A 58,957-nucleotide genomic window follows, 5' to 3' on the forward strand; every position below is an offset into this window, starting at 1 on the left:
TTCATTGACATGTACAGTAAGTCAGGCGGATGGTTAGGTGACCTGTCACCATGCTATATTACTGTTGTCTCTGGCTGAGTGGAAGCCCATTACACAGCATTATGCTGGTATGACAAAGCAGTAGGCTGGCCACTGATCCCCTGCACAGCAGTAACTAAAGCAGACATTGCCCACCCCCCACATACAAAGCAACCAATTTAATATCACAGGGAGAGATTTCCCTGGGCAGAAATCACACAGTAGCATTACAAATGTCCTCTGATTGTAAGCTGAATGCCAGGTAAAACCTACCCCAATAATTATGTGTGGCTCACTAGCATGTGTACTGCTAGGCCCAATGTTTAACAAGGATGTAATCACTATGATAATGTGATAGAAATTTCTCAGAATAACATTCATTTTGCAACTTGCTTTGGAGGTGAAATATGTTTATAAGCTGAACAATATGCAGTCATGATATGAACAAACAATAGGCGACATTTGTGTTCTAAATATTGACATAGCCTGTTGAGGTAGTCCTGGCCCTGGCAAGCTCTAAGAGACATTACTGCTGAGATATTGGAAATGAGAAGACACAACTGTCATGTGAGAAAAGTGGAAGTGAATTATCAAGACAGTAAAACATGGTTAAAATAAATGTTCCCCAATTGACTTGGCTATAGTATTTACCAGTGGCACAACCCCACTATGATAATAACGAATGGCATTAATTCAATTCAATTCAATTCAATTTTATTAAAGTGTCAAATCACAACAAGTTGTCTCAAGACACTTTACATGTAGAGAAGAGACCCGACAATCCCAGCCTGAACAACCAATTTTTGCGACAGTGGCAACGAAAAACTCCCTCTTAACTGGAAGAAACGTCAGGCAGACCCTAGGTTCTAGGGCGGCGGCCTTCTGCCTCGACCGTGTCGGGGGAAAGAGGAGAGAGAGAGAGAGAGAGAGAGAGAGAGAGAGAGAGAGAGGGAGAGACAGAAAGAGATACAGAGACAGAGGAGAGACAGAAAGAGATACAGTGCAGGTAGTAACAGTAACAATAGTAGCACATATAATAGTGTAAGATATATATGATAGTATAATACAGTACAGCAATAATGTGTATGTAGTATATAATGGTATAATATAAGAATGTTAAGATAATATACAGTATATATAGTATAGTGGTATAGTGCAGTGTAGTAGAAATCCACGGTCGTGCTCCATGGAGAGGCCCGGTCCGCAGTCACAGTCGTGAGCCGCAGCTGGGGGTCCGTAGTGACAGTCCATGGACCTGCGACGTGGGAAATAAAAGAAACTCCGGGGACCGGGGAGCGGGTCCCCGGTTGTAGAATTAGTGGCATTACATAATGTCTGAATAGATATATACATTACAATGATAACAATAGTAACATAGGAAATAGGTATACTCCACACTGTTCAAGTCTATGTTTTTGGATATCAAGATGCACACCGGATTCAATGCTAAACATGGGTTTCCATCTCCATGGAAACCCATCTTTGACATTTCATCTGGAGCCTACCATTAAAGTAATTTGCTTTAGACACATTGGAGTGTACTTCCTGGAAGAATCCAAATTATCCTATGACCTTAAATGTGCATTTCCTGTTATACTGTATATATTCATTGCTACATAGTTGGTTGCTATGTAATAATAACTGTAATAGCTGAACAGTGCACTCATTATGTTTCCTTGATTTTCAATCTGAAGCGTCCTTTTATCCAGTGTCTTTACCAATCTTGAAAATTACAAGGATCCTTGTAATGTAACAAAACTTTAATGTTTGAAGAACAAAACCACAGAGTTAAGAACGAGAGCCTAAATGATAAATGGGTGCAATCAACAGCTCAGAGTGGGAGTTGATTGCTCGTTGTAACAAAGAGATGTAAACATAGCAGTAATAAGTATTGTAAAGTCATTGAGAGGCATTTTACTGCCAGGTCGAGGGGGGAGGGGAGGTCTGTTGGACCTACAGGTCATCAACCCTTGACCTCTGTCCTCGGCCCTTGAGTCTCTGACATCTGTCTGCTTTTTCCCGCCCTTTACCCCCCCCCCCCTTGGTCTGTAACAGGAATTTGGCTGGGGAAGTAATGTTTCTAAAGGAATACATGTTTCTCAACATTCATAATAATTCCTGAAAAGTGAATGCATCATGCCAATACATCATGACTTGATCTACAAAAAAAGATGTACGTGTCAGGTAGTGCACTGTAAATGAACTTCAATTTTGTGACCATCTCCTTGTCTTTATCCACCATCTGAGAAATGTGAAAATGCTGGGATATGTGGCTGAAAATAGATCAATTTCTTGTGTGTCTCTCTGTTGCTTTGTCTGGAAAATGGGTCTGTATGACATAACAGTGAGTGTACCATAGAAGCCCTTATGCGTGTCTTCTTGTCTGTGTAGTTAGTAGCAGAGGGGGAGGGGAGGAAGTGGGTGGGGGAGGGGTGGGTACAGTGTTACAGAGTACACAAAGCACTCTCTCTTTCAAACCACACACACACACACACACACACACACACACACACACACACACGCATATTCTTTCTCTCACACCCATCCACACACGCAGACATGCATACGTACACACCCATATTGAAGGGCTGTCCTTGCTCTGCCAGATTGGCGCAAGCGCACGCATGCACACGCACACACACACACACACACACACACACACACACACACACACACACACACACACACACACACTATTCTATTATTCTCTATATTGTAAATAAAGCAGGGCTGTGCAGAGAGCAGAATACAATATGTCGGTGGACACTGTAATACAATGAGCACAAGCGACCCAACTGGAAACAACTGGATACCCCCCTGCTACAGGCTAAGCTTTCCCCACGCTTCCCATGGCTAATAACAGCACAACAAGAGTCGTGTGACTCACGGCACCCTTCCCCCACCGCTCCATATTACCATCTCTCCTCAGTGCTGTCTACAAAGGTCATGTGACCCTCATCAGCTTCCCGGGTTGGGGGAGGGGCGGCAGATTGAACCTGTTCTTTGTTAGGAGGTCAGCCCCTGCTCCATTGGCAGGAAGAGCGCCTACCGTGCACCCTCTAATAGAAGGGCAGCAGCAAGGCTGCAAATCCACTGCAGTGTAGAGATGAAGAGGATGCGTTTTTGAGCACCCGTGCGTAGGAGAGCTTGTGGAACAGGCTGGAGTCTGCAACTGAAAGCCTTTATAATAAGCTGATGTGATATTAAGAAGAAAAGCATTATGGACAATCCACATAAAGAGTGGATAGTCTCTACAGTTTAGAAACATTTAATGATTACCATACTTACATCAGCATACATGCATCCTATATCGGGCATCAGCATACCCATATATGGGCATAAAAGGGACACGGACTGATGCATACAGAGATCTCCATACATGGGCATATTAGTCGGATCGGCGTTGCGACGTAGGTGTGAGGTCCGCGTAGCAGGCCGAACTCTAGATGTGAGGGCCGCGTGGCGGGCCGAACTCTAGATGTGAGGGTCTCGTGGCGGGCCGAAGTCTAGATGTGAGGGCGGCATGGCGGGCCGAACTCTAGTTACATAAAATTGCCACAAAAACATCCTCCGTTGAAAAAAATTGTTAACTACAAAAATGTGTTGCTGACAGTACGTTTTAACAGCGGGCGACTTTCGGGCGATGCCGGGCGACATCGTCCAAAAGATAAAGAAAATCCATCTTTCACCGCCCCCCCGCCCACTTCACCCGATCGCCGGCTCTCATAGACTTTCTTTATCTTTTGGACGATGTCGCCCGCGATCGCCCGAGAGTCGCCCGCTGTTAAAACGCACCGTCAGAGAGCAGGTCTCCGCCAGCCCGGGTTGCTTACCCAGGGCCTGAAAACTGTGGAAGTCAGTCATAGACAATGGAATGGAATCTGAAAAATCTGATACTCTGATTTGCATATCAATATAAGTGACAGCGGGAAGCCAGAATAGCTAGGCTTCACGTCACGGATTGACGAAGCGTCACATCTCGTTTGTGCCACTTGGCCAGTACAAGTCCCTGATTTACTAGCTTCGAGTAACGTTGTGCCACAAAGCCTATTTAAGTGACAGTGAATGCAATGGAACAGGCCTTTGGGTGCCGGCCTACTCAGGGCCATGACTGTCGCAAACGATACAAGTTGGGAATACATGGTCATCATACATGTTATGATGAGCTCTTCTCTCCCACTTCCACACTGTGCCTTCTGTTCTCACCCATCTTTCCTCAAATTTGATAAAGATGCTTTCTTCTCCCCCTCCATCCCAACATCTGTCTGTCTGTCTGTCTGTCTGTCTGTCTGTCTGTCCCAGGCATAACTCAGGCGTCGTCTGACCGAATGCCCTCAAACTTGGCGTGTATGTCTGATATGACCTGGGGGTGTGCTGTGTGGCAATTCAATCCATTTCCGGGAAATGAAGAACCACGAATGTCTGTAGGTATCTGTCTGTAGAGAGCTGACAATGGGTAGGCCTACAACAAGTCATCAGCACAGTGGATTCCCGACTTGCATCATGTCCGACTTGCATGGCTCCTGAGTAGTGTATTATTACATAATTGATAGTAGCCTATTATAATACGGTATATTCGTACCTTATATCAGTATGTCATACAACTATTGAAATACATTTTTATTTGGCTAGCATCACACACACACACACACACACACACACACACACACACACACACACACACACACACACACTCCCCCCACACGTGCGTGTGTACAAAGGGAGGGAGGTGAGAAAGATGTATTTTGTCAGGTGCATTTGCTCTTCTAGTGTTGCTGCTACAAACAAAATTCGATTCGATTGATTGAAACTTTTATTGTAACATGCCCAAACGAAACTTTTTATAATGTTTTTTATAAAACAGGCTATAATCACAAACATATAATACCTGCTTTAGAAATGAATTGCACAATTAAGTTGCCCTGCATGGCGGATAAAAGACGTTGTTTTAATGATAATCATAGCTTGATTAGAGTCGCGACCAGAGGCTACGCGGAACTTTACAGCCAAGTCCTACTTCGGTTTTTAATGGATCTAAAGCAAAAAAGAAATGAAGTAGGCCTAGTCTAATATGTTTATTTTGGTTTAAAAATGAAAACAGTTTACCTACCCGAGTTATATCGTTCATTCACTGTAACTGAACCGGGTGGAGCTGGAGCAATGCTTTTCATGATATGTCAAGGCAAGATGCAAAGTAGATTGATTGATGATTGCTTAATTGCTTGCTTGATTGTATGTGACAAAAGCATGTGGGAAGGAGGGGGTGGCGAATCATGCAGAGAAGTTCCTGAATTGATATGGTATTTTATTTCATGGGATGATGGGAACTACTGTATATATATATATATATATATATATATATATATATATATATATATATATATATATATATATATATATATATATATATAGAGAGAGAGAGAGAGAGAGAGAGAGAGAGAGAGAGAGAGAGAAAATTATTATTATTTATTTATTTTCAAGTTCCGAATCTGGGTCCAATAGCAGGTGCTCAAGCCACCCTTTGGTTCTATCTATGCATGTGCCTGCTTATTACTGTATTATCATTGTATATGTAGGCCATATGTACTTTATGACTGACAGATTCTGATTGATCCCATTCATGCTGTGATTTTATCTGCACTGTATCCATATAGTGAGGAACATTGTTATGCCCATTTGTCAATAAGATGTTATGAAAGCCTGGATGTTCCTGTTTTTCTGTCATAGTTCTGAAGAAATTCTATTGCTGTCTCAAGAAAAACATCCATTTATTTATGATGGTTAGAGCTATGACTCATCTACAATAGGAGACAATGGTTGCAGCCTCTTGCAAGTATACATGTCTAGGTGTTTTCAGACATGAATTGGTGTGTACTATTTCTATCATGTGCATTACAAGGCTGATAGTCAAGGCAATTGACTCAGAGTGCATTAGTTTATTACTTAGAATCTGCATCCATCCATCCACCAAGATAATGTTTTTTGTTAGGCTGGGCTTCCTCTTGCTTTCCTATTGATATTGTCCAGCTATGGACAATATCTATGCATAGTATAGTCATATGAGAAAATGTTGGAATTAGCACCTTAGGAAAAGTCACAATCTTGCAATTCAACAAAATATTCCACAAGAACCATAGACCACTTAAACCCTATATTTGTTGACCGGGGTCCCCCGGGTCTCTATCCATGGCCCTCTCCATTTTTCCTTTCACACCAATCTCTTCGCCACAAATAGCCAATCTACAAGCTCAAAACGCATCACAACCCATTGTGAACTTGTAGATCTGCCTTTTCCACTGAATGTTCATATTCTTTCTCAGAATGTTTTCTTATCATGACATGCCCAGAACAGGGACGCTAGGGTTCAAGTGGTTAACACAAAAAAGAAAAGAACACTATACAGTATCCATTAAGATGCATTGAGATGTGTGATTAAAAAAAAAAAAAAAGTGTGATAACTTCTCAGAGGGAGAAGCCAGATGGGATGTATGCAGCAGGTGTGTTGATTGGAAAGTAGAATCAGAGCCAACCCTAACAGCAGACAAAATATTCTGATTTCCAGTTTGAATGGAAACGAGGCCCTTAAGCCATGCCACTGAAATCAGTTGATTCTTTTACATCCCACTAGGGGCCCATGTAGCCTATACTCTGTCAAGGAAGGAGAGTTCTGGAACCGGACTGGCTGGCAGTCCAGAGAGCTGAACTCATCTCAGTCTTTGCCCACTTCATGCCTCTGCATTTATTTGCTCTAAGCAAGACAGGGATCACTCCAGAGAACATGGGTGTCAGTGCCCTCTCCACTATGTAGAACCTCAGCCACTTATCGGAGCTCTCTGGGGGCAACAGTGTAGCTTTGCTCATGCGGAATGTTCTTGTCTCTCCTCTGTCTCACTCATCCATAATGTATGAGCTATAAAAAAACACACACAAAAATGTAAATGTCGTATTTAACAAACTAGACACGCTGAATATCATTGTCCGAAGACATTATAACATGGAATGGATTAGGTATTGTTACGGGCAGTGACATCACATGTAGATGCAATTTGCATATTTGATAGGGGGTATATTAAAATGAATTGGAGGAGAGTTTAAAAACTGTGTGTCATCATAACTATCAGTGGACACTAGGACGCACTGTCCTTTGAGCACAGACTGTTGCCTATTGCTTAAGTGGATGCCATAATTAAGCATGCCAATAATCTGGGATACCAGCTGATGGTGTGGTGGTTGGTGGTTAGTCTATTTGTCACAAAAAAAAAGAAAACAAAACAAAAGAGTAAAAAAAGAAAACAAAACAAACAGAAGAAAACCAAGTGTCAACAATGCTAAGTCTTACATAATTATGAAAACAAACGAAACAAACAAAACAAAATGAAGAGAAACATTTCCAGATTTGCATCAATTACACAGAAAACAAAAAACAAGAAACAAAACAATGGGTGGTTTGGTGGGAGAGGGTGATCAAGCTATCTGTGTTTCTGTATACTTGTATTGTATGTACAGTATCTATATGTCTGTTGTTCATGTTTATGGAACCCCCTCGAAAATGAGATGCTGCATCTAAGGGGCTATCCCTTCAATAAAAATGAAATCTGTATGGAGGAGATCATTGTTACCCAGGTTCTATGTTCCTTTCTTCCAACCCGCTTCCAACACTAAATGTAACCCTAATCCCTTTGGTAAGCGGGGAACATAGACCCCGGGGAACATGAGGATGACCCCTATAGGAACAAGACAACAGGAATATTTTTCAAATTATGATTATTATTCTCTTTAGATTTTACAGCCTTGAGATGAATATGTGATTAGTTAATATTAAAATGCTCTTCATATTAATTGAACACTACTCTTGTGACCTTTCCTTTATTCTGTTGCTAAGTTTTGCTTCATTGTCTCCCCCTAAATCAGCTCACAGTGATAGATCAAACTATATAATAATCACCATCAACAAAATTATAATTTGCTGTGTAACAACCAGTTACCTACACATGCACAGGTTATCTATTTTAATTATTTTACATTTAATGTCAAGATATCATGCCTGTTATGGGGCATCACACTGTTGCCAGTTTCCTCAGTTTCATCAGCTCTTAGCTGCATTTTGAAAATAAAACGTTTCAGCCTCTTTTGGATATCACCTTATATTCCATATCATAACTTTGGCTCTATAGTGACACTGAACTCGTGACACATTCCATCATACATTATAGCTACATTGCATAACATAACAGGCTTTATAGTGTAGGGTGTCATGCGCAAATATTTCTGTTTGTACGGTAACCAAAGGAATGTGTCACACCAATGTAGAGCCGTAATGATGTCAACTTGTTATTTACTTTCCAAATCTGAATGACTGAGCAAGGCGAAAGGAGAATTAATCAACCACTATGTGACCAGGCAGGCGAAAAATACAAGGGCGGTGGGGGAGGGGAAGTGGCTCAGAGGCCAGATGCATGGTAGGCAGTGTTGCCATGTCCACTATAAGCGACCGTGGGTTTCTTTTTCTGTAAAGTTGCTTGTAAATGTTGGTGGTTGCGGTTTTTTGGCCTGATTTCTAAAGTGTAGTTGCTTATTTGAGCTTCCGTCCTAAATGTTGTTTAAACCAGTGGTTCTCAAACATTTTCATGTACGGACCCCCAAATTATAGTAATTGTCCATAGTCCCCCATCTGAAAACATTTTGTGCCAGGGACCCCTCCAGATTTGTGTAATGTGCAATTGTGCAATTTTTAAAATAAGTGCTCATCATGACATGTACTAGTCGCTTCTTTTGGGCTTGTTTTCATAGATCTGGTTGCTTATCTTTCTCACACAATCTGGCAACACTGGTAGTAAGCCTGCATTTTGTGAAGACCTCGGCTTACATTCAGCACAGCGGTCTGGTCGGTCATGAAACGACATTAAGCATAATTATGTAGGTTTTATCTGGTTTGTTTCATAAGTCATCATAATTGCAATAATGATTGCCTATAATGAACACATCTGAACCAAATAATGCAATGTACAAATATTCAATATATCCTGTATAAGTTAAGTATTGTGGGAGCAGTAGCCATTTCAACATGTTTATATATAGTCTATTTGTTTGTATGCAAACTGCATCATAATCTGATCATCATAACCTCATATAGGCATCAATAAGACATTACAAAGAGTAACAAACTCTGTTTTAAATTGTTGCAATTTTATACCAATGCAGTCCCTTTTCTGGGATTGCGTTTGTCCCACCACATTGGTTGATTAATACATTCATTAAATTAATTAACTAACTAACTAACCTGTATGGGAAATTGACTTGGAGGGATACAGGGAAAAATTTCATTCATTCAAAAATAATCAGGTTTAAGGTCTCTCTCTCTCTCTCTCTCTCTCTCTCTCTCTCTCTCTCTCTCTCTCTCTCTCTCTCATTGCCCGCTGCTGTCTCTTTACGTTCCATTCTCAGAACATTGAAAGTCCCCTTGCCTTCAGAGTGGCTCACTGACTGTCTCATTCTCATAAAGTCCCGGTTATTATTCCAACTTTACAGTGCATTATATGTTTGGCCAGTCGTGGTGTGTGTTGTTTGTAAATACGTACGCACTGTAACACACAAGACAAGAGTGATATATATACACACAGTGTGGTCGGAACTTGAATTATGATAATAATAAGCGAAATGGGAGGAAAGTCGTCGCTTGCTCTCTGAAGTTGGAGGTTCTTCTCCTTGTGGAAGAGGAAGAGGTGGCGGCGACCACGAGCTCACTCTCATACAAAGGTAAGCAATCAAACTATAGTTGGAATGTTATGCCTTTAGCCTCCGTTGTAATCAAGTTCGTCTGGGGCGAATATATGGCGTTGATCGTGATATAACCCGGCTCACACACACACACAGCATAGTCACTCTCCACACGTGTTGTTGAAATTACTACCCAAATGTTTGGATCACACAGGTTTATAACGATTCCTGGGCACTGCCCAGGAATCGTTATAAACCTGTGTGTGAACATTTTACAGTTCTTGCTGAAATAGTCTATCTTCGTGTTAAATATGGATTGTTGAGCTCCTTAAGCAATTAATGCCATAACTTTTGCTGGATGGAGGAATTGTCCCATTAGTGTACAATTCAGCTGAATTACACCTTGTTTTATACGGCATAAGTAACCCATTATAGTTGGACTGCAACACCGTAAGCAGTTTTAGTATTATCGTTTAGATTAATGTATGAATGATAGCTATTTATTGTGCCATGCAGACTTAGGAAGCGCACGAGTGGGGGAGGGGAGCACATTCAACTGTACTATTGCCACCAGTTTCCAAGTGACTGTTCTAAGCTACAGTAGACCTATATGAATCAACTGTATAAAGCCATTGTCTGTTTACGTATTCAACTATAATTGCCACAAAACACACCAAGGCAACCTTCTCTGCTCAGTATAGCTAAGGGCACCCACCTGGCTGTACACACTACACAGGATAGCCTACTTCATGGATTGCAATCATTTAGACCCCCCCCCCCATATTTCTACTGACTATTCTGTGTAGAGAACTGAGACATGGGAAACAGCAGGCACCCAGTTTGAGATTTACAGTCTGGGGAAAGAGTGATGTGTGCATGTTAAAAGAACACACAACAGGCACAACTATCCAACTGACAGCACAGTGGTCTTAACTAAATAGTTACATACCAGGCTACATGACAGTACACCCAAGTTTTACCCCAATCTATGTGAGCTATATTCAGTTAAGGAATCAAAACGTGTATGGTACCATGGTTATTTTAAAGTCTTGCTCGCCAAAGGTCCATTGAACACATAACCCCAGTGAATGCATTGTACCTACCTAGTATGCTATTGAAGCAATGGTGGATAACTTTATTTGGGTGATGGCTACTCACTCAGGAGGAGATGTTGAGGTAGGCTGTTGCTGTCATCTCCTTTTTACCTTTCTACCTTGGATTTATTGGAACAGTGCACTTCTGGTTGTAAAGCTTGATGATGCCTATTTATGTTACTTCAGCTCTGGTAACACTTGATAACACTCATGGATCATATGTATGCTTTAATAGGATATATAACTACCTACCAGGTCGCTGTTACTATAGTTGGTGATTTGTTGTGAAACCTTTTATTATGGTTAGAAAAACAGTTTTACTGACATCTATTAAAAGAACAATGGAGTTTTATTGTGTCCTTGATTTGCCCTGATTATGTCCCCTAGTTTCTGGAGCTCTAAATGCTATTAGTGTGTCATGATGTTACAAGTAATTTGTACTTCTCTTTGTGAGCCCTGTAGGATGGTCCTACTGTATGGTATCAGAGCAAGTAATTATAAGCTTCTGCGATATTGCACAGGCTTAGTTTGAATAGCCCATAGTGAAAATGTTGTGCTATGGGGATACAGGTTTTATGGAACACATTTTGTTTCCCCCCAAAGGATAGAGATTATTTCTGAATTCCTATTCTCAAAAGGACATAAACAGTTGTCAATGTTGCCTCAGTGGTTATTGGTTAATGTATGTCTACCTCCTCTTCAAAAGATAACTGAAATAAAATAAATCCTTGCCTTTTGGTTTAAGCAGAGACTGCACTCAGGTTTTAAATGAGCTGACAGACAATATGTGTGGATTGATGATTCATCCCTCACGTGGCCTGTTGTCACTCCTTTCATTTTGCTCAGAATGTATTTTTGATAACTCTTTCAAGTCAGCTATTGTAGACCTGTCTTGTCAGAGGCACAGAGCAGACAACAGCAAATGTACAGTATGCTGTGTCTCTTAGTAACTCTCGTCTTATATGTATTCTCAACAGAGATTGAATTCTGTATTCTAAAGTGAAGGCAAGAGAGTCCCAGAGAATGTCTGTCAGAATTGCTGTAAAGCTCAGTATCTGACTGTCCAAACACGTCTGCAGCGTAGCAGTATTTATTTATCGTAGAACATGGGGGGGGGGGGGATTCTCCCCCTCCGCAAGACACTTGCGGTGCACATGCCACATGGGCTACCAGCCAGTTGGCAAACCAGCAGTTACTCTGAAATAACACCCTACTGTATGTATACTAGATCAAGGCTATAGTTATTTATCTGAACTCATATTGAAGATGGGGTGGCTCTCCCCGTTCTATGCTGTACCTTGATTGTCACTAAGCCTGTTTTATACTTTGTTGTACGCCAGTAGATTGTGTGTGTTGAAGTAAGAGTCCACAAGAATGTAGGCGTACTACATTTAAATGGTCAACTCCTCTTTGTGTCTAGCACCTAATCAGGTTATTTGTCAGGCTTCCACTAAATGCAACTGTTGTTTTTACTCCCCTTGCATGAAAGGGAGTTAAGTTAAATCTATATTTTGTTGACCCTGCAGGCCTGCACATTTGTATGACACCATGAGCAGTTAACCAATGGTGTATTTACTGTATTAGCAATCAGAAATTAGATTTTTAGACTGGACTTTCAAATTGAAGCAAGGTATTTGTCACTGGTAAAAATCCATTATGGCTGGGTTGACAATTATCTTGAAAAATGAGGGTGTTTTAAAGGCAGTGTTATCAGCCCATCTCTCACACGTCTGATTAAACACAAGCTACGTATGATTATCTATTCTATCTTTTCTGTGAATTATATAACATGGGAGTTGATAGTAAAGGAGAGGAAGAGACAAAGAATGTATGCACTTTATGATAACGCTTATAATGAGTTGTTATTGTCCATTTTATGGAGTAAATTGATAACTGAGGGTGCTATCATCAACATTACTGTATACTATCATGGCTCTTATGATCTCATATATTTATTGTAGAACAGTATTTAAAAAGAAAAACATACTATACGCTACAAATGAAATTACAGATGATTAACTAACCATTTTCCATGTTTCCCCTGCTTTCTTGGTAGCTGATAATAAACATGGACGGTTTATAGATTCATAAACTGAGACACATTTTTGATCAATCAAATTGCTACCCATATAAGATTGTTGAAGTAATAACAGCACTGGAATTCTGAACAGTTTATAGGCAAGTACTGAAATAACACGTTGAAGTGTCATTATTAAAATAGTATTAAAGCAATATAATCTAAGTGTTAGATTAGCATAGTAATGATCATTCACCAGCTTAAAATAAAACTTGAGATGGGGGTTAATATTTAAACATGCTGTAGTAAAGATTTTTCTTTTCTGTTCTCAGTATATTCATGTAGGTCATCTGTCTGCAACCTTGGACGTGGGCAGTTAGGTTATCTTGTTTCTTGAGGAAAACCCTGAATAGTGGCTTTGAGCACACTGCTCCACATATGAAACAACCATCTGTAGAATTATCATGCCAAGCGAATGTTTCATGTTTGCAACAGCATAGTTTGCTCTCTCCTATTCTTTGTAGTTTAAAATTGCCATTGTAATAACAGTTTTGCTCTACTGGTGGTTGATATTTGCTCATATACATAACGAAATTCACTGCTAGAACATAGTTATATGTGAGCTACCTAAATCAAATACTCTACTAATAGAGGAGGTGTAGAACAATTGCATATATACTATATAGTTGTAAATCATTTAAGGAAGAGATGGTTAACCATTTGCTACATGGTACTAAGAGAATAGATTTCTGTTTAGAGAGAATGCATTCAAACAAAATGCTTTAGCTTTAGAAAATGTTAGTTATTAGGCCTATAGCTTAAGCTAGACGATTAATTTCTAGGAAGTAAAAAATACTAATATATACACGGTGTGTGTGTGTGTGTGTGTGTGTGTGTGTGTGTATTTATTTATTTATATATATATATATATATATATATATATATATATATATATATATATATATATATATATATATATATATATATATAATATTATTATTATTATTATTATTATACAAGTAATTTTTCGAAAAATAGCAGATCTAAGCATTGTGAGCTTGTAGGTCGGCTATTCTCGCAATTTCGGAAACAAAATTTAAAGTATAAAGTAGGGCTTAAGTGGTTCAAGCGAATTATTATACTTTCTGCACGAGCACGCTGCTTCACGAAAATCAGTTATCTTCATTGAGTGTCGATGATGAAGTATACATTTTGGGTGCAGCTTGAAATGTTGAAATAGTCAGTTTAAAACTGCTACGGGTCAATACTTTATCCTTGAGAATGTGTTGGCCTAGACTAGAGCACTAGAGCACTGCCATAGTCCTGACTGAGGTACACACACTTCCCTGCATTCAGTCAGCTGCTTGAGCACTATTTCTCACACACACACACACACACACACACACACACACACACACACACACACACACACACACACACACACACACACACACACACACACACACACACACACACACACACACACAAGCGCATCGAACAGCAATCTTTTGTGTGTAGTACTAGTGTCATGTTACTGTGTATGTGCCTTGCAAAAAAAAAGAAACGAGTAAAGGGATGGCTTAGAATGGATGGCATGGGCAGCTGTTGACAGAGAAGCGGGAATCTTCTGGTCACCATAGCAACACTTTTATTGCCCACGTCGCTGGTGTATCACAGTGTTTACAGCTTATTTGTGCAGTCCTCAATAAGCCAGGCAGCTTACTGAAAACAAATGTCTGGCTAAAGCTCTTGTTGACAAATACATATACTCAAGGACAGTTCTTCCCCGCTAACATAGATAAGAGATAGGCTACCGTTCTGCTGTGACCAATGGGAAATTATAGTGCAATTATAATTAAGGAAAATGAGTCCTCAAAGGCTTCAGATTCACGTTTCGCTTGAGTGCCTCTGCCTGTATCTTCCTGGCTCAAGCTTGTCAAGCTTTACGTCACTGTCACCAGTCAAAATAACACAAGTATTCTTTAATATGTTGTTGTCGAACAGTGTAAACACTGACAACATATTAAGAATAATCAGTGTGAAACATAAATTCCTTCTAGCACTTTAGTCAGGAGCTTCTGTAGCTCCTCATATCATACTGTACTATTTAATGCTATAGAATGTTAAAGCCTGTGTCTTTTTGTGATGGCCTGGTTTATGTTTACGACCACTTTAGTAATTTAACAAATGTGTCCTGTGTTGTGCAATGGCAAATTAATTAAGCTATTTATTTAAAGGATCTTTATTCGATTGATATATAATCTATATTTGGTCACATGAATGTACGTATTATGAACAATTATTGGGTTTGTTATTTGCTAATGTTGTAGACTAGGGTGAAGCTACTGTCTTAACAAGCTACAGTCTTATTGAGGGGAGCTTCCCTGCCTTGTTTCACCATAAAGTGCATTACGCAACGTGGAAGGGCTGGGTTTAGTAATTATGTTACATTAAACATTACTGTTCTCAGATTGACAAATATGACTACTTCTACACATACAGTACCTACTGCGCCACGAAAAAGTGTTGATCCCTTGTCTCTCTCTCTTGCTCTCGAGAGTCTTGAGGTTGTGTACTGCAGTTGCCCTGGTATAAATACTAGTAGAATTCCATGTTACTGTAGGTTTTGAATACAATAATGTAATAAAAAGCATTGCATTAACACTTAGATAGTATTTTCTAGACTATTGAGTACATCACAAATTGTGACATTTCTGGGGTAACCAGTACATGTTCTTAACTGGGGAGATGTGAAGTAACCAGTACATGTCCTTAACTGGGGATAGTCATTTTCAGAGTCACTTGTCTTTGGATTATGGAAAAGACTGCATCCACCTCTTCAGCTTTATTCAATGGCAAACTGGCGGATTTCTTTTTTTTACAGGAACTGTAAAAAAAAAAAAAAGAACGAAAGATATACACTAATCTATCAGAATGATACAGAGTACTTTATTCTCAAATTGAGTTCTGTCAGAGTGGCGGACTGGAGGAATTATGAATATTTCTGCAGCATTTTCTGAAAATACTCACACAACCACTCCTTATGTTTTAATAGTTTTCAATTGCAGCAACAAATTACAGTTCTGAGGTGGAGGAGGAGCATACTCTAAATAAGGAAAATAGGGTGATTGTGACACAGGAGTATTTTGCTTTTTTTATATACATAAATTGATGTTATTTCAGCTTTTAAACTGGCCTCTTACTGTAGATAAATTGGGGTGAGAGCGGGGCACACTTATAAGTCACAATAATACAGCAAAGAATTGAACTGCCCTTCTGGGGTTTGTCTGCATCTGGACTTGGAAGTGCCAGGGCGCGTTGCCTGTGTCCCTCGGTCGTTATAAAGAACTCTTAAGTGATGTTGATATGATTATGGGAGTTGTTATTTTTATTAGATGCTAATGGCTTCAGCATGTAGGTGAATCATAGGTCCTGATACCCCTCATGAAAAGTTGTCATGATAAATCATTTCCATGATCCCTAGTGTCTCTCACCATCCCCCATCCGTTCCCTTGGGAGAAGAATAAACCACAGGCATGGTGGAGCATGTGAATATCCATGATTATTCCTTGAGAAAAAACATATTTATATTAAAGTTTTTTTTTTGTTAAGGTCTCGAAAAAAAGAAAAAGAAATTAACGCCCATTATTCACATAAGCCTACTATAGATGATGCAATGACTTCAAAGTGTGATTTATGCACAGCCAGTACATCACGGATTTGGCTCATTGTAATCCCTGTCAGGATCAAAGGATCTGGGCAGGATTGTGGTATCAGTGGTTGTAGTAGTGCCAAAATACGCCAGCCACCTTTTATTCTACATCATGGTGTGGAATTTGTAACCTTGATGACCCTTTTGACTGTTTAAATGTCGAAAGGGCTAGTAGACTACGCCTAATGCTGAGGTGTTGTTGCCCCGGGCCAGGCGTGGGAGAAGTGTTTCCCTTGAGACTGGTCTACCATCCCCCACCGTTTCCCTCGACCTACATTGTCTGTCGCTAAGTGACTCATTGAGAAAGGCAAAGAATAATGCGCAAACAGTTGTTGTGACTACCTGTGTGGGATCATTATTGAACATCTCACAATCCCAGCACCCCCCCCCAAAAAAAAAAAAAAAAAAAGAGAGAGAGAAAGGAAAAAAAGAAAAAGACTGCAGCCCAACCAAAGGCTTCAAAGGCGGGTTTTACTCAGCAGAGCAGTTCAAGAGAAAATGGCTGCTGTTTCCAGGTCTTGTTTGCACATCTGTCAGAAGGTGACTGTTCAGGAGAAAATGGGGTCCCCGGCATGCGAGTACATAGACTGTGGCTCTGCCTTCTCCTTTCTCAACTCTTTTTTTTCTAGTGTCCTGTTTTTCTACACCATTCTTTCAAAACCTACATACAGGAGACGGCGGTTCCACTGTTTTTGTGGTTGAATGTTTGGGTTAAAAACTGTATCTTTCCTTCTACGAGGCAAGATGCCCAAGTCAAGCAGTGGTTCTCAAACTTTCATGTCAAGGACCCCCAAATTAATATGTATTTGGCCACAGACCCCTAATTGAAAATATTTATATATTTATATAAACCATCTTAGAAAATGATTTTCCTATTATTATCTATATTATATAATTTTGTTTGTGTATGGTATTTCAAATTTGGGAGAGCAAATGCTCTCTGTCCTTGAGATGTCCGCACTAAAAAGAAAATTCCTGTTCTATTATTAGGACAGATTAGCCAGCAAAAAGCAATCGGTGGGAGGAGATTTACTCTTATTACATACATTTGTAACTGAACACAATAAGCTTAGGAGACCTTCCTGCTTTTTCTGCAAGCTTGTTCAAAGGTTTGCAGTGGTATTTCTAAATATAGACCTAAATACATAGGTTTTTTTAATTAGGATATTAAATATTAAATTGGTTAATGCTCTTATGAGGGGAGATTATCCACGATTAATGAGCTTAAATACAAGAAGGTTTTGCTGGACCATTTCTGTTTCTATCCTAAGATCCCCTCACCATATGAGCCTGCTATTATCATTATTTTGCTATGCTCCTGGGTAGCATTTGGATGGGTTGCTTATTGTTGCAAGGGCGTAATTTTGGTTAATCTTTTATTATGTTTGTTTTCACATCAGCCAATGTGCCTGTACTGACTGTGACAACTGAAAAAAATACAGTTCATGTAAGCAAATGTTTTGTCTTACCATAGTCGATGTCTCAGCATACTCTGATTAGCACTGCATATCTTTTGGTGTCCTCCTGTGAATCTCATTCGGTAGATATCAGTTTTTGTACCACAAATGGGATACATAATGATGGGTAAGTCTGGTGGCCTGCCAAGTTTAGTCTCAGAAGACCTTGATGGAATGTTATCTTGTGTGAAAGAATGCACAGAGTTCAGATAGTACTCTCAGCTCCACAAGGTCCCTGGGCAATACAAGGCCACCATGAACAGGCAATGTTGCACTCAGGTGCCAGGCTTGGTGAAGGGCTGTGAAGCTAGTGGTGTAGTTTACACTGTTAAGTAATTGCCGTTAGTGTGTAGTAAACACGCTAAAGATGACCCTAATGAGCCTGTGGTCCACGGCAGGGAAGCTCATCATTGCCTCAGCAGGGTGTCCTGCATAGTTTCTACTACATTGAACCGCTTCATGTGCAACTGAAAAGTTTCAGTTACATTTGTGATGATGATTCGCTGCGAAGAGTAGGCTAATTCCTAGTCTTTTCTTAGTCAGAGATCTCCACCTACCGATGCGTCCGCTTTGCAAACCAATCCTGTCATTTCCCCAATATGGGCTGCCCTAGACGTTACACAACACAGTTTCCACCCAGTTTTAGCAATGAAAGCTGTGAGATTATCATTAGTCATTAGTCTCTATTTGAGCACAGCATTTATAGATTGACTTGAGTCTAGCTATTCAAGGAATCACACATTCAATTCATGATCGGACTCTAAATGTAGATTATTTAAGTGGCAGTATGTTTTGTGCATGAGGATGTGTCAAAAACTACTGGTTAATTTGCCCTAAATCCATGGATTAATTTATACTAAGGAATTAGGATGGTGATGTCGGGTCCATCTAAAAAACTACTGGCTGGATCACAGTGGAATTTGCAGTGCACCTTCATGCTCCCTGGAGGATGAAATTCACTGAATTTGGTGACCCTACCCTTGAGCCAGCATTTCCACTTCACGCACAATACCTCAAAGTCTAATGGGCAGATTGCCATGATTTTTAGCACATTCATGCTCCCTGAAGGATGAAGCCTTTCCATTTGAATGACCTCATGACCTAGTACCACCGGCAGTGTAAAATGGGTAAAATGTCAGTTTTGCGCACAAGATCATCAGATTATCAGAAGCCTGTTTCCCACATGGAATCCATAACATTGCTGGATAAAAAAACATCCAGCAAAGGCAGTGGCTAGTCATTCACATATTGACCACCTTTATGGAGAAGATTCCTAATCCCTATGGTGTCTGTGCTCCCACATTAGATGACTGTTACAGATATAGTACGTAATGCTCACACGAGGCTACAGCATGCAAGACTACGCAAAAAGGCTTGAGGCTAACAGAAATCCTCCCCGGGATGCAGTTGGGACAAAGAGGATTTAATATTTTATTTTTTCCCACTTGGAAATGTCAACTGTCAGTGTGCATATCACTGCTTTGCTCGCTGCACTGGCATCTTGTCTGTATAAAAACATGACAATGCCAACTTTCACAAGTTGGCATTGTAGTTGATAATCCCAGTATGTGCAATATATATTTTTCAGTGAATCTCTAGTTACACCAAGAAGAAGAAAACGGGCACCATTGCAATATATTGATAATCTGGCCTAGATGATTAATTCTGTTTTGAACCTCAATGCCTCAGTCCCTCAGAATATCTACCATGTTGAGCATGAGTCTTATTGTGTTGAACTTGATGGATTTTGAATGATGATGATTGAAATGGGTGGACCAGGTGCAGTGCTGCTGGTCAAAATTCACATCTTCCTCCTGTAGCCTTCTCCTCATGTCCAAGAGACATCTGTGTTATCTTCACACATCAACTTAATAAAGATATACTCACTCTCATATTTGTTATTAAACCACTTAAAACATGATGGAAAGCTGTGTGCTCTGTGTCAGGAGCCCCAAATTTGCCTGTTAATGACCTGTTAATGTGTTGAGCGTTGCGTCTATATGGTAAGAAAATATCTGCACTGTCACTGCACCGGCTCATAAGTCTAAGGGCAAGCACTTCTCTCTGGGAGTGAGATAGCAGTGTGTCCAGTTTGCTCAAGATCATACTTCATTTTAATACCAACCAGCTAAATAGGCGCAAGATCATTTGTAATTAGACAACTGGGTGTAAAAATGACAACTGTGTCGGATAGAATTCATTATAGCAATGACAGTTGAGCTGCGCCCACTAGCGCTGCTTTGTGCCAGACTTTGTGCCAGTTACAGTATAATGTCTACTCTAAATCATGTCCAAATTCATAATGTAGAGTAGACTATGGTTTTAGACTCTATTAAGAAGGTTTGCCTCTTCAAATATAGATACAAATCTAATCTAATCATGAATGGATATCACAATTTCAACACATTTATTTTTTGTAGGTGATTTTTCTCTCATATTGTGATATCCTCTTGTTTTGGTAGTGGATTGTTTGTTGTTGAATGAGTGCTGCAGCACATGCTGGTGGTATCCCTTGTTTTCTATTTGCCCGTGTGGCGTCATTCTCATTTGAAATGGATCGTGTCTTCAAACTCTCTACCTACACTTATCACCTCACGGTGGCTAAGCCTCAAAGCCAGTGCCAATGTAAGCGTTTCTGTCTGATTCCCCTTGAAGAGGCGGCGTTTTGTCACGGGAAACCCTGGGTGCCCAGGGAGTGGTGTAATGGATGGTGGCATCATGGAGCCCATCTGATACATGGATTAGTGCTGCTGCCTTTTCTCCGCTGAGCTTCAAACCCCTCCAGGCTGCCTGTTAATTATGTTTCCAGTTGTTTGGTCTGTATTGGCGGCCGTTGGAGCAGCGGCTCCTGGCTTTGATGCAGATAGCCCTTCCAGGCCCCTCATGTTATCTAATTAGCCAAAGAGGAGCAGGGTAGCAGCCGGCTCCGGAGGGACACACTCAACTAGCCAACGCTGGGCTAGCCATGAGTGCTTTGGCTTCTGGAAATAAATAGCCCTTGGTTTTGTGTGTGTGTGTGTGTGTGTGTGTGTGTGTGTGTGTGTTGTTGTTGTTTACTTTATTTGTTTTCGATTGCATGCTCCCTGATCTGCGCTGCTGTCTGTCCAATGATCTTCTGATAGAAAGAAACTCTAGAAAATCTTGTGGTATTTCTTGGAGATTGAATTATAGGCATTTTTTCGTTTGTGATATCTACCCTACCGCCTACCTTGACCTAAAAGCACCTGTCTGTTTCTGTTGGAAAATGTAGCCTATACGATAATGTTTCACACTCCACACTGCATTTCAAGCCCATAGCATGTCTGGCGTACAGTAAGGCTAGAGTCCATCTGAAAGAATATCCCAAGGTGAAGAAGTGAATAATTCATGTTGAGTAACATGTTCAACCCCTCTGGCAGTGTGCCCACTGGTAATTGGGACAACACTGTTCTCTGTCTATTTTGCACTGGATCCTGCTTGTTGCTATGCTACCAAAGGGGAACTTGAGTGGGCCCGGAAAGTGTTTGGAATGGAGGTTAGACAAGCATGCATTCTTCATTTCTACCCCCTCTCCTTTCTCTATCTAGTCTGGACAAAATGTCCATCCATTAATATCCATAGGTAAGGCAGGCAGTGGTTGAGGTATGTGCCTATTTATGCTAAGGCTGGGTATGGGGTGAGTAGTCTAGCTTTTAATTACATTGTGATTTAAAAAATGATCTCTCTTCTTTTTCTCTCATATATATATACACAACATTATGCAGTATGCACATAAGAAATGCAGAATCATGCTGATTTATAATGGTAATGTGTATTCATAAGTCATATTCGGTATTTCAAAGTGTTCATCAGCCTGAGGACAAAGACTTGATTATGGTATTAATAAAAAGTAAATTACCTTTTTTGGGGGGGCGGGGGGGTCAACTCCCTCCAGTTGACAGTGTTTCACTTGAAACATTAACATAAGGGCTATTAAACATTATTTCTTGAAAACAACCCTGATGGGGAAAGTGGATGGCTGCTATGCGAGTGCAGTAATTAGCCTCATGCACACTGCTGTATGTTACAGTGGACAGGCATTTAATACCTGCACTGTTCTATCAAGCCTCCGTCAGTTCTAGATGGTTGACGAGGACACTAATGGGAGGCAGTGATGTTGCTAGGTTTTCAATGCAATGGGTCCTGGGATGCAAGGGTGGTCTTTTAGATGGGTCCCAGGGACATTTTATGGGTCCCACAAAAATGCACAGCGTTTAACTCGTGTTTCATCTTATATGGTTATATTCATGTAGAACATGTATCTGAAAGAAAAGTACACAATTCCAAATCCGACAACTAGTACTTGTAGTACTTGTAGTACTTGATTTTTTTTTTACATTAACCACTTGAATCCTAGTATCCCTTTTCTGAGGAGAACTTTAGCCAAAAATAGCAGATCTACAAGCTCACACTTGTGAGCTTGTAGATCGGCTATTTTTGGAGTTATAGGTGTGTAAAGGGAAAAAAGAGCAGCAAAAGTTTATCTGAAACACAATTTTATACAATATAGAGGGGGTCCCTGCTTCATCTCTCTCTCAACTAGGGGGTCCTTGGCCTGAAAACACTGAAGACCCCTGCTCTACAGGGAATTATTTGATATCTGGCTGCACGGAAAGACACAAGAATCACAGCTGCCATTAATTAGTGCTGTTCAGTGTTGATTGCCTAGTGGTCAAATTGGGGTCAACGAGCCATCGTTAACTTGCTTAGAAGTTGGGCTGTAAGTTGCGCAGCACTTTCACTCTCTCCCTCTAGCAGCAGCTCGCAATGCCCTGAGACAGAGAGAGAATACTTCTCCATACGGCGGTGTTTTACCGAGATTTTTCTTGTTTCCTGCACTATGCCTTGTAATCCGCGGACGGCTTTGAAATCCACGGATGGCCTTCAAATCCGCGGTAATTTCCGCTAAATTGTAGTGCGTCCCATGGACGCAACGAGGGTGCCGTGAATGCGTCCTTTTTCAATATGGTGCGTCAGAGACGCAGGACGCAGGCCTATGAGCATCTCTGGGGAGGCGCCATCCACTTCTCTGTAGAAGCCAAATGGATATACGTGCGGTTTGTTGGATCACAGGAAAGAGATTGGAAATACTTGGCTGCAGCACAACGTATGGATTTACTGGTTACATGTAAGTGACCAAGTCATTGACATCGTCAGAGGACAGAATCAATGCAACGATTGGCAGGACAAGAGGGAGCAATGTAAACTCTTCATAAAAAGTTCTGAAACTTTATTTCGGTCGATTATTTCTCCCCTTCAATAATACTAATTGGTATTGCCTTTGGAGATCCATGATGTCATCAGTATATGCCCATATATGGGCAATTGGGCATGCCCCCTGTTGTGCCCATATATGGAGCTGACTCATGGTTTGTTTATGGTTATGTTGTCATAGTGACGTGGCCATGGTTTGTTTATGTTCTCATAGTCACATGGCTGTGGTTTGTTTATGGCTGAGTCGGAATGACATCAGAGGTCCGCCCGCCCGCCTCTGGTTGGCCAGCGGCCAGCCCACCCTCCCATTAGCCAATTGTAAAATAGGATATACTAATGGAGACTGTACTATCCTGTGTGTGTCAATTGCGTTGGTGACCATGAATCAACACATACAGTAGAAGCTATAGCCTAATTTGTCACATGAAGTAACGTCAAGTTAAGTATTATGGCTTGGTGTAGGCTTATAGCATGTAATTATTTCAACATTGTGTGTGTGATGGAAAAGAATAAGTAATATTAAACTGATATTCAACTCCCCATTTTGTGTTTTTTTTTCTTTCTTCTCCAGAGTGAGCCCAGCCTTCCTATAGACCACCTCCTCCATTTAGGTGGGCTAAGATGAGTATAACCAGTGATGAAGTCAACTTTTTGGTGTACAGATATCTCCAAGAATCAGGTTGGTAGTAGCATCTTTTTTTTAAGCCTTAAATATGCACCATTTGCCACTTTTGGTTACACTTCAAAACACTATGATGTTGGCTATGCATCCAGGTGTGGGCGTGGTTTAGCAAGATGCAGCAGTGCATGCTTCTGAACAACAAGGCAGGCGTGCTCTTGCTGGGTGGCCAGTGTATATGTTACAGGGAAATTGGAAAACCAGTGAAATTGAAAAAGGAGCGCTCGTTTTCATCCCCCCCTCGCTTCCCCCTTTGTTATCGATTCACTTTGATTGCGACTGGTGACTTTAATCTGTCTATGTAATCAACACACCTGGCTGTTACTAGGCAATTCTGTAGAACCAACACTAGAGGGACCCTCCTCTAGGACTAGAACCCCCCCCCCCCCCCCCCCCACACACACACACACACATGCACGCACGCACGCACACTAATTAGAGAGTGTCGTGGATAGTAACCCATGAAAAGATCTATTCTCCCTCTATCGGTTTACAACTCGGACGGCGCTGAGTCGACTAGCAGACCATCGGCCGGTCGGTGTGGGCACTCGCACCTGGAGGCGCTCGGGCGTGCCTCCTCGGCCTCAAGGTCTGCTGAGTCGGCGCGCCTCCGTCATGGACAATAACTGTTATCACCGTCTCGCAAGTTAAAAATACAGCGTTACTCTGCTCAGTTTGGCTAACCGCTTCATTATCCAACCTGTCATAGAATAGTTCTCTCATATTATCCATTTTATTTTCAGTGCTCCTCCACCTCGCATCAAAGCCCCGCCGCGCGCCGAAGCCCTGCGCCTAAAAACGACCATACCTTTCCAATTTCCCAACGAATGCCGATTTCCCTGTAACATATACATTATGTAGATAGCATGCTAATGTTAGTTAGCATAACATTTGAATTATTTAAGTAAGGAATGTTTTTTATGTTAAATGTGTGAGTTTTTACATCTCTTGACAACAAGGCAGGCACGCAGACAGTGAGGAGTTGAGGCTTGTGAGGCACTAGGAGAGTTAGTGCCCACACCGATGGTCTCACGTGCCATTCTGGTTGCAAAACAACAGGGTTGGAATCGGTTATAATCTGTTTCGAAAGTGCATATTGATATATTGAAATGTATAATTTGGTTCAGAAACTTCGTCGACGGTAGCTTAGCTTAGTTTGGCTTGATGAGCCGACAAGAATCAGGCAGACAGGCGCACAGGCACACAACGTTGTGTGTGACGCACAACGTAAGGGGCAGTTCCCGGGCGGAACTGCTTTTTAGAGAGTCTCGACTACATGGAATGTTAGGAAAGTGCCCCATCATGTGACAAAGCAGAGGTCCTACACATACATGTTCCTACATTTTTTACTCATCAACTTCCTGGTTGCATCAGTGAAAACGTGTCTATTCAGATGATAATAATGATTGGGATGGGCAATACAAAATGTATTGGCATTAGTTCATTAGTCAAGACCTTGGTACACCCTTGCTATGGTGATTTTGCATCTCACTTCTAATCTATTATCTCTATCTATACGGTTTTATTCAATTATTTCTACTAGTCTTCTCCAGCCACAGTGGGATTCAGATGTCCTTCCCATTATGCCACAGTTGCATTCATTGCACTGGATCCCTCTCAGGACAGTGGGTGTAGATGTCCATTCTGAGCTGTTTCTGATCCAGCCCCCATACTGGAATAAAGGGCCATAAAAACAAGTCAACTCTACAAAAATGCTTTTGTCATTTATTGTACACAGTTGGCTTTTATGTACAGTAGGCATTATACTACGGGCATGTGGAAATAAACAGGCCATTGTGGATGTCTGGTGCACCCGCAGAATATTGCTTTCCTTCCTCATATGTAACAACGTGCCATTCACACTAACCTATTTGTCAGGGCGCAGATGAATTATTGAGACCGTAGCTGCTGTATTGCACTACTCTTTGTTGTGACTGCCTTTGAAACCAGCTGACAGAAAGCAAGCTCTGAGATACCAACATCGACATGTTTTATTGAAAGCTCAAATGTTCTCCCCTGTTCCCGTCTTTGCTTGCAGTCAACGTGAACAATTATATGAATCAGAGTGACGAGGCTCCTGTTGGAATGTTTGTGTTGTGTTTTGTTTACACTCAGTTCGGCCCAATCTTCGGTTAATGAATGCAAATGGGATTTCATTTTCAGGTTTCTCTCACTCAGCATTCACTTTTGGCATCGAGAGCCACATCAGCCAGTCCAACATCAATGGAACACTAGTGCCCCCTGCTGCCCTCATCTCCATCCTGCAGAAAGGGCTCCAGTATGTGGAGGCAGAGATCAGCATCAACGAGGTGAGAGCAGTGCCTCTGGCTACTAGAGTGTACTTGATGCAGCCCCTGTAGTTGCCTGCAGCCCCTGGATACACAAAGGCAACTGCTATTAAAACACTCACAGCACCCATCTCATCTGTACCACAACAGGAATCAATAGTCTCTGTTTAACAATAACCAATCCAGGCTAAAGAAAGGCTTATTGATTTCTCATTTCAAAACATCTTCCATGTTTAAAGAGGTTGGCTACAGTTCAAATGCACAAATATTGTCTTTGATTCCAGGTTAGAGATTTTGAGCTGACCCTTGAGACCCTCTTGGCTTTGTCGAGGAAAACACACACACACACACACACACACACACACACACACACACACACACACACACACACACACACACACACACACACACACACACACACACACACACACACACACACACACACACACACACACACACACACACACACTCTCTCGCCAACCAATAAACAATGTATTAACACCTATTGCAATCAATAGGTGTAAAGTTTTTGCAAATTGTTGGATATAATAATCACAAGGGAGGCTTCGCTTGAATGGACTCCAGATCAATGGAGTTTGATTCCAGAGTTCATGATCCTGTATTGATTGCGGTGGCTGCTCAACAGGATGGCACAGTGTTTGATGGCCGGCCAATCGAGTCACTGTCCCTCATCGACGCGGTGATGCCAGACGTGGTGCAGACACGGCAGCAGGCCTTCCGCGATAAGCTAGCCCAGCAACAGGCTGCATGTGCCATGGCATCATCTGTCTCCGGCATCCAGTCCAACCCACCAAAGAATGGAGAAGCCACTGTCAATGGGGAGGAGAATGGCACTTACAACATGAGTAAGTTTAATAACTTCTTAAACCGGGGAACTACAGGGGTCTATTTTGTCCCCTCCATTTTTCCCTCCACACCAAATCTCTTTTGTGAAAATAGCCGATTTACCAGCTCACAACACATTACATTGTTTTGTTTAGTTTTTTGCCGAATGTTCGCCCCTAGACACTAGGGTTCATGTACTTGACCTTGTGCTCAGACCTCTAATACAGGTGAAATCACATTCACAGTTATTCCACCAGGAAAGCTATCTGGAAATTGAATTACCAGATTAGTTTGGCTTAAAAAAAAAGTAAGACATTTTGTCCAGATACCTTGCCTACCCATTACCTGCATGTGGATGCTTAGCTCTACATTGGGTGTAGAGTTATCATGATACCAGAATCTTTAACTTCAATACAACTAGTATAACAACAACCATACTCAATATGTATTTTGATATTTGTAAAAAAGAAGGGGGAAAAGTCACACAAAATAGGATACCCGCTTTCTTTTCTTTTCAATAATTATATATGATATCATTCGTAAATTGCATGCATTTCTATACGATTAAAATGTCTAATTGTTATGTTGATCACTACTGTTTATAATATCTTTCTATGAAGCAATACCTAGTTAATTCATACAATGCAATGGATGGACACAAAAAAATGAATAGTGGCCAGACTGGTAGCCAATTAAGAGTTGTTTCATCTGTGTAGCCTTAGGTTGACAATCTCATTTTAGATAAGTGTTTTTTAATAGCTTCGGTACTAGATATTGATTAAAAGAATCGTATGATAAAAAAACATGGTATCAAAAAAGTACCACAGTCGATACTTTTTGACAACCCTAGGGTGTTAAGTTGGTTGTGATACGTGAAAACAGTGTAGTTTTCACGGTACTGTATGTGAAGGCATTAGTAACGGTTTAGCTTCTTCTTAAGTTGAATGGCTGAAACTGTAGAGGTGTGGATCAGGTGAACCCGTAGACGAGGAGGGGAAAAGGAGCGGATGTCTTGTGTCAGCAGATCAGATTCAGTTTGAAAGTGTTGGTGGCAACAGGATCCTGTGACTGTATGCAGGGAGGCATCCACTTCACACAGCACTGCAGACAAAACGCATCCACCCACCCAGGATAGTTAGTTCTTCTCCATTCCCCACAGTGACTAGAATTGTATTATGCTGTGATTGCCTTGGAGTACCCAAGTGGGTTAATATTTCAACGTATTAGAATGAAAAGAAAGTCTTCTCTCTGCGCGCATTCTCATTGAAATGCATGGACCCAGACGTCCCGCTGTGGCCAGATTTGGCGAGAACAGTCGTGTGCAAACCTGCACGCACAATAAAAGCTTGTGAGCTACGCTTTTTTGGTGTATTCCCAGCAGATCTAGAAGCTTGTACAGTAGATCGGCTGTTTTCGTTGCATGACACCGTCAAACTATAAATCAGGCGTTAACAAATGGCGATTAGATTTTTTTGTATATCCCTATCTGTTCTGACCTGTGTGTCTGTGTGTGTTTGGTTGTGTGTGCATCTCTCTCTCGCTCTTGCTCTATCTCTCGCATGTCTTTTCTGTGTGTGTGTGTGTGTGTGCGCGCCTTTTCATGTGCATGTGTGGACAGATAACCACAGTGAGTCCATGGATTTGGATGTGGACGTAGAGATACCTGCCAGTAAGGCCACAGTGCTCCGAGGCCACGAGTCTGAGGTGTTCATCTGTGCATGGAACCCTGTCAGCGACCTGTTAGCCTCAGGGTAAGTCTTGTCAGCGAGGTCTTCTTTATTCAGAGTTGTCATTCCACTCACGGAGTTCAAGCATTTAATGGCAAAGACATTGAAATGTATGGGATGTGAAATGAGTGAATGTTCTGTGCAATTCCTTGAATTATTTACACTGCTAATAATGCAAGGGATACATACTGGGGCGATCATTCAGCAACAATAGCAGATCTACAAGCTCACAACGCCTCATTGTGAGCTTGTAGATAGGCTATTTTCGGCAAAGATATTTGGCATAGAGGGAAAAGAGGGGGGCCTAGTATAGAGCCCTGGTGGGCTCTAGTTAATGTAGTATATAGTGTTTAAGTGGTTAACACTCACAGTCTTTACAAGTCCTGACACACTGACTCATAGTCCAGTGAGGCAATGACTCTATCTCTGGGTGTGTTGGTACTGTGTTCAGCTCAGGGGACTCCACTGCGAGGATCTGGAACCTAAATGAGAATAGCAACTCCAGCTCCACCCAGCTGGTGCTGCGCCACTGTATCCGAGAAGGCGGCCAGGATGTCCCCAGCAACAAAGATGTCACCTCACTGGACTGGAATGTAGGTTCCCAGTCATCCCTCCTGTCCTTCTCTGAACATTTGACATTAGCTTTTGTTTATTCCTCCTTCATATCTGCTTGACACTGGTTCTGAGAAGAATTTTACATACAGTACAAGACATGGAGTATAACAGTAATAATAATTGTCCAATCTTGAATTATCAAGAGTAAGTTACTATGTATAGAGTTTGTGAACGAAGCCATATAAATCACAATATGATGTTCTGTGGTGAAGCCACACTATCCAAGCTGGCTGCTTGTGGATATGTCGGATTGCCGCTAGTGTGGTACTGTTTGAGATCTCCTTTGGACAAATGGAAATAGTGATCTTTATAAATACTTAAGCTATAAGTACAAATGTGCTTCACAAGAACAATGCTGGTTAGCTGAAAAATATACATTTTTACATGCATAGATTTTCAAAAACTACAAATACTGCCTTCATGGATGTAGCTGTTATTAGTCTACTTTTGAGGGGACAGACATACTGTACTGGACATGCATACAGAGTAGACACACCCTTTTCTAGATGGCAGGCTTTTGGCCACACCGCAAAAACACAAATTCTATAATATCACAATTTGCCAAGACTGAATACAATAGACGTGGTAGAAAAACAGATTGAATGTGCACCATGTGCAGAAAGATTGTGCTATCATTGAGGGAGGTTAAGTAACGGTTGTATTATCTTTCCATTCAACAGAGCGATGGGACTCTCTTAGCAACAGGCTCGTATGATGGATTTGCCAGAATATGGACAAAAGATGGTATGTTTTCCTTTACTGTAGCGTATCATTATATGAGTCATCACCATTTTATGTTGTTATTGTGAATAATGCCACCTCTGTGGTAATTCATAAAAAGTTTATTTTCCAAACTAAATGTATCTGTCTCCTAACCATCAGGGAACCTGGCGAGTACCTTGGGGCAGCACAAAGGGCCCATATTTGCACTGAAGTGGAACAAGAAGGGGAACTCTATTCTCAGTGCCGGTGTAGATAAGGTACTTCATAACCTTGTTGTTGATGCATTTTCCAATAGAAAATTAGCTTTGTATTTTTGTGACTTTGCGGCATTCTTTTGATATGCTTTCAAAACAATTGTTTTGAGATAAATTGACAATCTAAAATCAGACAACTGACAATTAATGCATGACTGGAAAAAACACTCACTGATTAGTGCAGTATGACATAACATGCAATCAGCAAAGATAAAACGTACAACTTTATATATATATATATATATATATATATATATATATATATATATATATATATATATATATATATATATATATATATATATATATATATATATATATATATATATATATATATATATATATATATATATATATAGCTAGCGCTTAGATTACATTTTAGAAGGTATGATTGTCACAGGGCAGCCCGTGCCTTATACACACATGGGCTGCTCTGTGACAATGATATTCCATCTAAAGGTGAAAACCTTGTACTCAGGTGCTCAAGAGGACCACGATGAAAATAAGCCTTAGGGCTTTATTTTGTTTTTATCCTCTGGGATATTGTCTGCTATATGTTGTGGAAGTGCTAATGTACTCTTTCATTTTTTCACCAAATAAATTCATTCATTCAAGTATACCTGAAGTACTGATTTGTGGGTGCTCTAGACTCAGAGCACATTTCATATCCATATTTGCACTTCTTCATGAACAATTAAACTTTTCAGACGACAATCATTTGGGATGCGCACACGGGAGAGGCCAAGCAGCAGTTCCCCTTTCATTCAGGTAAGCTTGCTATTCATTGACATCATAAGCACTATGAGCTATGTACATGAAACTACCCTCATTGACCATATTCACACGGCTGCCATTTTGCTCTTACATCATACTGCTAAACATGGGAGGAGTGTCCAGGTCTTTGTGATCATGAACTCACAAAGCTGTATGAATGAATTATTAAATATTCCACAGCCCCAGCACTGGATGTCGACTGGCAGAACAATACTACCTTTGCCTCGTGCAGCACAGACATGTGCATCCATGTATGTCGGCTAGGCAGCGACCGGCCTCTGAAGACTTTCCAGGGTCACACGGTAAACAGCATCCTTGTCTCACTTGAACTGTGGTTCCTTTAAGTCCAGACCAGAGATTTGCAACACGACGTAGAAGGGATTCTATTTGTTCAATCGCAAGTAAAACGTTTCAGAATCTATCAAACGTTGAACCAATCCGAGCATGTACAGCTGTCTCTAGGAACACATGCGCACAGATGTAAACAACAAACAATGGCTTTTTGTTTTGGATGGAGGAGAAATACCATGTTTATATAATGGCAGTTTAAAGAGCAACTCCAACAAAGTCACCAAAAACAATGCCACACGTTGTATTGCTGAGAAACTGAGCTGCAGTACGCTCTCTCTCTCTCTTTCTCTCTCTCTCTCACTGGCGATGTGTGTATGTTTGTGTGTGAGACACAAATGCACATACAGAGCCAAGTCTTTTTTTATCGCATGTACCTGACAAGAGGGAGAAAAATAGAGCGAGCGAATGGGAGAGGAAAGGAGAGCTACTTCATATTTTTAATATACAATATATACAATAAATATAACAGGTTGAGGTGCTATGGAAACGGTAAACTATCTCTGCTCCTTGTGAGCCTGGGTGTGGACTGTCAAGTTGCAAACCCCAGTTTTAGGATTCTGTTACAAGTTGCGTTGCGAATCTTTGGTCTGGACTGGGTTTTAGGCTAGTGGTTCTCATAATTGTAATTTATATTTGACCGCCATCTGAAAAGATGTTGTGCCAGGGACCCCCATAAGAGACCATTTGTGTTGTTAAAAAAATATTTGTAATCTTTTTCAAAAATAGCAGATCTATACGCTCACAGTGCATTGCACCATGATGTGGAGTGAGCTTGTAGATCGGCTATTTTCAAATAGGCCAAGTATATAATAGGGTTAAAGTGGTTTAGACCCCCTGGTGTTCCCAGACACCTGGGGGGTCCGGGGAACCCCAGGGGTCCTCCAGGGGGTTACAGTCCACTTAACTACCTTAGCAAGTCAAGTGAATCAACAGTGATTCTTGCTACATCCAACCTAAATTGCCATGAAAAAAGCACATAATAGAGCGTATTTAATTGTGTTTTGCAGAATGAGGTCAATGCTATTAAGTGGGACCCGTCGGGGATGCTACTTGCCTCCTGCTCAGATGACATGACCTTAAAGGTAAGACCAATCAAATGAGTAGTATGGGCCATCAATGCAGGTGACCATTTGTGTTTTCCATGTCACATTTGCTCTTTTCGGTGTCTTGTACAGATCTGGAGTATGAAGCAGGACTCCAGTGTCCACGACCTCCAAGCTCACAGCAAAGAGATCTACACTATTAAGTGGAGCCCCACTGGTCCTGCAACCAACAACCCCAACTCCAACATCATGCTCGCTAGGTGGGATATCACTCTACACCCCCCACACAGAGTCGTACAAGGCCCACCCACGTGTCTTTTCGCTTTGAGACAGTGTTATGGTTTGTGCGCCTAGAGCAGAAGGTGTATATGTGCCAGTATTTGCGTGTGTATGTATGTGCGCGGCAGCCCATTTGTGTATTGCTGAAAGAGATTCTTGTCAGGGCCCCGACATTCAAAGGAAGTCAGGTCCCAGACAGCTTACGCAGCGCTAGTAAATCTCAGTGGCCCACAGCCATAAACCTCTGACCCCGGTGTGCACGTGTGTATAAATGTATCCAGTTCCCAGCCATCACTGACATCCCAGCATTATGTGAATACATATCACTGTGGATATTAAACTGACATTATTGGCACGATTTGTAAGGCATTTGGTAATCTTAAGTAAATGCCACTATAAGCCATGAACTTTTAATTATCTCCAATCTTTCTAGTCCTTTCGACTTGTCTATTAATACCTTTGCGATGAACATGTGTTAATGCAGCAATTTGCCTATTTTTTCATTATCACCTGCTTTCAACAGTGTCAGTCTCGTGGTGACAGATGTTCACGTGTCTCACTCACAAAGTTCACACATTTTTTGTTTGTGTTTTTTTCCAGCAGCAATGGCAGCATTTTGTGTGATAGATTTAGTCAGTCCTTGACTCACGTCTTGCCATATAGAAGATGATGAAAGATATTTTAAACACTTGTTATGGCACAGCTCTGGGACACAACATAAACGGTGACCACATTACTCCAATGTGTTGTGATAGTCAATCAGTGGTGTTAGTGAGTGGAAAGGAAAGGATGGTGGGATAGTTTAACACAAAATGATGAAAAGAAAAGGGCAACGTGAACCAAAACATTTACATGGGGGGAAAAAAAAAATTCTCTTCTGCTGGCTTTGAAAAGGCCGGGAAGAGACATCAGTTGAGGCCAGGGGTCATGAAACTAATGACTTTCCGACTCAGCATGTAAAAACCGGCAGGCAGAGCTGCATTGCTGTCACATACACCCGTACCTTGTGATAAAGGGTAATGATTTGTTTCGTGTGCAGGGTTGATTTGCTTGATTCACAATGGAGGTGGAATTATGGGGACAACAAATATTTCTACAATGTATCACCATTTAAATTGGAAACATGCAGCGAAAACCATAGTATGCTGCTACTCTCTCTGTGTGTGTGTGTGTGTGTGTGTGTGTGTGTGTGTGTGTGTGTGTGTGTGTGTGTGTGTGTGTGTGTGTGTGTGTGTGTGTGTGTGTGTGTGTGTGTGTGTGTGTGCAAAACAAAACCAGGACAACAGTAATATTTTCTTGTATTTCTTAAATCTACAGCGCTTCTTTTGACTCAACCGTTCGCCTTTGGGACGTAGAGCGGGGTGTGTGTATCCACACTTTGACAAAGCACCAGGAACCTGTCTACAGTGTGGCCTTCAGCCCTGACGGCCAACACCTGGCCAGTGGCTCTTTCGACAAGTGTGTCCACATCTGGAACACCACGGTGAGTGTCTGAGTGGGATTCAAACGGGAGCATTCCACACGTTGACAGTTGAGTGGGTCATTAATGCGTTTTGCTACGGTTTCAGACTGGAGCGTTGGTGCACAGCTACAGGGGAACCGGTGGGATTTTCGAGGTGTGCTGGAACAGCACAGGGGACAAAGTCGGTGCTAGTGCTTCAGATGGCTCTGTAAGTCATGGCCGTTTTCACGTTAAGCTTATTTACTTAACTAACTAACCCTTATTTACTTTGATGAAACAATTATACAAAAAGGGAAGAAAACATCACTCTCTCAGTTTGAGGCTTAGCTGAGGTGATGAAACTTTGTTTAATTACTTAAAGCTTTCAGTCAGACACCACAGGCATTATGACTTGCTGAAGAAGAATATTGATAAATTGTAACAGTCAAGTACAACAAGTGTATTCAGAACTCACGTGAATAAACCGATTCCATATTATGTTAATTAAATTGTTTATTCTGTTATCTTTGCCCTCTAGGTATGTGTTCTTGATCTCAGAAAATAGCACCCTGATTGGAACCCTTGAACAGGAATTCTGGAATGTGCAGCAAAAATTGCCTTCTGACATCAGCAGACACTTTCATTGCTCAAGGAGGGCTATAACGTGTGGGGTGTAAGATGACCCTCACAGGACAGAAACCACATGACAGCCAGCAGCAGCCTCCAAGAAACCAAAACCAGCTAGTGTAGCTGGTTCATCGAGTGTTGATGAGCATTTGTATATGTGTGGTCAAATATTGTGCACAGTCCTTTTTGAGATCAGTAATCAAGATCGGCTCAGAATATCCACAGGATCGGACTAAAAGTCCTACTCCCTTGGCTCAGCCAGGTTTTCATAGGTTTCTAATCAGGAGGTGCCACAATCCCTCCACGCCACTGGTCTGCTGTTACCTGGCTGCGGGCACAAACACTAGATGTGGGTTTGTGTATCCAAGGTATGAGTGAAGCACAGCAGTGTTTGGTGATGTTTAGGCTACACAATGTGAAAGAAAGGTTGCATTTTTAGAATTTCTCTGAGAAAATGTTACCTCATGTTGCAAAGAAAAAAACGAGACATGATGAAAGTAACATTTATTAGTGATACACTGGCATCCTCTGTTGACAGGATGCTTAACTTCTCAATTGAGAATAGTTTGTTTCAAGAGTACTTCTTGCCGATTTTTGTTTTGTTTTTTGTTTTTTCACGAAAGGACTTTTGAAAGTCAAAGTAAAATGTGCCGCTATGAGGTAGTTCTTAGCTCACATTTGTAAACAGCAAAGGTCAGCAGGAGACAAAACTGCCAAGAACTAGCTTCTTAAAAGTGTAAAAACGTTCAGTTCACTAGGGAATGCAGAAAAGGTGTTGCTGACATGTCAGCCTGATGTGAAATGGTTTATAAGAGAATTTTCTCCCTTTATGGATGTAAATTTAATGAATGTAAAGATATGTAAATTGGATAAATACACACTTATATACTGTGTATATATGTTTATATACAGTACACTTTTATGTCATTCTGTACAGGCTCTATACTGGCTAGAGCTCTCAACTCTGTTCTTTGCTGATATGCCATTACAAAAACTTTTAAAATTATGTGTATGTCAGGGCGGTATCATTTGTCACAATGTATGTTAAACTTCGCAAATCATGTAAACGTTATATCAAATCAGTATGTCCAGTCAGTTATAGGTGGTTGGCGTTGTGACAGAGATGAGGTACATTTGTTTTTTTGCATTGATCAGTGTTCTGTCGACCACCATGGGAGAGACCTGGGCCTCGTTATCTGCATATTGTGGAATTACCTACTGAACTTGCTAAAGATTATTATTATTAATAGTCATCCCAGGTTTCTGCTTTGGTCCATTGCTTTAATTTTACAACTTATTGTTGAAGATGATGGCACAGTTCCTGTTAAACCATGCACAGAAAAGTAAATTAGAGTCAGAGTAATTGATTAATTAATTAATTCTGTGCACCTGTGAAGGAATCAATATAGAATTGTCTGTGGGATATGTCTGAGCCATGTCTCAAGCAGCATCCACTACGTGTCCCACTTGATAGCATTGACCTCATTCTGCAAACAAAGGACTACACGACGGTAACATGGGTGTCCACCTGTAACAAGGATGTTTATTTATCATTGTTGCACCCTCCCTGGATCAGTCTACTGAAAATTCAGCGCACATTATGACCAGGAGGAAGATGGTCTAGCAAAAAAGTCCTGCTGTTCTTAAAAATTCTATGGTTGGTTTAGTTAGGGTCAGGGTGCCACCTAATGCTTCCAGTTGATCAGATTTTAATTCCGATTTGAAAATGCCTATATTGTGGCTGAGCTTTAATAGTGTGCAGTACGTGTGCTTATTGGGGTCTAATGTAAAAGCAGTATCTTCAATCTAACATGCCACCACTTTGATATGCCTTTTTGTTCTGGTTGCTTTCTCTTTCAGTCAAGTCTTAGAAAAATGTGAAGTGCACTTTTTCTTATGTTGGGTTCAGCTTATAAGATTTTGCTAAAAATTGAAAGTCCAGGCTTATTCTTGTGTTTTGTTTTTGTTTTTTTACGTCATAATCGGACGTTGATGGATGCTTGTCATTGTCTGACTCCTTGTTTGCTGAGAGCCATTATTGTCTGTGTCAGACTGAGAATCGGGCTGTGGTTGGTAGCCATCTTGGCATGCTGAGATGCCCAGTGTGGAATAAGTGCTGTGACAGCACTGCTGTCTCTCTCCTGCCCAGGTCTAGGGTGTGGTCACCTATTTCCGAGACAAAACAATGAAGTCAATGTCTGAAATAAATCACTCTATTTTGATATTAGAAAACAATGACTGTGTCTTGTATTTGTATTATTATTACTTATTAGGCTTATAGCTTAGTTAAGCAGTGATAGGCTACACAAGAGGCTTTGGGGTTGTGTGATTATATCGGTGGTGTTGGCATGACACAAAGTGCCTTAAAGGTCACTGTATGATGCGCTATATCACAACCTTGAGTGTATTATAGAGGATATGCGCATGCTTAAAGTGAATGGCACATTGAGTGGCAAAGCAACATGCAAAGTGAGTTTAACATTGTTTAATGTTGTTTAATGCAATCAGATATGACTTTTCTGTTTGGATGCATGGGCTGTCAAGGCCAGAAAGTATTTTTTTGACACTCAGTAGGCATTCCTGCATAACTTCTGGGTTTGATGATGATGTCACACGCATATCCTCTATTGCTAAACAGCGGATTATTGTGATGACAACTGAGAACATCAATGTGTCCTTATGGGGAATTATAATTCAACCATGTAATGATCAGTGTAATCATTAACTGTAAGGTGTCAAATGTACATGGCAGTACACTCTTGCATTTGGTCCTGGGTATAAATCCAATCTTGGTCTATGAGAACAATCCAAGCAGGGTTCAAGCATCAAGGAACAATGTCACCAACAAAACTTTAAGAAATGCTCTTTATATTTAATATTATATAAAATAGATTTATGAAGTAAAAATACATGGTAGAAAGCTGGACATTTGTAATTCAAACTAAATTATTTAAATATTGTGACCCTGTTACATTATGAAGGACTACTTAACTGTGAATACATCAAACAAAACTGGGGGCTACTTAAAGGTTTCATGAGATTCAGTTTTACAACACATTAAAAGTATTTATCATGGTCCTTCAAACATGTATTAAACATTTTAAGTGAAAAATCTACTCCAGTGATCCATGGCAGGATTCTTTCTCTCTGATTTCTAAAGCCTTTTCAACTGCAATGAAAAAATAAATATTTGCCTGCGGGTGTCGCTGTTGAGGGATTTTGACTGTCAATCATCACCTCTGCTACCCCCCCCCCCCCCCCCCCCCCCAGGGGCCAATCACAGATGACTTTTCAGCCTAATTATTCAGAAAACCCCAGACCACAGAAAATCCACTGAATGTTCAAAGTTCTGTTTTTTGGGGTCTAATTGAGGTCATGAAACCCCCCAAAAAACCTAAAAAATGTAAAAAGTGAAAATGAATGTCATAGAACCTTTAACTGAATACATTAAACAAAACCATTGTGCATTGTATTGAAGGCATAACGCAAAACTAGTGTACATTATATTGAAGGCATAACATTCCCGATGTAGTGTATTGAAGGCATAACACAAAATCAATGTTCATTGTATTGAATGTATAACTCAAAACCAATGTTCATTGTATTGAATGTATAACAAAACCAATGTTCAGTTTATTGAATGCATAACACAAATCCAATGTTAATTGTATTGATTGCATCGGGTTGAAAAGAGTCCTTGTGTAATTAAATCAGTTATTTGTCAATGAGGAAAGGTCAGATTTGTACAACTGTCTACCTGACTTCAACATGAGACGGTGAAGCAGCCTGGGACTCCTCAATTACTGTAGTTGATTGCTTTTTTGCACTGATTAAAATTGCAAGAGGGAAAGAGAGAGAGAAAAAGACAAGCCTACTGGGGCTTGGAACCAATGAGTAGTCTTATTGCTTAATGTTGACTAATGCAATATCAAAACCATTTGACTGCCCGAAAACTGGAAACTGAAAAACTAGGCTACTTGACAAAATGGCCCAGGGATTTGTAGACTACAATTTCAGGCTATTATTTAGCAGCAGCTAAGAGGGTCTAAAACGGTGTATCTGATGAGAGATCCAGTACATACAACAAAGATATTTGGAGGCTGGCAGTTGAAGCAGATTTTGTCCCCGCTATTGTCTCACAGAGTTCTCCATGGATTCTCCATCTGCGTCTACATCTTCATAGTCTCGTAGCTCACTGGAAATGTGGATTTCAATTGTACTAGATTCTGAACCTACAGTGGCAAAACAAAACAGGAGGAGATTACTGGATGAAGCCTCTTAGATTCTATCGCTTTCTCGTAATATAAAACGCCTTGCTTGATTAACTGCTACTGAAGAGTCATATACTCTTCACTGACATTCAAACCAAATGTATTTTGGGAATTTGCATTGTGAATAGCATATATAATGACTGTACAGTTAGTTGTACCTTTAGTAGTACAATTCTAATTTATTGAAATTATTTTCTTTTTGCCATTTCACTGAACAATATTATCTCAATTTCAGTTGAGTTTATGAGAAACATATTCAGGGCTATATTGATAAACAAGAAACAGATGCCTTGAAAGCTGATCTTTATTTCGGAGTGATTTATCAATACAAGGTACCTGAATATTGTAACAGAACACTTAATTGTTTTTGTACATTATCTATGGTGCACAGGTACATACAAATACCACTAGGGCAGAAATGGTACAAAACCATACAAAGTTATCCCAAAATACATTTCATATTTTGCCCTCTTTCTCCAGAATAAGTATAAATATTAATATGCTGATAGTGAATCTCACATTGGAAGTAAACACTTTCCCATTGCTCTCTGCATATTAGCTTAGCAGCATCATACAAAATTCCAGTCAACTAAAATAACATTAGAAAATTAATACTTACACTATTACTTTGCATACAATATACAGTACCATGGTTAAGTCTCTCCTAATCTTTACCATCACACCTACAGTATCACAACTTAAAAGATAAAATAATTAAAATCTCCTCTAATGTTTTTCTGATGGCTGGAACACCTGCTGGAGGATTTAAGGACAACTTCGCAACTTCATTTTCAACCTTCATATTATTGGTCCTCACTATTGCTCATGATAAAATGTTACAATTTTTTTCCAACTCGGTGTGTACCTCATAGGAGGGCTGTGGACACTTCATAAACCTGCCTACCAGTGACCTCGTCGTTAGGCAGGTTTTTTTTTTTTTTCAAACAAGAGAACATTTTTTATTCCATCTTTTATGAATGCAAGAACAATAGCTTCCATTATATCATGCTAACTTTCCAGGAATTGAAAGCCTGCCGTTTCTATTAGCTTGGATTCTCCATCGATGATGTCACTGGTAGGCGGGTTTCTGAACTGTCCACAGCTCTCCTCTGAGACACAGACAGAGTAGACAAAAATGGTGCCATATTATCATGAGCATTAGTGAGGACCAATTATATTAAGACAGCTTGAAAATGGGTGAAGTCGTCCTTTAAAGTAGTTAGAAGTTCCTTATTGTCTCATCTATAAGAAAACACATACTTGATAATAACAAGAGGTAGTCTAGCAACAGCTTTGGGTGATACCATGTGTACTGTAGATGATGATGATGATGGTGATGATGATGATGATGATGATGATGATGGTGGTCTGTGTGACAGGACTGGACTTTACCAGCCCTGGTACACTGGGGAGCTGAAACTGTCACCGCCCCTGCCATGCCCATTACCTTCTGAGAGGACACTGATGGCATCGGAGGGTGGCTGCCCGTTGCCGGTCATGTCCTTCTTGGCTTCCTGAACATGGCTCTGATAGAGCAGAGTGGAACCCACCATAGGGTTATAACCTCCTGTATTGGGGACTGACGTGGAGGCCGAGTCCCAGGCCAGCTCCCTCCGCCTCTGCAGGCTGAAGTCCACATCAAAGCCTGTCCAGCCATGAAAGGCCAAGGTGTTGAGGAAGCCTTGCATTGGGTTCAGGATTCCCTGAGACAGCAAAGTACAAAAAACGTCCTCAGTCTAGTGTTGGAACATTCAAAAAACAACAGAGCTTTGCATCTGATGCTGATGTTTTGACCGATATTTTATTGAAAAGTGTACAATTAGTGTACAAACTAACTTATGAACAAATAAATACAAATAACTTTTTGATAGATAGAAAACACATGAACAGAACTTTATTTATCCACTTAAGATAATGCTTCTCAACGGGGGGGGGGGCGTTGAGGTGGGGGGGCACTAACCCTAACCATGATGCTGACCTACTGACCACAATACTGAATTGATACTGACCATGATACTCCCATGATACTGACCATGATTCTGACCACGACTAACCATGATACTGACATGATACTGTGATACTGACCATGATACTGACATGATACTGACCATGACTAACCATCACTAACCATGATACTGGCATGACACTAACCATGATACTGACCACGATACTGACATAATACTGACCATGATACTTACATGATACTGCTGATGTTAGTGTCATGTCACATGGCTGTGACGGGGGTCACAGGGATTAAAAAAAGTTAAGAAACACTGACTTGAGACCTATTTAAACTAATTTCAGCCGAGCTATCGCCCGTCGTGACCAGACCAATATATCGGTCCAGCTCTAGCTGTGACCCACCATGATGAACCACGTGATGAGGGCTGCATTCCTTATGTTCCTCAGACTGCTGTCGTTCATGTCTGGCTGCATTTCCAGGAAGAACAGCAGGCTCTCGTTGATAATATTGGGCACCCAGCTAAAAAACATCAGTTCAGAGGTTGCTTTTTTCTTTTTTAAATGACAGTTTAACTGAAATAACTGAAATAATGATATGAAATGCTTCTTTTACGATTTTGTATACACAAACAACATGCTGATTTGTTTTTTGTTACTGTCAGTGATAGAGGTGACAAGACATGGATTGTTATTCACCAATGTTCTTCTTCTTTCCACAGTTACACTACAGAGGTAATAATTTAGGTTTTAAAAAAAGATACAAAAAGAGCCAACGAAATTACGCTAAGCCTATTTATAATCGCAAAAGCATGACGGTGTGGCTCATCAAAAAGAGCAGTTATTTGCAATGTATAAAATAGGCTTTATGCTATGATAACCTGCAAAAGGAACATAACATACCAGATAGAAAACACCAGCATGATTTTAAAGAAGCGTATCTTTATCTCTGTGGCCAGGCGTCTCTCATTCTCTGTGTAGATTCCTTGTCGACCTTTTAGCAAAGACGTCACTAAATGGAGAAGATGAGTACGGTGGTTATTTGTGCTCTTGAACATGTGTGGAAATGTTCATTATATTCACTGTTAGGTAAGGCCCTGCTCCTGCTGTCTTGTTATCATGTTGTTCACCCGTGGCTTTATGTTCTGTTCTGCTGGGTGAATATTATAGAATCAAGATGCCATGGCATGCAGGCCTGGTATTTACTGTTTTCATTACAGCCTTGTCTTATGACACAGACTACCCTCTTATTTATGTGTATAACTATGGTCTGATCCCTGCTTTCCCCAGAGAGCTACTTGTGTATTTAATCACATGAACCCTAGCATCTCAATAATAGGCAAACATTTGGTGGAAATAACAGATCTCCAAGCCCACAATGCGCCACCGCGCGACAAGTTGTGAGCTTGTAGATCAGCTATTTTCAGCAAAGATTTGGTGTTGTGGAAAAACATGCATGTGGGGTACTGACCTGCGGAGGTGGTCCGGGCAAACAGCACAGGGTTGACCAGGAGGACCAGCAGCATGGGGCCGTAGGTGGTGACGTAGTGGGGGATGGCATGTTGGAGGCCGCTTTCACAACTACAGCAGAGCAACAGTGGATGATGTTACACATCATTTCTTTACCACGTGAACTTAGAACATAGAACCAATTCTTCTTGCCTTTGATCATGTGGCTATGCCACCCGCCTTTCGATTTTATATGCTGGGCTGGATGAATATTCACCAACAATATCACTTTATACACTTTAGATTTTATTTTCCTTTGCACAGCATTGTACTAATATGATACAATAATATGAAAATATTCTGCAGGCCTATATGATATGATTTCTTTTAAATTCCCTTAAAATTTCCTTTTGAGAGGCTATACTACATGTTCCGGGATACATTAGATAAGTCTGTACTCCGTATAATGGACTGGGCTCCCCTTTCTGCATAGGTTGTGAAAGGGCAACAATTGCCTCTATTGGAATAGACCAAACACTGTTTGTCTGATGTGTCCCCATTCCTGTGATTGATCAGATTGTATCCAGTAGTATTAGTTGTTGTTTTTGTGAATGTAATGTATTAAATTGTCTTTTTGTATATGCTGATGTCTTGTCTTGTAACATACCCCCGAATAAATGACCATCGACTTAACAAGGTCATAAATCACAGTCAGGACACTACCCACTGAGCATTTTTCGGGCTATTAGACGTCTAAAATACGTCTAAGGGGTAAGCTAAAACGGGGTTGTAATTGGTCTACCGGTGAAAGTTTTTTAGCGGTCTAGGCTTAGCCTAGACGTTGATTAGCTGTTTTTTAAGCGTCTATTTATAGAAAATAGAAAAATTGAAATGACGTCTATAATATAGACGTCTATAAATAGACGCTTAAAAAACAGCTAATCAACGTCTAGGCTAAGCCTAGACCGCTAAAAAACTTTCACCAGTAGACCATTTATAACCCCGTTTTAGACGGAGGTCTAATAGACGACTATGGCTCAGTGGGTACAGTCTTGTATGTCTGTGTAATCTACTGTATAAGAGCCCATTAATCATAAAGCGCTCTAGTCATCTGACCAACATTGCATAATCACAGTGATACATAGCCAGACATGTAGTGCCACGCCAACACTCCATGTCATTGGAAGGCTATTTATAATCACACAATGTGTATGTATGTATGTGTATAATATATATATAAAATAAATAAAAATCGCATGAGAATAACCAATCAAGTGAGAAAAGCGTTGCACATGACTAAAGATAAATGGTGTATTTATGAAAGAGAACATGGTGCCAATGACAAGGCCTCCAGGCTGCTGAACACTTACTCGGAAATGGATGGGTAGTACAGCATGGCCACACCTTCCACACACAGCAACACAGCCAGACCCCATGTGATCATGTGGTAAAGGATGATGGTGCTGATGAGGGAGACAAACCAGTCATGAGACTTGCCTCAGCACTTATAACACGTAATATAGCACGGGGCTTGGTTCTCTTTGCCAAAAAACTAACAAAAGAAAACACTGAATCGCTGAATAAGCATCATGAACCTATTTCAACAACATGTGAAGCAGCAGTCCAAACTACATGATGCGTCCCCCCAACGGGCTGCTTTAAAAGCCGTTTTCCAGTGCAACTCGTTAAATTGCTTTCTGAATGTCAACACCCAAATGGGTTTCAGAGCAGCTGCAAATGGGGTCGTGAAAACACATTTAGTCTAGAGAGAGATAGAGGGTGTATGAGAGACAAAGACATATCTGTAATACCTCTAGGGTGCCTTTTTGTGAGTTGTTAACTCTACATGAATAATGTATAACAATATTTGTTTTATGCCTATCAGAGGGAACATGTGCCTTCATATAACAGGACAGGAGTGATGGTGGTGTTGTTGTTGTAGGGAAATGTGGCAAAAGTGGGACACGTTTGCGGGCACCTGATTCCTGCAGATCTTTTCACCACTAGGAAGACATCCACAGCATAGCAGAAGGTCCACCAGAAGGACGCACTGAAGAACAGTTGGATCCACATCTGCCAGAAATAGATCAGAGTCAGAGTCAGTCAACCCAAACGTACAACATTGTTCTCCATATAGTAGGGTTAGACCGACCTACTACTGTACTCCATTGTCCATGAAGAAACAACATATACAGTATGGAGCAATAGAACTGATTCACAGATGTTATATCTGATAAATGTACTGTATTTAGTTCTTGTATGTACCTGTACCATGTTTAATTTAACAGTAAAAAAATAATCATCATAATAAATGAATGAAGTTTCTTAAAATGCTCCTTGTTGAGTGTTATTTATGGATTCAGGAATTCAACATGGTCTCGAAGATAAAAGTGCTGCTTTTGGACATACTGCAAACACATCAAACTTACAGTATGTTTGAGGTGTCTGCATGACTGGAGAATTTACTTATTTACTATATTCGTCAAAGGTTTTTAATCATTACCTGTCATGAATGAAGCTGTCTAATATAATAAATAAATATGCCTGGCTTTCCCTTGTACTGTGGATTTGCATATCTCACAGATGCAGACTTCACCATTGTTGTTGAGCTGTTGTTGAACTGCTCATCATTAGTGTCAAGCATTATGAAAATTCATCATACATACTGAACTCCCAACACAGAAGACCTGTGGGAACAACACATCACTGCTGTTGACCATTGAGATGCTGTCAACGACGTTTGGAAGACCCAGCCAGATGGATGACCGCAAAATAATACCTGGAGAGGAAAATAAGCAATAAACACTCTGCTTCAAATCACTCACTTGTCAACGAACTCAAGTGTGAGTAAAAGATGGAAGAATGTAAACACAAAGGAGGAAACTCCTGCAGGGGATGGATGGGGTGTATTTCAAGGCATGTCTGGTAACAATTAACACTGAAACACATAAAGTTGTTGGTCATCTGTGTTATTAAGAGCTCTGTTAACTTGATTCAGTCATGGAATCCTTTTAATTGATATTGGATGTAATGGAAATACGAAGCCCCAAGGTATGCTTGCTTTGTTAGTTTTTTCCCTGTTTCCTACGTCAAGTTCCAGCTGCATTGCAGTAACACTAGGGAAAGTATGAGATGTCTCAGGAACTTGCTGTGCATTTCAATGTAAAACGTGTCAAGTGGAAATAGGGCAGGGTCTATAAAACATGTTTAGTGTTAATTCATTCAGCATCTCATTTAAGGTAGCTACAAAAGTGAGTTTTATTTTTGAAAACCATGAAATTAGTAGCCTACATGTAGTTCCTTTGAAAATGCTAATGTAACCAAGTCATTATATGGCTAGATCAACCAGATGGTCTATTCATGTTAGAAGGAATTAAGGAAACAATCTTGTTGAATTCATTTTCCAGTTTTGTAGTAATTCATAATGGTAATTGATAGCCTATATATTGTAATGTAACTGTTTTAACTTTTGTACAAAGCAGGCCCCACAGCAGCAGTCAGTAGGCTATAATGACTTTACAAAGGCCCCGTCTGTCTACTCTTTGACACACGGTTTCAAACTGCATCATTGGGATTAGATACACTGACATGCATTGTGTGTTTTAGCCTTAAAGCAGTGACATAAAGCCTAAAGGTCATCCTCAACGGAAAAGCATATATAGCCTAATATGTGACGGTTAAAAAAAACTATTAGCCTACACATATTACAACAAAATCAAATCCTTGGTATTAAGTGTTTTATGTCTAACACAAAAGTGTGTGAAAAACGAACACAGGGAAATGTTATTATTTTTTTACGTCTGTCTAGACATGGAAAAGTATGCTAGATTAAACAACCCAAGAGTCAATATAAAACGTTTGTGTTTTCTGATGTTAAAAACAATCATGGAAAGAATAGCAGCCTAATGTGCTTGCCAGTGGTGGTAACCACATTACCACTATTTTATACATAGCTATTTTCAAACATTTTGGTACTTTTAATTTTAGTAGTCTACTTTAAGTATATCTTGATGCCAATACTTTTGTACTTTTACTCAAGTAACATTTTGAACACAGGCCTTTCACTTATAAAAGAGTATTTTTATATTGTGGTATTGCTACTTTTACTTAAGTAAAATATCTGAGTACTTCTCCCACCATTTGGTGCCTGCAGTGCCTCCATCAATACGCATGATCGCAGACTTTGGAACTGCATGCCAAAGAAGAGTTATAGTTTTTACCTGTACATCCCAATATATCACATATACTGATGATGAATAATATCCGTGAGGAGGACGCAGGCTTAGGCAGGGGATACTGATGTCCCAGTCTTCTGTAACCCTTGCGTTTTGGTAAGATCTGCACTATGGTGAATATTAAACTGAGACATGCGCTGCCGATGCATAATCCCCCAAACAAGACGGGTTGAAAAGTGATGACAAAGTCTGTCGCAGCGTCTCTGTTCGGGCAGCAGAATGTCTCCAGCCGTGGGGATGCCATCATGGACTGGATGGAAGAAAGAAGTAGGCTACCGTGTCAGATGATAAAGGAAAGCTTGAGTCCTCATGGCCTAACTGAACTCTCACAGAAATCACGGGTTGAGTCATCATGTGCTTTCATTTAATCCTTGCAGTCACGGCCTAAAAACTATGCCTCACTTACCAGTGGTGGAAGAAGTACTCGGATATTTACTTAAGTAAAAGTAGCAGAACCACAATATAAAAAGACTCTGTTACAAGTAAAAGGCCACATGTGTTCAAAATGTTACTTGAGTAAAAGTACAAAAGTAATGGCATCAAAATGTACTTTAAGTATCAAAAGTAAAAAGTACTGAAATGTTTGAAATAGCACATCTACAAGCTCACAATGCATGGCAATGCAACCCCCTATGGATGCAACTTGTTGTGAGCTTGTAGATCGGCTATATTTTCAAATAGCCTCTGTATAAAATAGGGCTAAAGAAGTGGTTGATGTATGTTTGATAAGCTAATAATGTATATCTGCAAAGTAACTGGTAACTATAAAGTTAGTAAATAATTATAGTGGAGTAAAGTAGGCTACAATATGTAGGCTAGCTACCTCTGAGATGTAGTGGAGTAGAAGTAAAAGTAGGCCTACTGAAAACTGGAAATACTCCAGTAAAGTAAAATACCTCCAAAGTGTACTGTAGGCCCTACTTAAGCACTGCAGTACTTGGGTAAATGTACTTGGTTACTTTACCCCACTGCTCACTACGAGGAGCCGACAAAAGCCTCTTGTGTGAGGTTAAGGTTTACTTTAAAGTAGGCTGTTTATTTAGAGGCAACTCCGCCAAGCTATCTTTTTAAAGAATGTTTACAGGCCTGATGGTTCAGTGCGCCAATGATTGAGCATACATTGGATTTATGCCTAATTTTATATGTAGGCTATTTCCCTGACAGCCAAGCAGACACATCATCATAGTTCATCTGCCTACTTATCTTTTGCATGTCAGAAGATATGCAAAATATGCTTATTTCAACCTGAGCTGTTGCAGGACAAATCCCTATCAACTTGTGATTATATGGCAATAAACAATAAAGACTTCAGAAGGATCCCTGGCTAATTAAGCCAAATATCATTAGCCAGCTAGGGATGCTTTTAATATATTTGGACTGAGATGTAGAAAATGTATGAAAAGAAAATGCTAACTTTAGTTAGCAGATTTGAGCTTCAAAGGCTATAGCCTACAGAGAACACATTAATTTCTTTCACACAATGCTATATCATTCCAGTGCGTATTAAGGGGGTGCATTTCGCCTTTCCGACATGTCGCCTTTCCGACATTAACGTTACGAACCCTATACCTAACCCTAACCCTAACCCTAACCGCACGCGGACGCAACTAGTCGGAGTGGCGAGATGTCGGAATGGAGAGCACCCCCAGTATTAAGGCATGGTGTTAAGAAGATTCCCCAAACCCTAAGTTTAGTAGTATTGTTTCTGTTTTTCCTCCAAAATGGACCCTTTGTTTTCACTTCAATGTGTGCTGAGTGCACAGCAGTTAATTGGCCATTTAGTTGCACCTGCTGTTGATTTGATTTCCAATCCCATGCACCTTTAAAACCAAGTGTTTGGTCAGTGTGTCAGGTCTGGTGCAGAGAGCAGCAGCAGAGGCTGCAGTGTGTGCGTCCATTATAAGTAAGTTTGTTTTTGAGTTTGGATGTTTGATGTGCAGTATAACCGAATTATGTTTGTTACTTTGTTTACATGTGGGTAACTTTTCTCCTTCTGTATTTTGTCTGATATACAGAAAACCACACACAACTAAACTGCATATCCTGTACTGCACAGTGTGAAAATAAAACAAACAAAAGGAAAGAAGTGCGTCGTAATTTGCGCACCACGGTGATCACACCTAACAACCTACACCTTCCACTATTGAACATGTTTTACACACAGGGTCATGTATAGTAAACTTGTAGCTGCTGCCACAGGGATTTTTATTTATTTTACTAAATAAGTAAAAGTATGTGAGTGTGAGCTTGTAGATCGGCTATTTTTAAATGGCCGAATGTATAAAGGGCTGAAGTGTGTAATGTATGTTTTGTAATAATTACAATTTACAAAGTGACTCACTAAAGTTTTCAAATAATTGTAGTAGAGTAAAAGTGCAATATTTGCCTCTGAGATGTAGTGGAGTAGAAGTAAAAGTATTGCAAATTGGAAATACTTCAGTAAAAGTAAAAAGATCTCAAAATTGTACTTAAGTACAGTACTTGAGTAAATGTACTTTTACACCACTGCCAAGTGCCAACTACTAACTATTATGACCTCCATTACCCCCACTGCTGTCCTTGCTTGTCTGCTGCTCTCTCTGATGGCGCCACCTGGTGGTTGTTGATAAAACAGAAATGGTGTGGTAATTTTGTTGCTCTCTTCCAGTATTCTGTCAAAAAGCCTGCCTAAAGACTAATTTATAGTACAATAAAATTCAGTTAATGATTAAGTTTAGGCATGGGTTTAATTACTGCAATTAACTTCAGTTAAACCACACCAACTCCATGCACATTTGATAATTAAGTTAATGATCAAATATGCATGGAGTTGGTGTGGTTAAAGTTAGGCTAAGGATCTGGGGAGGGTGTTCCCGGTGGGTCTTCTACTAGGGTGGCCATGTAGTGACAACCCCCTAAAAGGGGTGTGCAGAAATCTGTCAAATCAAGAACATAAAAAACAAACCAACAAACAAACAAACCATAAATTAATTTTGAAACACTACTTACAAACCTACAGTATGCCATCATTCTGAAGTTCCCTGACAATGGATCCCACATGTACATGAATATTTGAAATTGCACACTGAACTGTAACTTTTAAACTCTGCCTCTATGCAGTTATTAACATTACTCTTCTCTCTACCCAAACTCAAGCCAGCCTCAACCGCAGTACATACTGCGGTTGAGACATACCTGCCTATTTCTCTCTAGCGGGAGGGGATGGGTGTGAATGGTATCTGTGAAATTACAAATTACAAATGACAGACCTGCTCAACAGGCTTTCCCCATTCACTGCACACTGCTGGCTGAGAACCAACCGGTATCTTGCCTCGTGTAATCAAGGTGCAGTTCAGATGAGTTTGACTCTAGTGGTCACAGTCCAGTTGATAGATAACCTATGCAGCCAGACACCCAGACCACAGAACATGTAATTTGGACTCTGTTGTAAACGATGTCTGGAGGGCACAAAGAGAATCAGCGAGGCAATGCACACCAAACTGGACTTGTGTTTTTCTCTAACCCTTTGATGAGTGGTAAGTAACAGCTGGTATGGTATTGTTTAGGCTATGGGTGTAGTATAAATTACTATACTGTTCACTGAAATTTCAGCTTGCAGTTTCTGTTTTTTTCTGTTTGTTTTTTTATTGTCTATAATGTCCATACCAAGATTTTGAATCAGATTGGTCTCCAATCCATGATGCTGCCTTTAATGGACATGTCATCTCTTTGCAGAATCTCATTGCTCAGGTAAAACACTTTTTTGGTGCTCATATTATGGAAGGGATAAAAAAAATATGAATTAATTTAAGTGGTTCTACTGTAGGTTATTAGTTTAGTTTAGTTTATTTCGATCCACATCAACATTATCACAAAACATTACACACTGTAATTCAATATTCCATACCGTTTGAACGAAATGGCATAGGCTGAAGCTCATAGCTTATTTATGCCTATCCTTGTACTGGTGTACTGTGATATCTTCACAGGGATCTTGTGTGAATCTGGCTACTCTGGACCGGGTCACTCCGCTCCATGGAGCATGCATACGAGGCAATGCAGGATGCACTAAACTTCTGCTGGAAAATGGGGCCAATGTCAGTAAACCATTATAGTGTAGTTAGACTTTTGGTGAATGTGACTGATTTTCAGGTAACACCAAATCAGGCAAACAGTACCCTCACGTTTTCTTATCTTATCTTATTAAAACAATGCTTTCGTTTTAAGGCAGACATGATTTATTGTTGGATTTAATGGCGTATGGCTGTATATTAGTTGGCAAATGACTGCCCATTGTACATGCAAGAACAGACAAATCAACAGACATGCACAAGCACTCAGTAACACATTAACAAATCTGGCTTCACCAATACACCTTTTGTTAAACCAACCACAACCAGCAATCTCTGAACTATTACATAATAATTGGGTTACTAAATTGATTTAAATTTGAATTGTATAATTGTATGGAGGATATCTTGGAAGTGTCTTACTGTTGCCGAACCAATCCTCACCAGGTGAACTCTCCAACAGTGGACGGAACGACCCCCCTGTCAGAGGCTTGCACTCACGGCCATGTGACCAGTGTATCTCTGCTCCTGCAGCATGGAGCCACCCCACTGGGGACAAGTCAGTCTGATTCTCCCATCCACAGAGCTGCAGCTAAAGGTGACAGGTCACATTCTTCAGCCTACACACAGAATAATAAAGGTGCCAACTGGAACCAAAACTGGTTCTTCAGAGTGATCCCATAGAAGAACCATTTTTGGTTCCAGAAAGAACCTTTCAGACCATCTATTTGAATGGTTCTATAAAGAACCCTTAAACCGTATAAACTTCATCAACTGGCTGAAATGTGTTTGTCGATCTACAAGCTCACTACGCGTCACACCACAACGCGTTTCGATGAATGTCTGCCTATTAAGACATGGTTTAAGAGTTCAAAGGTTCCTCAAAGAACAGGTTCTCTAGAACTAGATGAGAATCATGAAGAACCATTCACTAGATCAAATGGTTCTTTAGAAGTTAAAGGTTCTTTGTGGAACCATATAGCCTTTTAAAGAACCATTTAAGAACCATTATTTTTCTGTGTGTACACACACATTTTTGCTGAACCAGTTTAGTCTGGTAAAAAAAAAAGAAGCAGACATGGTTTTATAGATTAATATGTGTGTTTCTGTGGATTTTACAATAAAAGGAAAGCATGTTCTTCCCTTCTATTGTTTCTGGTTATCTCTGTCCAGGTCAAGCAGAATGCATTGAGGCACTTGTTGAGCATGGTGCAGATGTGGATCAGCATTTTGACCCATCGGGCTCCCCTCTCCATATTGCGTGCTCCAATCAGCATCTGCACGCTGCAAAGAAATTGATTCAACTAGGTACTGTATATGTTATCCTTCATAGTGTATACACACACACACACACACACACACACACACACACACACACACACACACACACACACACACACACACACAAACACAATTGGCCTGTGTTCGGGAGACAGGCGGAGAGGGTGATATTTCTTACGGAATGTACTCCTACCAGCTGGGGCGGCACCTGTCGGTGGGGAATGTTTGTATTATAATTACTTAAGACTAGCCAACAATACTCATAACTTAAATAACAAAAGAAAATGTAAAAAATAATGTGCACTCAATGTGCCATTTAATCAATTGTTTTCCCATTTTCTAGGCAAAAGTCTAATTTCATCCATGGTGACATGTACGTATTGACAGTTCTTGTGCATTTTGAGTAGGCTAATTGGTGGCAATTCTTCCAGTCATTAGTTTGTTAATTAGTCTTTCTGGGAGAACAGCTTGCAGCAAAAGCAGTACATTGGTCTTCTCTGAATACATAAGCCAGCTTCTCATTTCCCCCCATCTATTAGTTTCCTATTAAAGTTATGGTGGTTCCAACTTCTCCCATCATTTTGGGGAAATAATATATGTGATACCGTAGAGTCTTCTTCTTATGAACTCACTCACCTCATCAGGCATGGCTGGCCAGTCAGCAGGATCACTTCCTGCAGACTGTATTTGTGTAGAGGCAGATGATGTGGATGTCACTCCAACTGCAATAGTAGGTGTACTTGGGGCAGGTTGAGTGGTTGCTGTGCTTTCACCTGCAGGCAGTCAAAGATGAATGCATATACTGTAGTTATATACCCATTGTGTGTGCTGCTTAGACATACGGTACAACTTCTTGGTAATGAAAGTGCTACTGCATTGTATAATTGGATGGACTCACTTCCTGCAGACTGTACTTGGGTAGGTAGATGAGGTGGATGACGATGTCTCTCCAACTGCAGACAGTGTAGTAATACTGTAGGTACACTTGGGGAAAGTTGTACAGTTGCTGTGCAGGCAAACATGCATGCATATATTTAACCATTATGTGTGTGTTGCGTAGACATAAATAGATGAGAAATAAAAAATATACTCTACTGTAACAGTAGAAAGCTGTGTGAATGTGTATGAATTAAAATGTCCTTTCCCCCTCCTCTCCCCATGCTGTTGCTGCACAAAATAATCTGTACTTAATCAACCATGCGTGGTTAAATAAGGGTAAGATTTGCTGTTGTTCCCGTGGGATTCAAGACATTGCGCCATGACAGAGTAGACCTGTTGCCCTCACCTCAATTGCGAGGGACTTCAGGGATCCGACCATGTGCAGCTGGCTATGCACAGCTCCAAAGTCATCATCAAGTAAGCTGCTGATCACACCACTGTGATGGGCCTGATCATCAACAACGACATGGCAGCCTACAGGGACAAGGATTATTATTATAGATCACTCACACAGTGGTGTCAGAACAACGTTGACGTCAATGTCAAGAAGACCAAAAAGCTGATAGAGCACTGCATAGTAGTGTATATTTGTCTGTCATTAAATATTTCGATAAATTGAGTATAAAGGATCCCAATGGAAACAAGCCATAGTGCTTTCTTGGGTTTAAAATCCTCTTAACAGACCTTGTATGGAACTGTAGTTCCCTGTGCTTGTCTTTGCAAACTGTTGATGAAGTATTCAATCAAATTCCCCCATTTAGCCAAAGGTGGCATGCTATACGTAGAACGTCGGCACACTTTTTGACATGCCCACAACCAGCCAACCTGTGTAGTGCGGCAAATGAAAGGATTGATTGAACACATAGACATACCCTTTACAAATAGGCAATGGTGTGATCTTGGTATTAACGTGTTTTTTTGCACTGATCTGTTTTTCCACAGGTGCCAGTGTGAATAACAATGAGGCTGGCGACTCCCCTCTGCACATTGCAGCCCGTCTGTCAAACCATGAGATGGTGTCCCTCCTGTTAGAACGTGGGGCAGATAATTCCCTCAGGAACTCAAGACACCAACGGCCTGTGGATCTTGCCCCTCCCAACAGCCTGGCAGAGAGGCTGCTGCGGCACACAGGAGGTATTCCTTCTAACAACAGACTCCAGATGTTTCAACTCCATTTAAATTAGGCCGGTGTAATAGACTCTTTTCACAGCAGACATTTTGACGGGTAGACACAGCGGAAGGTAACTGTGGGTGTGTTTCATTTAGGTGTTACTGTGTGCCAGCATGGACAGATCCTGTGCAGTTAACTTCATGCTGACACACAGAAACACCTAAATGAAGGACACGCAATTAATGTTTTTTTCCTTCAGCTTTTTACCTGTCATAATGGCTACTGTGAAACACAGTAGCACATTAACAAAAGCACATTAACATGAGTTAATCAGGAAAACATGACTTTGACATAATACTTATTTCTTTTGATGACTGACCAGGAGTGTCCCGTCTCATGCAATTGTGCCGGCTCTACATCAGGAAACATGTAGGCAAACAAAGACTTGGTGGTATTCGTGGCCTTGATATACCCATAGATCTGAAACAATATCTTCTCTACCAGTCAGATGCAGGAGGTGAACTGATCAATTGAAGTTTCTCTCTGCGGCTTCCATTACAAAGCAAAGCTGTAAGACTTTTCATTCAAAATATTTTGATTATTTCAACTCTGGGTCAATAGGGGGCATACTTGCATCATCTTGAGGGGAGAGGATTTCAGCATATGCACTGTTGATGGTGATACATTTGTAATTTCTGGTACACATCTGAAAACACATTGTTATATGGATCTAAAGAGTACTTACTGCTGAGTAACTATTTCATGAATTCAAAATCAGTTTGGTCTGTGGCATACCCTAGACTATCAGTAAGATATTTGATTTAAAACTTTATCAAATTAATATGAAATAGACTGGAATATTTACAACATAATTCAACACAGTTTAACCTATCTGTTTAAAATAATTTTACATCATGCTTAGTTTGTGTGTTTTTGGTAACCCTTGGTTGCACCCATGTCTAAAATGTGCATTAAACATACTTATAATCGACTTGTAACACTGTATAATTATAAATACTCAAACAAGTACTCACAATGCAATACTTACACATTTGTATGCCTTTATAACGTCAAGTATTATAATACTTCATAATTGCTGGGCACTGGTAGCCCTTTTGGTAACACTTCTTAAGTGTCCCATGCAAAATAGAGTTGTTATTTTGTTTTACTGTAATGCCCTTTGGGAACATTAAAAATGTTTTTGTAGTCATGCACACTGCATACCATGGATAAGTATGCACAAGCATTGCACATTTATGAATGCTTTCAAAGGTGACTGAAATATTAAGATGTTAGGCAATATATAAAGCAAGGTAAGATATGTACACATAATACATGCTAGATCAGCGATTACTTAAAGGGCAAGACCACTTTGGTATAGAGGTTTGGGTTGTGTAGTTACCTTGTCATGATGTAACTCCAAATGTGGACAATAAATCAAAAATAATGACTCCATTGATTAGAAATTGATAATTCTAAATATGCTCCTCATTGGCTTACATTGTAAAGCTGAAACAGCTCTCAAAGTCACTCTTTTAGCCCATAAACGAATGTAAACAAAGTTGATTCTGACAGTATGGAATATCACAAAACCCAGTACTGTTTTTTTTTTAATACAAATGTTAACTTCCTGTTTAGCTATTTTTATTAGGAAGAAAACCCGGAGTGGATCCGTGGATCCGGATTTTAAAATAGTAAAATTAACAGGAAGTTGTCAATTTATATATAAATATATAAAAAACAGAACAGTAACTAGAGGTTTGGTGATGTTCTATATTGTCTGAATCAGCTTTGTTTGTGTTCGTTTACGGGCTAAAAGAGTGACTTTGAGAGCTGTTTCACTGTACAATGCAAGTACAGCATATTTTGAATTATCAATTTCTAATCAATGGAGCAATTATTATTTATTTCTTGTCCACCTTTGGAGTTGCATCATGGCAAGGTAACTACACAACCCAAACCTCTACCAAAGTGGTCTTGCCCTTTAAAAGAAAAACTGCATGGCATTAGAAAATAATATCATTGCAGGCCAGACACATGAAGTAATACAATGTATTAAAATATGCCCGATTTAATTCTTCAAACAGTTCAATCAAGACAGTGATGATGCTGCTGCTGCCCTTGGGATCTCCCTAGCCCTGGTCCAGAGCGTTAGAGAGAACTCACTAATGCTCTGGACCAGGGCTAGGATCTCCCATGAGTCATGATATTACACTACATAATAATAAGCCACTTTGACTGCCTGGGCAATTGAAAATTGTAGACTTAATGGTCCTGAACACTCATACAGGTGTTTTCAGTTACTCTGGCTGATTACACCTCATCTCAGACCTGTGTGGGCCACTGGGCCTGAGATAACTACTGGGTCATTAGCTTGAAAATCAGTTATTTTCAAATTATAAATTAGACTTCAGGTACACTGCCTTCAAGTAATAATGCATGTTGAGATATTAGCACCTACTAACCGTATATAGAACTAGAGCGCATATATTTCTCTACCAGCTGGGACTGACCTAGAGAGGATTGTGGGTAGCTTGTGGAGGGAAATAGCATTTCTGCAACATATGCTTTTGGAGGTGTGCTCTGCTCTATAGAGGCCCTTCAAAATGTGATCCAAATTTGGGTTTGATTAGATGTTGCATTCATGATGTAATATGGTGATTTTGTTTGTAGAAATAGGCCCCTCACACACATTTTGGGAGGCAATAACATAGAAACAATGTTGTTGGAATATAATGAATTCCATAATTAATACACGATCATGTGTAATTTGATGAAAAGAACAATGTTTTTGAAACAAACAGTGACATTTGTCACATCTGTGGTGCCCCTATGGTCTAAGTTAAATAATGTTTGGCTCTGCCTTTAGAGACCCCTCAATATGTGATTTAAATTTGGGGTCAATTGGACAATGCGTTCATGATTCCTGGCATAAAAAAAGGATAATAGGCCCCTCATGCAAACTTTGGAAGCCCTTGCAGGCAGGCGTGTCTAGCAAGGTTTTGATCCCATAGCATGGGAAGATGGCCGCAGTTCAGAGTATGGGGAAGACTCGGGGGAGTCTCCCCATTGGCTTAAAGGACAGCCAATGATGAAGTCGAAGAGGTCGCTAGTAAGTAACGAGTAGTGAAAGTGTCTTTCTAGACCAGGTCTGCAACCTAGTAAAAAAAAAAGTGTAACGATTTGTAGTAGCTAGTGTTTTGAAGATACAAAATGGCAAAACGTCTAGGTAGGCGAAAATAGTAATATTGTTGTTCCCCCTAGATTCGCCTCAAACATGGGGGAAAATGCATTCTACTATGTTACCACCAAAATGTGGAATGCCCTACCAACAGCCATTAAAGATCTTGATTCCCTATCCACACTTAAAACATGTCTGTCCTCAAAGTAGAATTCTATCCCCTAACAGCTTGCCCCCAGTGAGTATTTTTTCTGTAAATATATCTTTAGTTTTTTTGATTGGTGATGTTACCGATATGTCATTTTTGTATATCTTGTTGATGAATTGAGTACAATGGACCACAATGGAAACAAGCTTTTTGTGGTATCCACTATCCATTCCTTAGCAGAGCTTTTTTGACTGTACCGCAGTACTAGTTCAAGAGTATGGTTCAAGAATTATAGGGGAAAATGTAAAGCGGGCGGGAGCGCCAGAGGTTTGCAAGATTAGCTCCGGATTCACTCTTACACACACGCACAGCACACGCACGCACACAGACACGTATACGCACGCACGCACGCATACACACATGTAGGTGGAAACATAATCTCCATCCCCAGTCTTTGGCCTGGCTGAGATAATTATATTGCAACCCTTGTTTTAAAAGGTAATTAGAAGTGCTGATGAAAAAGCAACAGGAGGCATTGTAACCCGGGCCGGTATACTGTTGCTTTTTCATCTTCACTGAACAGTAAGATTCTCTGTGATAAAAGCAACAGTTGTGAAACTCACCATGCACTTCTTGTTACGTGCAATACTCATTAACTTTACATTGATCCACTGTCCTGATTTGCCAGTTGAAGTAAATCATTGTCCCCTCAAACACAACGTGAGTACCTGAGGCCAGCCACAATTGAGCTTAGTTTCGATTTACTGGCGTTTAATGTTAAATCAATATTGTGGAGGACTTCTTGACTTCTGAGACTCTATGGAAAGACCTATCAGACCCATGTCATTAGTGACATCTGGAAAAGCAGGAGGAAAGTCAATCAGAGAGGATGACTATCATTGATTGGATAGTGGTGCATAGCAGTGACTAATTATTTTTGACATATAGTATCTATCTACCTATACATCCATCCATCCATCCATGTGTTGTAATTTGCACAAGGCATGACCCAATATTACTATATTATTATGCCCAAATATGGACATCCCCAACGTCAGAGCAAATCACCATTGTTAGGCAACGGTTTCTGCTGTGTGTGACGTCAGACAATAGCTTGATCAGCAAGAGAGGGGGAGACAGAGAAAGATAGAGGTGGGGACGGGGTAAGAGAGAGGGTGAGGGGGTAAGAGAGAGGCTGAGGGGGTGGAATAGTGGGAGAGAGAGAGCCTATTTCACACAATAAACTCAAACCATCTTTATTGTCACACCATAGGATATAAGGTGTAAAAAAAAAGTGGGTGAATTCTTTGTCATACAAGGTCCAAACATTTGCAGTTTATAATAAGGGGTAAATCGTTATGGGGACATGCATAGCCATTAACCACTTGTCAGCCATAATTACTGCTGACATAAGTTACCATCTCATGTTCCTCTGAGACC

General features: G+C 40.4%; 3 protein-coding genes across 5 annotated transcripts; 2 read left to right on the forward strand and 1 right to left on the reverse strand.

The window, feature by feature from the left end:
* The first annotated feature begins 9,490 nt into the window (after positions 1-9,490).
* tbl1x (transducin beta like 1 X-linked) lies at positions 9,491-37,123 on the forward strand. Its single transcript, XM_084084000.1, has 15 exons — positions 9,491-9,774; positions 23,819-23,926; positions 26,090-26,235; positions 26,861-27,080; positions 28,679-28,811; positions 29,239-29,380; positions 30,083-30,146; positions 30,285-30,382; positions 31,087-31,147; positions 31,334-31,455; positions 32,512-32,586; positions 32,680-32,807; positions 34,144-34,309; positions 34,395-34,496; positions 34,806-37,123. The coding sequence occupies exons 2-15, from the start codon at positions 23,869-23,871 to the stop codon at positions 34,830-34,832; spliced, it is 1,542 nt and encodes a 513-aa protein (XP_083940126.1). The 5' UTR covers positions 9,491-9,774; positions 23,819-23,868; the 3' UTR covers positions 34,833-37,123.
* A 1,234-nt stretch (positions 37,124-38,357) lies between these two features.
* On the reverse strand, positions 38,358-47,055 carry gpr143 (G protein-coupled receptor 143; the record flags this gene model as incomplete). Of its 2 annotated transcripts, none has more annotated exons than XM_084084696.1 (9): positions 38,358-39,126; positions 40,613-40,868; positions 41,530-41,647; positions 42,028-42,136; positions 42,596-42,705; positions 43,944-44,036; positions 44,552-44,646; positions 45,240-45,352; positions 46,794-47,055. In XM_084084696.1, the coding sequence occupies 9 exons, from the start codon at positions 47,053-47,055 to the stop codon at positions 39,023-39,025; spliced, it is 1,260 nt and encodes a 419-aa protein (XP_083940822.1). In that variant the 3' UTR covers positions 38,358-39,022. The 2 variants fall into 2 exon arrangements, with proteins under 2 accessions (XP_083940822.1, XP_083940823.1); XM_084084697.1 differs by lacking the exon at positions 38,358-39,126 and adding an exon at positions 39,552-40,274 and having other exon boundaries at positions 46,794-47,052.
* A 3,057-nt stretch (positions 47,056-50,112) lies between these two features.
* LOC311064666 (ankyrin repeat and SOCS box protein 9-like) lies at positions 50,113-55,325 on the forward strand. Of its 2 annotated transcripts, XM_084084576.1 has the most exons (7): positions 50,113-50,323; positions 50,458-50,537; positions 50,777-50,884; positions 51,305-51,455; positions 52,031-52,165; positions 54,020-54,211; positions 54,571-55,325. In XM_084084576.1, the coding sequence occupies exons 1-7, from the start codon at positions 50,242-50,244 to the stop codon at positions 54,720-54,722; spliced, it is 900 nt and encodes a 299-aa protein (XP_083940702.1). In that variant the 5' UTR covers positions 50,113-50,241; the 3' UTR covers positions 54,723-55,325. The 2 variants fall into 2 exon arrangements, with proteins under 2 accessions (XP_083940702.1, XP_083940703.1); XM_084084577.1 differs by lacking the exon at positions 50,777-50,884 and having other exon boundaries at positions 54,571-55,324.
* The last annotated feature ends 3,632 nt before the right edge of the window (positions 55,326-58,957 follow it).

Source organism: Gymnoscopelus microlampas (assembly GCF_963454915.1).
Source record: "Gymnoscopelus microlampas genome assembly, chromosome: 17".
Taxonomy (NCBI): Eukaryota; Metazoa; Chordata; class Actinopteri; order Myctophiformes; family Myctophidae; genus Gymnoscopelus; species Gymnoscopelus microlampas.

Coding starts and splice junctions, on each gene's coding strand:
- LOC311064666 (XM_084084576.1), top strand. CDS start 50,242: ATGTCTGGAGGGCACAAAGAGAATCAGCGAGGCAATGCACACCAAACT. Junction 51,456..52,030: donor CCACAGAGCTGCAGCTAAAG/GTGACAGGTCAC, acceptor ATCTCTGTCCAG/GTCAAGCAGAATGCATTGAG. Junction 54,212..54,570: donor GCTGCTGCGGCACACAGGAG/GTATTCCTTCTA, acceptor ATGACTGACCAG/GAGTGTCCCGTCTCATGCAA.
- tbl1x (XM_084084000.1), top strand. CDS start 23,869: ATGAGTATAACCAGTGATGAAGTCAACTTTTTGGTGTACAGATATCTC. Junction 30,147..30,284: donor CAGAATATGGACAAAAGATG/GTATGTTTTCCT, acceptor CCTAACCATCAG/GGAACCTGGCGAGTACCTTG. Junction 31,148..31,333: donor GCAGTTCCCCTTTCATTCAG/GTAAGCTTGCTA, acceptor AATATTCCACAG/CCCCAGCACTGGATGTCGAC.